The sequence below is a fragment of the Aythya marila genome, assembly GCF_965140915.1.
Source record: "Aythya marila genome assembly, chromosome: 7".
Classification (NCBI taxonomy): Eukaryota; Metazoa; Chordata; class Aves; order Anseriformes; family Anatidae; genus Aythya; species Aythya marila.
The window spans coordinates 10677933-10736504 of NC_139048.1; the positions used below are offsets into that span (position 1 = coordinate 10677933).

Below are 58572 nucleotides of genomic sequence, written 5' to 3' on the forward strand. Positions count from 1 at the left end.
CGTCATTTGTATGACTGTCCTCTTACTTTATGCAGTTTGGGTTTCCCTGTATGGTGCAAGGCATTAACATTTAGCTCAGCTTAAGGAGTTGGCCCACTAAAATTATACAGACTCATTTAGTAGATATAAACTGGAATTCTGTCTATAGAACACCTCATTTCATTCCTCAGTTTGTCTGGCAGATTCAGTTTGTCTGAATCCAGACTCAAATTGTTTTAATGTTCTTGGAAACACATCACGCTTTCTCTCCTCTTTCCCACCGTGAGGTCAATTTGATTGACTAATACAGTTCATGTGCATAAATTCAAAATGGACTGATTTCTGTTAAAATTTCAAAATTGCAATTTCAATTAAGAAAACTTAGAATGTTGTAAATATTGAAGAGGAAATAGTTTTGAATGCCTGAGTTTGTTTTTTTTAATTCTTTTTTATATGGAGGAGACCAGAACCAAACCTTTGCTGCCATGAGCTGACAGTTCCTGAAACTTCCCACTGAATTCCCTGAAAGCTGGGTTCTATGGGTGCTGGATCTTACTGGGGCTTTTTCCAGTCCCATGACCTGCCACTAGAAACAACTAGAAACAAAATCAGAATTTCTGATTAGATTGCCCACACATTAATCATTAGTCTTGCTAACTGTGAGACCATTGCTTCTCCCTGCCAAAGGTCAAATACAACCGAGCCCAGTCCTTGTACTTGTGTCCTTTTGACCTTAAGAACGTGATCCCTCGGTTTGATTTGGGTATTGTCCCTGAGAAGGAAGGCTGATATTTGCAAGTTTTTACTTAATGCCATTAGCTGGCTGACAGTGTAGGTGTTGAAGGGCTGAGTATTAAACCTTTACTCACATGCTTACAGCCATGATATCTTTACAGGTGTTATGAAGCTGAGATTGAAGAAATAGATGAGGAGAATGGAACAGCTGCAGTCACTTTTGCTGGATATGGCAATGCTGAAGTTACACCGCTGTTCAACCTCAAGCCTGTGGAAGAGGGAAGAAAAGCAAAAGAGGACAGTGGCAACAAACCTATGTCCAAGTAAGTAATACAGGCACAGGTCTGGAAGCTATTTTTTTATTATTATTTTTTCACCCTCACAGCTAAGAAAATTGGCTGATGAAATAGAATCTCATAGAATTTTTGTGTTTGGTATCTTCACATATTTGTGATGAAGGATTGTAAATGAGTCTGGTATATAATGTTTGCCAGATGCTTGTGGCTTGTATTGTATGTGTTATGTATCCTGGTAAGATAGCATGTTAGACTGTTGTGCTCAGATCATGCTATTTATTGCAAGATACCAAGTATCTAAGTGGTAGACTAAAAAAAGGTGGTACATTTTGGTTGCCAGCAGAGAGCCTGCAGTTTTCAGCCCAGCTCCACAACAGGCTGCTCTCAGATGTGTAACATGGCACACAACTGAGTGCACTTACCAGTACAAAGGACTTGTGCTCCTGCCCCTATCCCTGTGCTGGGATAGCTGTGTTGACCCCATCACTGGGGAAAGGAGCTTTAATTATAAATACAAATTTATCCAAAATACACGAAGGAGCAATGCAATGCTTAAGCATGGAAAGATTGATTAAAAAAAATATTTCCTCCCTCCCCCTGTGAAGTAGAGAATATGTACATTGTTTACGTCATTTACTTACTGAGAAATTGTTTATGTGCCTCTCTTACAGAGGTTGTAGTTTCTTACAGGATACTCTATAAATACCAAGCACAAGGCACAAACATAGTATGTATTTTTTCCCTTTTTTCCAGAAAGGAGATGATAGCCCAGCAACGCGAGTATAAAAAGAAAAAAGCTTTGAAAAAAGCTCAGAGAATTAAAGAACTTGAACAGGAACGAGAGGACCAGAAAGTCAAGTGGCAACAGTTCAACAACAGAGCATATTCTAAAAACAAAAAAGGCCAGGTTTGTTCACACTTTGTCTGTATGCGAATGTAACAGGCTATAGAATTCTGTGCATAACTGGTGGGAGAGGCGGCAGTGTTTTTTAAAGGTAACTTTACCTGTGGCATTTCCAAGTGTGCAGTTCAGTATTTTATATACTTTCAAAGCCTTTTCAAAGCCTGGTTTTGCACTTACCTTGGAAAACTGGGTAACCGCCCTCAGTTGCAAGGCACCGTTTGTTGGAGTTAAGCTTCTGAGGCCTGTCTAAACCACCAAGCCCGACTTCTTCTTGTCTTTATGATGTGGCAGGCACAGCACTAAGTAACTGCCATGGGCTAGTAAGCATGCTGCAAAAAAAGTTAGCATCTTAAAGCTTTACTTCATTTTTATCATTGCTGGACTAGGAAGAGCTGGACATCGTGCTTCAGGCTCCCTTGTGAGCAATTAACACAGATTATCTGGTGAGGAAGGTGACTTGTATTCGTTGTTGGTCTGACCTAGGCCAACAAAGTGCAAAAATCATGTCCAGTACATGCCAACCAGGAAGCTCCCAGCTGTTGTCTCATCTGCTTACAATGTGCCACAGATGAGCCAACCTTTTTGAAAGCATGCTTGCCTCTAGAGTAAGGAGTTGAGGATTCTGAAAGACTTCAAATGGTAAAATTTCTGCATTTTTAGAAGCAAGTCAGACATCATTCAGAAAGGGTGTTTTCTGTTTTGTTTGCAGGTGAAGAGGAGTATTTTTGCTTCTCCAGAGAGCGTAACCGGCAAGGTTGGAGTTGGAACATGTGGAATTGCAGACAAACCTATGACACAGTATCAAGATACCTCTAAATATAATGTCAGGCATTTGATGCCTCAGTAACAGGGGAAAAAGGTGGAACTTCATCTCTGCAGGGCTTTACACTTATCTTTTTACCATTATATTTTTCTAAAAGTAAATTATTTGTTGGCACATAGAAAGTAGTCCATTTTGTCACCATCACTTTGGCTTCAGCTGATACGAGCCTTAAATTTCCAACTATTGATTTGATTTCCCCTAATCATTGACCTTTTGTAGCTGCATTAAAACACATTCTGCAGGTAAATGCTTTCATGCGCTGCTGCAACCTGTTACACAGAAAGCAGTAGTTCTCTGGAAGCTTGATCTCCAGAATCCTCCATTTGTAGTGGTGGTAAAGTTTTCTTTTATTTTTTTTCCTGTCCTTCAGAAAAGTGGTGGTATAAAAATGGCACCGTAACAGCCTCCCTCATTTCTGTAGTCACAGTGCTGTCTGTTGGGCTCAGTGACGAGCCCAGCATTACAGAGCTGCTGCAGCGCTGTAGAGAGAGCCAGGCTCCATCGTAGCTTTTAAGTCACGTGGAATTGCTAAGGAAGTTCTGAATTGCTCCCTTACAAATCCAGTGAGGATCGATTTGTACAGCTGTGACTGAGGGCAGAACAGGGCCGATACATTCTTTATTACTGAGTACTATTCATGTGCTAGAAACAATAAATCTGACTTTAATTCCAGCCTAAATTTCCTGTACTGAAAGTTAAGTAGAGGAGATCTTTTTTTTTTTTAAATACTCATCAAATTGTAACAGGAAGTTACTGAAACGTAACCAGAAAACTATAGGAAAAGGTGTTTAGACTGCAGTTTCAAGAATGGAACTGTACTTAAAGCGTGCCCCAGGGATTAGCGGTGAGAGAACTCTAGATGGTTGTGCTTTGGAAATGAATCATCACCTCCCCTCCTGTAGTTCTTAGAAACTAAAAGGTTCGATGGTCACAGACCTTGAACACACAGCAACACCTTGTGTCTGGGCTGCCTCCATCTAGAAGAGTAGAACTGAAGCATAGCAGGTATGAGTGCCTAGATCCCTCGTAGTTGTGAGTGAGTGAAGGTTAGTCTCAAGTTTCTGTCCGTAAATAACTGACTGGCCCTAGCGTTCATTGTAACTTCAGCTGTATTACAGTGCTGCTGAGCCCCTTCAATTTTATTCAGGAAACCACGTGTAAAAGCTCTTGCTTTTTTTTTTTTTTTTGTATCTTATGTGATTTGCTTTCCTCTGTTATTTGTCTCTCACTTACGGTAGTGGTGCCATCTCTGAATCCGTAATGTGGTTAAAGAAGTTAATGGGTAGCCCTGTATACAATGTAGATATTATTTTTGTAAAATCTAGGGCTGAGTTAATGGACAAGAGTACATCAGCCGTTTCCCCATTAATTAAAGGGTGTGTCTTGTCCATTAACCCTGACCATTATTTCCCTGTATATTATGTTAATGTAGCTCATTTTGTAATTTGTTACCTAGATCAGGTCACGTCAGCGATTGTTGATGCACTGATTGGTGGAACTGTCCATCAGTTACCTGAGTCACAACTCAAGCTAAACTCTACAACTGGTAGTTTAGAATCCATACATAGAAAAAAGTTTTCCCTATAATGGGAGAAGGTGATTTTTATGAATACAAAGTGTGTTAATTTCAGTTTTGTATGTTTAACTTTTATTAAATAAAGTGTTTAAAATCTGCTGGATATATTTGACAAAGTGGACGTACGTAAGTGTGGCATGGGCACAGCAAACGAGCAGGATGGAGGCAAGTACAGAAGCTGCTGATGTTATTATAGGGATGGAAAAAATGGGGTATACTGAATATGATACTCAAAAGTGACTCAAGTATGTCGCTGTCAGTACACATTCAGTTCCTCATCTTCACTGCTAGTGTGTGTGTGGGGGAGTAAGAGTTTTCTAGGCAAAAGAAAACTAACTTAGAGTAAAATACTTTGAGAGAAGACCCCCCTGCTTTTTAGAGAGAGAATTTTTACTGCAGCCTGTACCCTATGGTTATGTCTCTGCAATGACAGCAGTGATAGTTCTGCCATGCTGACAGCTACTTGAGGAAAGTCACCTCTTACCTTTTACAGATGGCTTTGACAGGGATTCTGTATCACTTTCTCTATACAAAATGAGCATCTTTGTACGGTTACAACAAAAAAAGCACTGAAATAGAGCTGGGTTTCTCAGAAAGCCACATCAGCCTTCCCTTAACTCTACCTGATGAGTTTTCTTTTTTAAAAAACAGTTTTAGGGAAAGACTTAGACCATACGATAACATACTTTGGCTTGCTTATCTTTTGATGAAGTATAACAACTAGTCTATCACTGGTTGTTCACTAGTTCTGAAACAAACCTGAGGTTACAGCAAGTCACCAGAATGCCGTGGCCCTCCCTGGCCCGTGGCCCTCCCTGGCCCTCCCTTACTGTGCGAGCCCAGCCCAAGCTGAACTTGGGCTTATGGGCTTGGTTTTTGCTGATCCTTTCCCAGCCCAAATGAGCAGAAATATGGTTGTTCTGGCCCGATGTAGAAAAAAGCACCACCATGAGTAATTCAGTGACTTCTTACAGCATGAGCTGCCTGTTCAACTTAGCTGTAGTTCTGTTGGGCACTGCAAAGGAATACTGCTTAAAGAAACCTTTGCTACATATGCTTTTTTCTGTCTTAAGTGCCTTATCTGAAACAGCTTGTGATACAACCTACAGCTGAAAGAATAGCTTTAAGATCACTTTTTAAACCAAACCAAACCCTAAAACTGGTATCTTGGCTACAGCCATTCGTTGTGGTGCTCGATGAAATGGCTGCTCCCTCATTCTGTAGCACAGCACCACTAACTGCATAATCTGGCTTTCAAAACCTGTCAATAATGTAGCTTGAATTATTTTTTTTTAAAGCATCACCAGTAACTGCCAAAACAACAACAGAAGTTCCTTGCAAAAGCTGAAGTGGTTTTTGACTTCTGGGCCTCTCAGCAGATTAAGTATCTACCTCAGTGATAGCAACTCCTACCACACAGCAGACACTACTTCAAAAATACCAAAAGGAAGAAGAGGTAGTGTTAAGCATAAAAGTAAAACGCAAAAATGCTAAGCTAGAGCCATTTTGGAAAAATACTTTTGTCAGAATACAGATTCATTCTTTTAATGGCCAAGAAGAGCACTACAGGATGCATGTCTCCTCTTAAAAGCAAATTGCTACAGAAAATGGTTTATCTAGCACAGTCCTGAGTTTGTACAAATTGTGATCTACTGGGGAAATTAGCACAAATCTGAGACTCCTAAGTCACTGGAAGCATTTAGAACAATCTGAAGAGTAGCAATTTTAAATGCTGTGGATGTTGCCATCACAGTTACATTTTTAAAGATATATTACTGATTTTTAATCAGTAACTTGAGCCATTAAGCATAAAGAGGTAAGAGAAGACTTACACTGACCAATGCAAGGCTCATGGTCACGGAAATCCACCGAGGCTGCTGTTTCACTTAGTTCTGAAGCTGTCTGGCCTCCAAAAGATTTGGAAATACAAAGAAGGTCTTCAGCAACTGCAATTCAATGCTGGAGGTGTTTAGAAGGCAAAAAAGATAGGGTAAACTTCTATATTTCCCCTTGACTTTTCTCTACTAGCCTGAGCTGCCGTATTGGCAGTACTTCGTGGACCAGCCACCATTGGTGTCTTACAACAGTTACACTGAGCACGGGGTGACTGAAACATTCTGGGGTCAGGCCCCACAGAAGCATCACTACCTCAGCTGGGCTGGTGGTGCTGTTTACATTACAGTGTTGGTGCAGGTGCAAGCTTTATCCCATCGCCTCATTTACATCACATGGCAAAAAGGAGGGCAGTTTGCATCACAACTCTGGTGAACATCCAGGCCCTATACCCAAGCTAGCTACCTACTAACACATGACCCCATTAAGCACCTTCATCTTGACTCCGGAGGTTCTGACATTTCAGTGGAGGCACAGCTACACAAAAGGGCAACTTCCTCGTGTGAAGGAATTACTCTAAGCTGAACTCACCTTGCTATATGGTTCCTCAGTCTGTACAGAAGTGCAAAGCTTTCCCGTGATCAGTGCTGATGGAAACGGGAAGTGCCTGGAAATGGAAAGTCACCTAGATTGAAAGATGATGCGAGTTCCCGCAGAGCACAGGTATTCCCTAAGGCAACAAGTAGTGTTTTGTAGAGTTGTCCACTGCTCCCAAAAAGCAGAAAGCTTTTACATTTCCCCACCAAGCCTCCCAGGAGGAGATCCAAAACAATTCATTATTCATTATTTAACCTCTTCTCAAAAATATTTTTGAGAAGGGGTTAAATGGAAAGACCTTCCTAACCTTAGCCACATCAAGCACTAGCTAGTTAGCTGGTAGCCCAAGTCAAGGAATGCACTGAGTCTGTATGTTCTGACCAGCAACCACACTTAAAAACACCATAAAAATATTAAATTGCTTTGATGGTTTACACCGCTTTGCTGTAACACCCCTCACAATCAAAGCTAATCCTTTCTGAAACCCAGCCCTGCTGCAACGTTCATAAACCCGATGGGACATTAAGGAGCCAATCTGGCCCACAGCTGACAGCACATGCATGGGGTGGCTTTCTGGCTCACGAACATTTCCTTCAGTAGGCATCACGGGGGGGAAGAGCAGATGAACGCTAAACCTGTCTTTTCTCAAGCCATCCCTGTAATTATCACCTTATGGAGGAGGCACACGAGTTATTGCTAGCTGGAAGGAAATAGGAAATGCCAGTGTCCTCTGGACCCATACCCAGTCAGATCCAGACCATGAGACACCCCAGAGAACCTTAACGCAAAAACAAACTGGGAACACGCCTGGAGGCGGGATTAGCATTATTGCCATTTACTCATCATTCCTCTCCGCTAACACACTTCCAGCATGTGCACACACTGCCCGGCCTCACCACCCCGTGCTCCCCTGAAAGGCGGTGAGGCAGCCGCCTGCCCTCACCCAGCTAAGAGCTGACATAAATCCCGTGCCCTGCTCCTTGCCTCCTTTAAATGCCACGTTACGGTGTGGCCTCGCTGCACGGCTGCAGCACAGCAGAGCATAATCCTCATTTTACGGATGAGGACACAGAACCAAGATGGTGAAGGACGCGTTAAAGGCCACATGAAGCAGCTCGCCCCGGGCAGCAGATGTTTGGGAGAAACAGGCCGCGTGCAGAAACGTTCTGCTATCTAACACGGTCCCATGGAGCTGGCGTGGAGCCCCCTTAAGCAGAAGCATGGATTTGGATTTGCATCTGGCCTAATTACTTCGTGGAGGATCCCAAGAGGCAAAGTTCACAGAGCCCCCTCTGCAGAGGGCCGGCGTTCACAAAATGGCTCCTGCTGAGCTCAGCTGCCGGCCTCCCTGCTCCTTCCCGTCCCTTCCCACCAGAGGCGCACACACAACCCCACAGCACCCACGGGGCACACATAAGGCTTTACAAGACCCCAGCTCTGCCCACCCCCCGATGCAGAGCACAGGACAGCCGCTGCCCCTTCCCCCGGCAGCCCAGGCTCTGGGCCTCACGCGTGTGCTACCACCAAACAAGACAAATTCTTCCAATGGGGGTAGCGTGGTGTTAAAATAAATACAAATATCACCCACAGCAGCACACACCTCACAGGGGCTGCCCATAATTCCTTGGCCTTTTTCAAAGGACCCCAAAAGTCCCTCCCTTCAGGTAACGCCTCAGCTGTGGTGGCCCACAGCACCACCACAGGCAGGAGCCCTGAATCCTGTGTGGCACAGCCACAGCACCGATACCCACAGCCTCCATATTCCTCTCTCTGCCTCACACACACACCAGTCCTCTTCTCAGGAGGAAAGAAATGAGCAGTACGTACCATCTGCAGGCCCTTCTGGGACACGTATTTCCGAAGGAAAACACCATGTATGAGGTCAGCCGCCATCCGGCCCTGTGTCCGTCCTTCCACCCATCACTCGGCTCTGCTGGCCAACTCCAAGCAGAGCTGACAGCACATCACTTATTTCAACAGCATTCATTGCTGAGGTATTTTGCACAGGCTGCTGAACAGAGAGGAAGAGAGATGCGCTCCTCTTCCCCCAGGGCCCACAGGACAAGTCAGGGAATTTATCTCAGACACAGAGGGGTTTCGGTCACTCTGTCAGAGCACACCATTTATCACTCTACCCACAAGACAAAGCCCCAGGAAAAAAAAAAAATCAGACTTTATCCTGGTATTTATGGACTTTTTTTTTCTCTTTATTATTATTACCCACCTCCCTAAACTCAGAATGAAGTTGTATTTTTTATCACCATCTTCCAGGGAGTTCCCTAAATTTCGCTTTCCAATGACACAGAGCTGGTGCCAGAAAAGATGTAACAACAAAAGCTTATAGTCATGGGGAAAATAAGATTCTCCTTTTAGTGCACAAGATGGATCCCACCTCCACTGCAGCCAAATTTCCAAATATTTCATCTATTTCAACAGAGCAGCACAGAAAACACAGCCTGCAAACAGGGAGCAGTGTGTAGAAGTGAACAAAGAGCAGAGAAGCTGGAGCTCACAGTCCAGTACCAGACATCAGGAACCAAACCAAACGAAAACACGACGACAAAACCTGGAAAATGATCCATATGTGCAGTTAACCCCATTTCCACTGACCCGCGGATTTCTGGAGACAGCCAGATTTGCGACCACCTCCCGTCAGTGACATGCCTCTAATGGAAGGGACAGCGAAACGACCTTCAAGTGACAACTCGCCGCGGGGTTACCGTGACAAATGCAGCCCGATGGCCGTCTCCACCTCGCGTGCAGACACGAGGTGACATCCTGTAATACACCTGTGTCACAAGAAGGGAAATGCTGGATGGTCTTTTTAATGGGTTTGTCTGTAGCAAAAGAACCCATCAGAGATGTAATTTGCAGGGGAAGGACTTGCCAGAACGTGTGTGTGTGTGTGCGTGCACGTGTGCGCCGCGTGGGCAAGCTGCCTGAAGGAAGCACATCTGACTCTCTTTTATAGGGAGAGGCAGCGTATTCCTGTAAAATTAAACGGGTTTAGTGCTTCTGTTTTAACACAAACATAAACAGACCACACAAACAACAGCATGCATGAAGAAAACCAGAGAAAGAATCTCACTCAATTTTGCAGAGATGACATGGAAACGTGATGCCATGCCCACAGTACTGTGTGGTAAGAACACGAGTTATTCTGGATGTTCTCTCAGAGTTAAGCAATGTGAGGGCTTCCAAAGGATGACAGACCTGCCCCTCGAGGGTTTGGGTCTGTACCTGTGGATACTTACTCCTTTACAGGATTTCAGAGCTGCTACTAGAAAGCTGGGGACGCTTTGAAAGCTGACATGATCTTAAAGCAGAGCGGGGACACTGGGCTATTTTGGCTTGCCACAATGGGGACAATTCAGGAGATTCATACATTTTTGAGCAGAAGGAACTATTACAATCACCTAACTAATATCCAGCATAACCAGCCTGTGCTATCATCTAAAAGTAATTGATAGCGACTTCTCTGAGCCCATCCGTCACCTCGAACATTTGGTGTAACAGCCCAGAGCAGCACATGAACACGATGAGCATTACAGACCGTGTGGGGTGCAAGCACACACAAAAGGCCAGAAAGCCTACAGTGCAGCAGTAATGCAGGAAAAACAACCTCAGGAAGCCAGAGAAATGTTTTCATCAAGAACTATCCAAACACCAGCTGAAATCTGCTATGACCTGCCAAAGCGAGCCCTCCAGCACCAAAGCAACCAAACTTTCGTCTTTAGCAGTTATTATTATAAAGACACTTTCAGATAAAGCAATAATGATTAAATAAGCCAGGCCTTGTTCGAGCTGAAGTTTTCCTCTCTTCAGCACTCAGAGGACTGCCCCAGTCTCCTGTCATCTGCAGATAACGTGGACCCCAAACATAAAAGCAAGCAGGATGTTCTTATCCCAAAACCCTTGGGCCCTATTAATTAACCTGGAGCTCAATTCAGCCTGCGACAAGCTCCTGTTCCTGCCAGGTCCCCTCCCCGAAGGCAGGAGAACAGATGTGCTGCGTTACACACACACACACAAGTGAAAACACTTAACAGCAACCTGACCCAGACTTCATGAACAAATTAATAAAAAAAAAAAAAAAGAAAAAAAAAAAAGAAAACCACACAAACCCAGCAATAGTTCATCACAGCCACAGAAAGCTTATTTCTCTACTCAAGCACGGGTGTTGTGCCCCTTACAAGGGACAACAGGTTTTGGAGGAGGGCGGGGGACACACCAGAGTATTTAAACAGAGGCGATTCACCGCAACGCGTAACTCGACAGCAGAACCACTCAGGATCTTCTCTCCACGGGATCAGAGGGCACAAGAAGAACAACAGCTCAGCTGAAGGGACACGAATGACCAAGATGGAAGAACACAACTCGTTTCAGATACAGAAATGTTTAATGGCGTTAAAGTGCTACTTTAATGGGGACCATATGCTAACATTTAAACACAATTCCACTGCACTGCTAAATATGGTTGTCTTTATTTTTTTTTATTTACTTTATTTACTTCTTTTTGCCCAACCCTACCTAAAACAATAAAATAAAGTCTAAAGGACTGAAATTAACAACCCATTCAAATCAGCAATAAGTTATGAATTTTATAAAGCATTTTTTTTTTTTCCTCTTCTTTTCTTAGTAACGAGGGGTAGTTAAATTACTTAAGGATATACAAAGTTTCAAACAATGCCATAGGTGAGGACTCTATCAAGGTTTTTAAAACTTGGAAAAAACGAAATAATCCTGGCCATTAAAAAGACAAAAATAAAAAAAAAAACAGCAAAGCCCTCAAAGTGCAGGTTAGAATGCTCATCTCTGAGAAAATTAGAAAACATTTGCTAGAATAGCTCTTAACAGCACCTGCACAGGTAAGATGGCAAGGCCCTCGGGAACAGGACGTGCAGTCAAAACATTACATTAACGTGAGAGACGTGCTGAGCTTAACTAGGTTAACTACTGGACTGGAACTTCAAAAGTCAGCAGAGGGAATGATTCTAAAAAGAAAACCAAAGGAACCCTCACCAAACTTGGCCTTCTCCAGCTAGCACAGCCTTCATCCATTGTGTGCACGGCAAAAAGCATTTTGCATTTCGTTGGGTCAAGTGCTTCATCAAAACAGAGATCTTCTCGTGGCGTAAATTCATATAAAAGACATCTAAGGTTTAATATGGACAAGCTCTAAAAAGACGCATCAGACTTGGGGTGTTTTCCCTCCCAACACATTTACAAATGTTTATCAAAAAATCTCTTCAAATAAAAAGGTCATAGTGGCTCAGTATCTGGGCATGACTTTCTGGCATGTCACCTCTCGTGTGTGCTGGTTTCTTTCTGTCCTCAGCTGGCTGTGTGCCTGCGCGTGGGCACGCATCTACCGGGAGACCTGCTGGCGCTCTCACAGCACGACACAGCCCATGATGTGCTGGTAGATTACAAGCGTGTACCCCTCGCTTTAGCCACGCGTCAGAGGTACTTGCTTGTTAAATGATGTCCAACAGAAAGCTGAGCTGAATGGTATTCTCTCCTCTACATCTCTCTTTGCCGCCCCTCTCTCTGGGCACAGAACGAGACCTTTATCATTACTGTTGTTGCTTCTAGGCTACTTATGCCCTCACAGGTTTCCTATTACATTACAACAGCATTGGATTGTGAGAAACTGTAGGACATGGCCCTTTTAGGGCCACAAAAGCTCTTCAGAAGGGCCTAAACTAGGTTGTTCAACCTGAATGCAGTGTAAGAAAATCTGACATTTCTCAGATCTCATGACAGGAAGAGAGGGATGAGTCTCTAGTATCCTCTTTCAAACAAAGAAATTCAAAACAAAGTGTTTCATCGCTAAGGTCTAGATCCAGGTCCCACAGAAACAAATGGGTATCACGGACTTCAATGGGACTAGGGTTTGGTCTAACTGTTGGCCAGCAGGAATTGGGATTGGTAACGTGACCAAATGAACGCGTGGGTTTCTTCCCTTACCCCAGAGGTTTTATTTACAGGTCTCTTCAGGACTAGCTGTCAATGTGTCATTTCTGAAAGAGGATACTGGCATCTAGGACCCAGTTTGATCACCCCAGTGAAATCTTTCGCCCTGCACTGTCATCTCACTTGGTTCTAGGAAGCAAAGGAGAGCTTGACACTGGCGCTGGAGTAACCCTCGTCACTCCCAATACTCTGCAAGCTGCTGTGATCATCAATGTCACTGATGCTGGTTGTGCTGATATTGTCCACTTCTCCATGGGAGAACTCTGTGCTTTCAACGTCCACTTCAATCTCTTCTAAAAAGGGAAACAAGAGAAACACACACAGGTTAGCACCACAGACCCGACTGCTTCCTTCAAGCCAGCTACCAGGAAGACTCTCGGTGTTTTCCCCTTGGGGTGGGATGGGTTATGGACATGGCTTGTAAGGGACTAGCTACCAGCCTGGAGCTTTTCATAGGGACTTTGCAAAGGGGCTTGACTCCTCCAGAATGCAAAACACACTCTCAGCAGAGGTGGGCCATCTCATGCACTGAACTTGTTATTCTGCCTCTGCTCTTTGGAATGGTATCACCCCAATGTGGAAATAAATAAACAACAAAAAAACACACTGGTAAAACAGAGGACAAAAAAAAAACAAAAAAAACAGAGCATGAAGTTACCCTTAAAGTTACCCCTGCCTAGTCAGACATCTTGATTTCCAAGCATGCAGGAATTTTCCAAAAGGAAATCCAAAAGGATTTTTTTTTTCCCCAGACTGTGGACTCAAACCCAAACTACAAGGCTTGAGTCTGTTAGTAATTATCAAACTATCTACTGTGCCCACCTGGGATCCACAGCAGAGGTGTTTCAAAAAAAGTTATATGAACTCAGCCATTCAGACCATTTCTATCCAGTTTTATCTGAGAACAACAGCACGGGAAGCTTGGAAAAGAAAGGGGGGTGGTGGTAGAATGATTCTTGGAATTTTTAGAGTCAGTTTGCTTTGCTCTGTTTGCTTGGTTATGCCATGGTGGGCCCGAATACAGGAAATACACGGGAGAGCGTGGAAGTTGCTTTGCAACACCTGCTCCAGCCCCAGTAATATCTTTCTTAGATGTTCCCTTTGTGTTGTTGAGAGACACAAAAAAGGGACAATGAGTATCACACCTTCAGCATCAAGCATTTATCTACCATCTTGTGAGCACTGCAAATTATTCTGTGTAACTGATGCGTTTGAATTTTAGAGCTCTTCAGAAAAACAGATCACTTTAAATGCCACCGAAACCATCCTGAGATGACGATGGCAACATGCAAAAGGCAAAACTTTTCATATATACGTGTGTGCACGTGTATGTGTGTACATGTGGGAGCAAGATCAGTAGCCTGAATACCAGAAGTCAGAGAGAAGGGGGTAGCTGAGAGACAAGAAATGGGTCAGGCTCCTGCCCCTCTTCCCAGAGTCCCGGGGGTTCCTGGCCAGCCCGGTGGCACCCACCTCGCTCCGAGTCCGAGCGATCAGAGGAAATGGTAGAGCCAATGCTGTCCATTCGTATTCGCTCTATCTCCTGAGACCCCTGTAGCTGTTCCAGTCTTCTCTTTAGGAATCTTTGTTCTCGTTCCAGGTTCTCAAGCTGGTGTTGGCTTCTCCTCTCGGTCTCTTCAAGTTTCTGACATGAAGAAATATGGCTCAGTAAGAGGTTTCATTCTTTTTCTCCTTCCCTCCCACCTCCACTGTCCAGCCACCTGCTTTACTTAGACGTTCCCAGGTCCCAGAAGGATTTAAGCTCCAAAAGAGCTCTGAAACAAGCTACTTTCCTGTCCCCAGGAGTTGTGCTGCCTCCTCACAACTCTTCCTGTTCCCAAGCTCTGATAAATCACACATGTTGGTATCAAAAAGGCTTTGAAGTCAGCCTCTCCAGAGGAAACTACAGGATGTGTAGCATTTTGTGGGTCATTCTGCCTGAGCTCAGCCCCCTGCATTACCGCATCTGCCCACAAAGGGGCCTCGAGTCCCTTACCCAAACCAGCCCGGCGTTACAACTGTCACATCAAAACGTGCCCTGGGAGCTCTGTTCCTTGCTGCATGGTTTAGCAGGATTTCTCAGAAACAGTTTTCTATTTAGTAAGTGATTTACATAACCTACTACAGATTTCTTTGATCACAGCTGGGAAATCTACCAGGGCACTGTTCTTTGTTTCCTGCGACGAGCACATTGCATAAGGAGGAGTCATTTCAGGCTAACCCTGTCCCTTCAGCAGGGCTTTTTCTCCTTCGCCACCCATCCTCCCTCCCACCATCCTGGGCTGTGACAAAGGGTTTCAGCCTTCTCCAGATACTGACAATGCTGCGTTTTCTCTTTGGGCTTCACTCTGCCAGGAGTGAAACCAGATGAGTGCTGGGCTGGCTGGTTCCCACGTGGAACTTCATCAGGCCAGCCCTGGCTTACCCTCCTGGGATTTGCACCAACGTTTTTGGCAATGGAAACTCACTGGCACATCAGAAAAGGTGCATTTCCCATCCAAATGGGGTCACTCACCAGCAGGTATGTTTTCCTTTTAAGAGCTGTTGCTGGCAACAACTGATCATGATGCAGAATAAGGCCCCTGCTTTCCTACAATCATCCCCACAGGTACCAGAGTTCATTATGGACTCTCCCAACAAAGTGGTTTGTAGTGATGATAAATGATTAACCGAGGAGACAATGCTAGCTTATTGCTTTCTATATATACACACACATAAAATGTAAATAACAGCTATCTATGTATATTAACGGATCCACGTGTGCTGCCAGTAGTTAAGAATTAGAACGAGTATAAGAAGTATTAGAACGAGTCCAGAGGAGGGCCATGAAGATAATCAAAGCTCCTCTCCCATGGAGACAGGCTGAGAGGGCTGGGGCTGCTCAGTCTGGGGAAGAGAAGGCTCTGGGGAGACCTCACTGCAGCCTGCCAGTGCCTAAAGGGGCTTTACAGGAAAGCTGGGAGGGACTCTGTCAGGGAGTGTCATGATAGGACATGGGGGAATGGTTTTAAACTAGAAAAATGGAAGGTTTAGATTAGATATTAGGAAGTTCTTCCCTCAGAGGGTGGTGAGGCCCTGGCACAGGCTGCCCAGAGAAGCTGTGGCTGCCCCAGCCCTGGAGGTGCTCAAGGCCAGGCTGGATGGGGCTCTGGGCAGCCGGGTCTGGTGGGAGGTGTCCCTGCCCATGGCAGGAGCTATGGGATTGCAGTTCCAAACCAGCCCCGCCAGGAAGCAGCTGGGAGAAGCAGCTCTTACCTTGATATGTGCTTTGGCTTTGTTGAGCAGCCCAAGCGTCGTGTGCCTGGTGCAGTCTGGTCCGAGCGGGATCAGAACTTTCAAGCGTTCGAGACACAGGCGGAGGTGAGCTCGGCTGCAGGGGGAGAAGAGGAGGTCAGAGCCGTGCTTTCAGGAAGGGAAAGCCATTTCCTTCTCTGCCTCCCTTCTAGGAGGCACTTTTCACGCTTCCTTCTGTCCCTACGCATCACGAGATTCCCCGCAGGTGCCAGGATGGGCTGCCCCGAGCTATTTACACCGCAAACAGCAGCTGCCCACCAACACTCGCACGATTGCTAACCTCTGGCACACGCTGTTTGTTTTCTTGCCGTTTGAGCTGCTAATCTGATTCAATGGATGAACTTTGTGCAGAGCCGAGGCACAAAGGGTACGGTTATCTTGGAGGCTTCATCTCTCCCCCAGCTACCTGCCGCTGTGCTGGGAACATCTGTGGAGGCATTTCGGAATGACCGCTACCCACGGCACGCTTGGACATTGCTGTGATCTAAGTAACAGCTCTAACATTTCTTTGCACAAAATATGAAGAAGGAAATAGCAAAACGGTTAGCCCAACACCCCTAAACACTCCCTGCTGGCAATTAAAAGAGTTGGAGGGACTGCAGTTCCCAAGCATGGCACCCGTACTCCTTCCTCGGACCCAGGTCACCCCGCTGACCTTGGAGCACCTCTCCAAAGACGATTTCAAGCACAACAGCACTGCTGATGGCCTGAGCCATTTTCTGCAGGATACGAAAAGGTGGGGAAAATGGTTCAGGAGCAGTAAAGCACGTCGTCCTCAGGCTGCACAGGAGGACTGCTCCCGCTGATCCCGCTCTGCACCACGAAAGCAGGAACGAAGGCCAGATTTATGGAAAGCCATCTCGTGGGCTGCCTTTCTCCTCCTCCCTCTCTCTTTCCCAGACATTAATGATTTATGTCCAAACTTGTCATCCCAATCAATAACACAATGACATCAGCTTCGCCATTCACATGCCAGCAACACCGGTGCGAAAGGGTCCTGAAAGCCCATCCCGAGCCCTGCTCAGACACAAAGAAACGGCATCGCAGCCCGAGCCGTCTCAGCGCAGGGGGAAAAAAAAAATAAATAAAGAGCACGGACAGTTCATTTCCATTTGTTTTTCACATTCACCATTGCTCCCGGTTTGAAAGGGGTGGGGGAGAGGAGTCTGTAATCAGGCAATTATGTCAGTGACAAGCAAGGATGATTAAGGGTGGAGGGGTCAGGGGTTCTGCTGATGAACTGTCAGCGCCGAGGAGCGCTCGCTGGCGGGGCTGGGAGCCCCTCAGTATTTCTGTTATAAATCTCCTCACAAAGGGTCCATCATTCTGTCTCCAGAAGAGCCACGGGGCTGCGTACGGCCAGCGAGGGCCCTGACAACCATGTGCTTTTCATTAAATATTAACTGGGGAAGGACCAAAATCTGAAGAATCAAACAAACAACTATAGCAGACAACGGCATCGCTCTCTTCTGTTCCTCCTCAGACTGCTCCAGGGCACACTGTGCTGGCATTAAACCCATATGGCTGACTCTGGTTTGGGTTTTAGCTACCTGGAAGCCCCTTTTTGACACACAGGCTGGTGAACGGGGGCTGCGTGCACCCAACCCACCGCAGGTGCTTTGCCCGGTACCTGTAGGGCCAGCAGTGGCAGGGCACTGCTGGGGAACACTGTGCTCATCTTCCTGGGAAGGCTGCTCAGATGTCTGGCGGCCAGAGAGAGGAGGAGGAGGAGGATGAAGTCACGCCCTTAAGGACATTCTGGGTCTCTGAACCGGTTTTTGGAACAGGGGAAGGCCCCGCACCAGGAACCAGGTCCTGGGGACCAGGCACAGCTCTGGGCATAAGCATGCACGGATCACACAGACCCAGGTTGAAAGGATGGCAGCAGGTACCAGCAGCACGGCACCCACCAGTTTGCCTTGTGCCCCAGGACCACGGCGGATCAAAGGAAGTCGCTCTGCAAACAAGGGCAGAGAGGGGACGAAAGATCTGGAGGGCTCGTCTGCAGAAGGACCGGACAGGCTGGCAGAAAGTTGCCTCCCCAGCGCACGGGGTCCCCATTTTCCCATTTGCATCTGGTTCAGAGAGAGGGAGAGCAGCCACAGAGCTATCAATCTTCCCTATCAGGTCCCGTAGCTGTACCTGAGCAGCCGTAATCCCAAGGTCAAGCCCTGGCAGGGACGCCTTTCCCCTTGTTTACCTGCTTTCAGCAGCGCTGCGGGCTCTTGGGCTCAGTGGAAATGCCAGCGTTGGGCAGGCTCCAGACAGAGCCCGACGGCTTCCCCTGTAAGCTGCTGGATTATGGCAATATTTGAGGCATCTGCCAGTATCTGGGAAAACAAGCCTAAATGCCCCTATTGTTATGTACCAGAGGAGTGACTCTGGCTGGGTGCAAAGCGCTGCTGCCTCTCGCTGCCCCAGTCCCAGGGAAGGCAGAGGAGGAGAGGAGGAAACTGCACTTCCAGGCAAGGCTGAAGCCTCTGCACGCTGCCTGCAGGGCAGATGGGAGCAGCCGGAGCCCTTCCTCCTGTTTCAGCAGCTTTGGTAAAACCAGGCTCCCCCAGCTGAATGCTGAGCACAGGCGGGTGCTGCATGTGCAGGCTCACGCAGAGGGAATCGGGGAGCACCTGACAGGAGGAGGCTCTCCCCTCTTTCACCCTGACATCCTCCAGCTGGATTTGGGTTACCTGCATGGACCAGCCCCCAACACCTCCCCCCCATCCTCCTCCGAGCCCCCAGGCTCTGCCCCGTGCACCCCCCAGGGGAGCAGCCAGGCTCTCACTCCGTGCCTCCCCCTGCACTTGGCTGTGCCTGGCTGCAGAGGGCTGCAACTCCACAGCCCGCTCTCCTTCCCTCTCCTCTCCTCTCCCAGTGACATCACCCGCTCGGGTTATATAAAGCGCTGGGAGGAAACCTTGATTTCTGCACGCTTTTCGCTCCTCGCCTCAGCTGGCTCAGTGCACAGCCCGCAGCCAAGTCCCCCTGCAGGAGCCGGGCTCCTTTTTGCCTGCATCGCAACTGCACTGCGGGAACGGGGCTGGCTGCAGAAAAAAAATCCCCATTTCCTCACCCCACTCTTCTGGGGATGTGTCTGAGGTGCTCGACCTCCCCCACCAGGCACCACAGCAAGCTGGGCGCAAAAGCCACCAGCTTTTGTGAACATCCCTGGTGGGACTGCAGCTGCTTTGCTGCTACACCAAGGGGTTTTTTCTTCCACCACGGGCAGAAGTGATGGAAACTGAACCAAGAAAGTTTCTCTGAATTCTAATTTTGCCGAATTGTAACTCCTGTTGAAAGAAGAGAGCGTCGGAGGGAAAAGGGAAGCATTTCCCAGATATTTTCGTACCATGCCTGCAGGTCCACAGGGCCCGAGTTCAACAACAGATTCAGCACGTGCTCAGTGCAGGAATTCACTCAGGTCCCACGGAAGCTAGATCAGGTGTTTGATCTCCAAGAGAAGTTAACAAAACAGAACAAAAAGCAGCACCAAAAGCACCAGCACAAGGAAGGTCCTAACATGGAGATCATCATCGCCAGCCTCCCTCTCTGCCCTCCTCCCTCTTCACCTTTTCAAAGTCGGGTCTAATTTAACCCTGAAATTGGATAGCAGCAACTTTGTTTGGATTTCAGGGCGAATAGATGGCTTAAAAAATTCAGGAGGGATGGCTGGGGAAAGCAAGCAATTCCTGGAGAAACACAAGTGACCGCACATCAATAATTCATCGGACCAGAACGATTTGGAGATAAAAGTAATGAGAAACACGTGCAAAAAAAAAAACACAGGGCAGGGAAAACGGGGGGAAATATGGTTTCCTCCTACAAGGAACGTGCAGGTCGGAGACTCCTTTATCTCTCACAGCCATCACATGAGGATGTTTTCTCCTCGCTCGTCTCTAACCCTCCGCCAAACCCAACCCTCTCCGCTGAAGGACCTGACCCCTGCTTCACTGAACGCCCATCTCCAGCAGAAGGAGAGGAGATTTTGCCGAGTACCTGCATCCGAAACCGAAAGCCAGTCAAGCGCCGAGGACAGAGGCCGCGTTTTCCTTGCTGCAGAGGTTATGTAATTGCTGCGAGCCCCGGAGCCACGAACAATGGAGCTGCCGTGGCTCCCGGCCAGCCGGCAATAAACGCGCACGCTGCCTGCCGACAGCGGGGACGGGGCAAGGTTTAGGAGGAAACCCGGTCCAGAAACATGCAGCCAGAAGCTGATGGCCTCCACCTGAGCCATGACATCATTCGGAGCAAGCCACTCTGTCCCATTTTCAGCCAGGCCTCTTCTTGTGGTTATTTATTTGTTTGTTTGCTCCATGCTGAACGAGATCCTCGTGCATTTGCTTCTTTGTCTCCAGTCCGTTTCTCCCCATGGCTCCCTGGCACAGAGGCACACCGGTACCGCAGTGCTAACAAAATGCACCGTGAAGAAGTAATTGGGGGAAAAAAAAAAGGCCTTTTGATTTTTTTTAATGCATTTCTATCTTTAAAAAAATAAATAAATTTAGGAATGACAACAGAACCAACCTCGATGCTGCATTACAAATGGGCACGTTGGCCCTGCATGCACCTGGAGCCACGTGGACAGGAGGCAGCTGCTTCTTCCAGGAGCCAAGGCCACACCACCGCGGGCACAGCTGTGCAAAGGACACTTCTGCAACTCTCAGGGCCCTACGCTCATCTCAGGGGGCACGTCAGGGAACGGGATCGCTTTCATCTGAGTTTCTTTTGCCTTCCTTTTCACCCTGACCCGGTGCAATACCGCAAACGCCAAACTGCTTGCTCAGCTCTGCTCCCACTGGCCTCTGTCCTTCTGTCTCCACAGGTTTTTGCTTCTGTCCCTCTTTCTGACAGCCTGCAGGACCAGGAACTCTTTGGAACAAAACCACAAGTGCCAAACGTGCTGAGGTCCAAACGGGATCTCACAGCTGCACTCAAATCCTGCACCAGGCAGGCCCCAAATAATCACAGCAATGCAACATTACGATTCTGAAGCTGCAGTGCTGTATTTGGAGCTTTTTTTTTTTTTTATTCACGCAATAACTGCTGGGCCTCTGGGTCCCATTTGTTGCCTATCTTGAAGCTTTTCTCTTTGAACTGGGGGACTGAAGCAGAGAATCTTGATTTAAATGAATAAAACGATAAAAAAAAGAGAGACCATCCGTAATCCCATGCCTCCCAAAACTGGGATGCTTAAAGGAAGGGCAAATAAATAAATAAATTTGAATACTGATACAGTAAAAAAGAAAAAAAATATGCTGAGAAAGTATCATTTTGGAAGGTGCCTCCTCCAGAAGGACCTCTCAGCTGTGCACCGGCAGAACTGCCCTTCCTTTCCTGACACCTTTGATCTTCAGAGGCCCCAGTGGGACAGCCTGCTCCAGCTCAGTAGTAAGAGATGAGATGGAAGAGCCCGCAGCTCGCAAGGAGAAGGTGATGAGAGCAGCATAGGTGGCCGCCTGCCCAGCAGAGGAGCCGACTAAATCAATGCCTGGCATTTTCTCTTGCCTCTTCGTTTTCCTCCAGAGCTAGTGCCACACACTCGGTGCCCGTTCATCAGTTCCTCGTCTCCCCTTCCAGCTCCTCCACAGCTCTCTGCCTCTCTTTGACAGCAAGGAGATTTAGACAGTTAGGAGATGTCAAACAGCAACAGATGCTCCAGAGCAGAGTCTATTACTACTTATCAAAGTTAATCTCCCCCTAAAATCATGCATTGAGGACCTATTATTATTGATCCTGGCCATTAGCCACGAAGTATTTGAATCCCTGGTGCATCTAATGAACCAAACTTCGCCCTCCTGTAGCGCAGCACGCGATGCTACCAGCCAAACCCCTTTAGGGCTCAGCTGTGCTTACAACAGGACCCGAAACCCTACAGCCATCATGACAGACAAATGCTCTGCATCACGTTCTCTTTCTGCCCTAAAACACTGCCCAGTTGCTGCCAGCAGTCACATCTTGGTACCTCCTGCACCAGATCATTTGGCACCACCTTGAAGATGCTCACTCCTGACACTGGGGGTATCACAGCCCCGCTGCCCTGGCAATGAGGCATGGCCACAACCCTGCACCAACAACCAGGGACCACGCAAAGAAAGCCTCCAACACCACCGTGCAGCCCAGCCCGGCTAATTAGAAAGCCCCGATTAGTCCAGCCTGATAAAAACACCACCTCTGTTAGAAGGCGGGTAAAAATAGAGACCTGCTCTTTAAATAGCCTTGTGCCCCGCTCTCCCTAACACCATTATAATCACCCTGCCGGGGCCACGCAGCGTGCTCCCAACCTCAAAGCCCGGTGACACCGCTCCTGGTGCCCTGCTCCGTGCCTGCAGCGCGGCCGTGCCGCTCAGCACACACACACACACTAGCCTGCTTTGCTGCGACCCATGGATTTTCAGCTTTAGGGCTAGAATTAGGTCACCAGCAAAGATAGCTGAGGTTTTTCCGAACTCACCAGCTATTCTTGATGCTCCCGGTCGGGTTTCCTGGCTAAGCACCACACATTTGAGGAGCAGAGCTGAGGTATTTCAGGTGCTGGCAAGCGGCGATGCTGAGCCCAGAAGCTCTGCCTGCCTCCGGAGCTGCCGCCCGCCAAGAAGAGCTCTCCATTTCGGATCTTCCCGGCCTCTCGAGGAGAAAGCGAGCATGATTCACAGCAGCAAACAGAGAAATCAGCAGGGACCTGCAGAGGTCCTCGAATGCCACCTGAGATGGACAGAACATGAGCCACAAAGCAGCCTCCTCCAGCTGGATAGAGAGCGGCGCCTTTATGCCCCTGGGCCACTCTCCTGGCTCCAGCAGAAAAGCTCCAGAGGTGCACGGGGTGTCACAGCAGCAAAGGCACAGACAGGATCTCAAAACAGAGCCTCTCTTTCTTCATAACACAGAAAAGACCCTGGATTTAGGTGCTGAATGCAATTAGTTTTTACACCAGTAACTCCACTGGGCAGCTGAACGCAGCACTCACTTCTTTTGCCAGCTCTCCACTTGTCCACCAGTGAAAGAATAAAGGATGCTACCAGTCTGTTATTTGGGAAAACTATCTCCTGCCTTCAAAATAACGAGCAGGGAATACGCCAAAACCAAGAACACATTCTGATGTGCTACCAGCGGTCATTCTTGTCATTAAAGCTATTCCCTAAATTACACAGCTAAGCTATTGCTACTAAGAAGTATTCTTGTCCGCAAGACAGGACAGAGTTTTTCCCCACACATTTCTTTCCTGATATATTCCAGTTTCCTCACCTCATGGAAGAAAATCTTAATTCCTAATGAAAAAAATAGTCCAAGAAGAGGACCGTGTGGAATATTTGTTTACATAAAGTCTTCTCTACCAGAAGGAAAGCATGTGCTGCTCATCTAACGCCACTCTGCGCTGTCAGAAATATTTAGGGAGTCATCCAATATCTCCTGTACCTCTCAGGTACAGAGGGCGAGCATCTGGAACAGAGGAAGCTGTGCATGTGATTTAACCTCGTGAAATTATTTTAAATTTAACCTCAGACTCCCCTGGAAAAAGGAATTACCAGCCAAGGTCATTACTAGATGTGTGGTTGGAAAAAGGCACTGCAGCTAGGAGAGAGAACCTAAGAGCATTATTTTTCCTGCTGGGTGTGTATTTCAGCACACACACAACAGCAGGAACATATTTCAAAGGTCTAGGAGGTAGCTAGCATTAAGTGCCACACAGGTTTAATTTAACTACACGTGTTATTCAGCAGCAGAACCTCAACAGAGAAGCCCAACTCCCAGCATTACGACAGCAGGTGAGTCACGTCCTGGCCTCACACCCCAGGAAAGGTGCTGAGAAGTGGTGCTGGAGAGCACATCTTGCTTCTGCCCAGCTGGTACGGTACAGCACGCTAACACAGCCTGGTTGGATGCCAAAACGGTTCTTCCAAAGAGGAGCAGGGCTGATCACCTAGAAAGTTATAACTATGTAGACTTCAGGAGAGAAAGCAAAAATCAAACCAAACCTGTGCCTGTACCTTGTCCTTTCCCTTTAACTACCTTCAGCATCTTCCTCACGTTTTCTTCCTCTTCTCTGGGCATGTGTGAAGGTGAAGAGATAAAAGACTGCTCAAAACTCAAACAGAAGAAAGCATAAAGCTGGCCACTTGGAAATCATTTCCTTAGGCAGACCTGCACCCATAAGAAATGAAAGTGGATCAAATATTTTTCAGTCCCACTACAAAACTCAGGATTGTTCCTCCTAGTGAACTCCTGATCAGCTGGAGAAGATCGATCTGACCCCAGCTTCGGCCAGCAGTGCCACAGACAGATATAATTCTAATTCCCCCCAAGCAAGAACAGCTGCAGCTGAGTAAACTAATGGTTGTGCGAGGATCAGCTGCCTTACGCTCACTCAGTCTGTGTGCTCCCAGCTGGAAAAGGGTTAGGATCCCACCTGGGAACAGACCAAACATAGAAAGGTTTGTGGGTTTTTAGGAAAGAAAAAGAAAAATGAGATTTCCCTTCTCCTCCCCCTTCGCTGAAGGGATGGAAACACATCCCCATATGTGCTTTTCCCAGCGAGCACCAAGCCTGCGAGCTGCTTTTCCACGCCAAGAAAAGTTTCAAAGAGGTCAGGGCCTGCAGAGCAGTGCCTGCGCTCCTCCTTACAGGGTCAGGGAACGTCGGGTATCCACCAGAGACAGAGTGTTCCCGGCCGCTTTCCCACTTCTTTTGGCATCAATGTTGCTTTTCTGGGTAGGTGAAGTGGCATACGCACGGTCAGAAGAAGGAAAAGGATTTTTTTTTCCCTCCTCATTCCCTTATCTCAGCCAGAATCGCTCTGCATACTCGTCGCATCTAACATTCGGTCTTGCTGTGAAAGCTGCTGACTACATCCAGCATCCAGGGCTCTCCCCTTTGAACACACAGAGGGGCTCAGCTTTGGATGGCTTTTTTTTTTTGTTCCTAGAACCATGCTGAAATAGTTTTCTTCCTGGTTAGATGTTAGGGAAAAAACTTTCCAGTGGCACCAAGAGCTGGACAGGAGCAAAGAGAACACCAGGAGGGGCTGCAGGTAACGTGGCAGCACCGTGACTTGTCACCTCCCAGCTCGGGTTTGGCTCAGGAAGCAGCAGCTGAAGAGAAACGTGCAGGCCAGCAGGTAGCAGGAGGAGCCGCAGCCAGGAATCCTCAGCAAGGAGCGGGTGTCCCGAGCCGTGGGGGAGCAGGAGGAGGCAGCAGGCCTCGAGGATCCAGGCAGCACACAGCCTTGGTTGCCCCTTGGTGCTCCTTGCTGAGAGCAGCTCAGATTTGGAGGCAGGAGGGCACAGCCAAAACCAAAGCCAAGGCCCGAGCTGCACGCACAGCCAGGGCTCCGTCCTGGGCTTTCCGAAAGAGGTGGGCACGGAGATGTGTGACCATCTTGGGACCCCTTCCCGTGTGAGGGGTGAGCACCTACCACGTGTCCTCCCTCCTTGTCCACCACACGGTGCTGGGTGCAGGAGCCCTTGGCACAGCCCTGGCACCTCAGGGACAAGCAGGGGGAGCAGCACGTACCCACACGAGGGAGTGAGCATGGACCTGAGGGTCATTAAAAGCCGAGCTGCTGCCCGATCAGACGTGTTCAGATATTGCAGCTGAGCAGGGCAAGCACTCAGCTCGTGGCCAGCAAGCAGCAGGGGCCCATACAAGCGTGGCTGAGGTGTGAGCAGCTGTTTGCCACCCCCGTGATAAACCACACCCGTGGGGCACGCGGCATTATCAGCAGGGACCACGCACGAGCTGCCTGATCCCACTCACCCAGCCTGTGAGGGAACGCCGCTTTTCAGGCTCCTGTCCTCTTTCCAGGGCAGGTTTCGGTGCAGGAGCTGTTCTGTATCAGCTGCAGTCACCTCTCCCCCTTTCCCTCAGCCCCTCCTGGATCCAGCAACTTCTAGAGGCAGCTGCTGCAGCCCTGCCCTTTGCAGAAGCCGTGCATTTTCCCCTAAGTCATGCTGGTTTCCGAACGCATCCTCAAAGGTAAGTAATTACCAGGCAGGAGGGACAGAAAACCTTACCCTGCAGCTGATGGGAAGTGACGTTCAGGCAGCAACTTACACAAAAAAATGCCCTCGAAGGACAGCCAGTAATTTTTTTTAATGGACCACTGGGCAGAAGACCTGACTCACGGCATCGCTGTGGGATGCCCCCACGGGGCTGTGTTGCTGCAGTAGCCCCACACGTGCACCAGCAGCAGGTCAGCGCACACACAGCTGCGGGCAGCTCTCGCTTCTGCCCCAGAGCACGTCCTGAAACTCGCAGTTCCCACGTAATCTGTCTCAGAAATCGTGTTCCTATTACCTCACCTTCTCTGAGGCTCCCCGAGTGGCTGTTGGCCCCTAGCGCCTTCAGGCCCAGGAGCAGCGCCAGCCACCTGAGCAAGCCAAGCTGCTGCATCACCATCTCTGGCCCTCGGCACTCCAACAGCACCCCAGGAAAAAAACACTACAAAAACCAAACCTGCAAAGTCCCCCGAGCCGCATCTGGGGGAGAGATGGCAAGTACAAAGCCCTGATGTGACCGAAAACTGAGCCAAGAGAGCCGAGCGCTCAACTTCCCACCTGGGGCCTGATTCTTCCCGGGCCCAAGCTCACGGACTGCCAGGGGGATTTGCCCAGCCTCTGTTTTTCAGGACGGCATCCTGAAAGAAAACTGTGGCAACACACCCAGGTAGAGACTTGAGGATCCAAGTTTGGGAAGAGAGGCAAGAACCAAAGCAGGCACTGATGCAGACTCCTGACTAGGTATTATCTCTGTGCATCTGACGGCTTTCAATACACATCCACAGCAGCGACCAGACTCCCTCCTGCAGCCCTGAAAACAGTAAAACAACCCTAAGGCACTATTTTGATACCTGTTCTATTCACTGCTCTGGAAACGTCAAGTCCAGGATGCTGAATGCAAGAACGCAGCCAGCAAGCAGGGACACACAGCAGTAGAGCTCGTGGCTTTCTAGGAGCGGGGCCTCCTCTGAAGTCTCCATTCTGGGAGGCAAAAGGACGAGTGGATTCTCACCATCAGACCCTTAACCTTTAAGGCAAGGCCAAGCAGAGCATGCTGACGCCTCTTTCTATGCTCTGGGAGGAAAACACATCAGGAAGTGTCCCGACAGCACATTAGTTGAGAAGGGTTTTGTGGTGAGCACTGGGTTTTGAGAACTGCCTTACAGCAGTGACTTTATGGTGTGGCATTACCGAGACATCTTGCTTGGAGATAGTTTATTCAAAGCAGCAGCATTGTTCTTTTTCCTCTTCCTTCTCCATCTGCTATTGGATTCACAGGGGAGGAGGCGAGAGCTGGGAGCAGAGAGGAAGCCACGTAGGCATTCACTCCTCACTGCATCACTTTGAATAACAAAACAGATACACACACACAGATATTGAAACTTGGAATTCCGATACGAGCAGTGCTGAAGGTCTTCCAACAAAGTGAAGATCGTTTTGTTTCCTTTGAATTTTGGCAGGGAAACTGTCTCTTTTCAGCAGCTTTACTTAAGAGTTCAAAGTGTTCTGCTACCCAGCCGACGTGCAACAAAGCCTCTGCAGACTTCTGACTTGGAGTGACTCCAAACGCTGCTTCTGTGCATGGGGGCACCTGGCCTGAAGGAGAGCAGTGGTTGAAGAGATCAGCTCCCCGTTTTGCAGCACCTGGCTGCTGAGTTCTGGAGCAAAGCAGCACAGTAAAAGCACGGTAGCAAAACTTGAGCTGACACTACACAATGGTGACCACCCCTGGACTTCCCCAGAGCAAACATCTCTCCCATCACCTTGCTCCACAAGCTCCAGATGCTCTCTCTGGTTAAACCAAGCTGGGCACGGCCATGTAACAGTTACCAGACCTCCTCAACTGGCAGAGCATCCTTCAGCTCCCTTGAGAAATCTCTGTCCCAGCTGAAAATGTGCCAGCCGAGCGGCAGAGCTGAGGACAGACAGCCAACTCCAGCTCCTGTTCCTTACCGGCCGCGGAGACGGGAGGGTTTAGCTGCAGCTCCCCCAAGGAGCAAGTGGATCACGGCGTGCTCTGACCTTTGGATGTTTCAGAAGATGCATGCTCAGCTGCGTTGGCCGTGGCTCGACTGCTGCAGGGAACGTCACAGGTTCCAAGTTTTATTAATGAGGAAAATAATACGCGCTGTCAACGGCTGCTACACGGAGCGAACACAACAACAAAGCCCGCTCCGGAGAGCAAATGAAATCTGCTGGATTCGTTTCTTGGATTTCGTTTCTCTCTTGGATAAACAGCAGGGAACTCAACACCACATTGATCAGCTGCTTCAAGACAAACACTGATCGCATTGCCCTGGCAAGAACGTGTCGCACAACAGCGGCACGGCCAGGCAGGGTCATGCAGAGGAGCAGGGATTCACTCCTCTTCCATTTCCCCTCCCTCCACCTCCCAGCCCCGATAACACCAACACGGCTGCACCATTTAACGCCAGAGCTATTTAACCACGTTATGTTCACCATGTTCTGTAGGTAAATGCTTTCCCCTCCCTCCAGCATCCTGCTAGTACAGATGCACTCAAGGCCCTGTCCTAGAGAAAGGGAACCAGGCTGCTGAGCCGGGTCATGGTTCTCTCCTGCACGTTCAGGAGGGTTTTTTCCTTTATCTCATCTGCTTCCTCAAATACACAACCCAGCACAACACTCAGCTCTGCTTAAAGACCACTTGGAGAAATACTTGGCGTTTAACTGTTTCTCTTATGCTAAAGCAAGAACGTCTGGGAAATCACAGAAGCTAGAAGGGAGATCCTAGGAAGAGTCAAAAAGGCTCAAAAAGCACAGCACTGAATGTTGCTACATGCATGTTCTTCACTTTGTTTCTGATCATCTCAAAAGATATCAGAGAGAAACAACCTTACACCACTTCACTCTGCTTTCCACTAAGCACAACACTTCAACTTGGCTTAGGAGCAGTTTTGTTGCCTTTAGACTTCATCCTTCTCTGTTTCAAACAAGTCGCCTTTTGCAGAGACAAAATCTGTGAGATCTTCAGAAAATGCTGATTCCAACGGTTCTCCCAATGTCTCTGTCCCTCCTCATCTCTATCTTTTGCTTGAGCTACATTGTTACCAGAAGCAAAACCAACCCTAATAACTCATTCCTCATCCAGTTACTCAGCTCCGTTTCCCTCCTTTCTGCTGTATTACAATGCGATCGCCACCAAAAGCAAATAGGTCAATGTGTAAAAAGCCTGAAATAAAAACATAAAAATGTTTTCAACAGCTCCTTAAACACGCCTCCTGTTCCACCCGGAGATGCACCGTGTGTCAGACCCCGCCACCACCTCGGTCTACCAGAACTGCCACTTCAGAGAGGAGCAGGAAAGCCTCTGGGCGCCGCGCACCGCACCGACCACATCCTCCCAACGCTGGCTGGTGTCTGAAACACTCCCAGCACCGGGTAGTTGTGCTGCGTGTAACACACGTACACGTTCAATGGAACTTAAACCTGAATTTGTGCTTGTTTGGGAAAACATCGCTCTATCAGAGGGACTATTTTAGTCACTCACTTCGTGGTGTTTTCTTTCAGGAAATGATGGGGCTTTGCTCGGGAGTCAGATTTTTGGTAGGCGTGTTAAAAGGCTAAGAAGCATTGCTTTGGTGACGCCTTGCAGCACGAGAGGCAGAGCGCCGGCTTCTTGCTGAAATGCAAGCTCTGAGTCATCCCAGGCAGAGGGAAACTGAAACACATCCCCATTAAGTAGAAAACACAAACAATTTTCTAACATGAGGATTAATGACAGATAATAACTACAAATTAACTTTAATCTTTTACAAATCAAACAGAGCCCCTTATATAAATGTCCCTGCAATCTCTCTAGATAAAAAACACAAAATCGAAGCAGGAAGGGAAGTGGCTCACACATTGCAGTTAACGTTCGGGACAAAATCAAACACCTTCTTCGTGGAAACACCCCAGTGTTTGTGAAATATTGCGGTACTAAGAAAGGGAGTGCAGCTCAAGGCACTGCTTTAATTTCTGAAAATACAGTTCTGGTTACTTTTGGACATGAACAGCAAAATATTCTTAATCCTGACGCATCAGAATTTCATGAGCTCTACCATAGTGAAACCAAATTAAGCTGGATATTCAAAAAGCAGGGGGAGAGCTTTGCTTTTCTGCTAGCCTTTTGCTGCTGCTTGAAAGAAGCCGTGCGATTGTTGAAGGGGTTAAACCAAAACTTAACTGACTGTAGGGAGGCTGCTCTTCGTAGACAGGAAGGGAAAAAAAGAGAGTCAGAGACCTAATAGTGGACAATTTTGAAAATTACAGTGTGTGTCAATAATGGAGATAACAGTGAGATTCAAAAGGAATAATCTCAAATAATAGGGAAAATGAGCACCTGCCAGCCACAAAGCCATTAGTATCAGGGCTTTTATCTTTGCCACAGTTAAGTCTGGAGACGCTGACAAACTTAACAACGCAGCAAATAAAACGCGGTGAAAACCTAACTGGGAAGCAATTCTCCTCACTCAGAAAACGCTGCCACGGAGTTTGGAAACTCATGCTTCTAGCAGGAAATTCAGGGTCCGATTGCTGGTAACAAACACTGCAAACCCAGCACAGGCTCCATGGGGTCCAGTTGGGCTCGCAGATGCTCCAGCCTGGCACGTTGGCATTAAGGGACATGAGCAGAGGGCTCCTGACCAAGGAGACCCCCAGGTGCAGGATTTTGCCTGTGCAGACCACCCAGTGCAATTAAATGCGTGTCCTTCCCAGAAGGGTGAAACCAGGGGCTTGTAAAACCATGTCAGACACAGACCTGGGCTACTGTGCCTTGGGAACTGGAAGGTTCCCAAGGGAACGGGTCACTCACAGGGTTTGAAGCTTTGCCGCCTGCCCCCCAAGGGGCAGAGGGCAGAAAAAGCTGTCCGTGGATCCACCAAAACCTGGCCAGCGTGAGAGGACCACGACGGTACAGGGAAGGACAGGGACAACTCTGCCCTAAAGCTGCATGGAGAACAGGCAGTGTGTGCAGGAACAATTAGATATGCAAATTACTGCATTGAAAATTAGTGACGGTTTTACTGTTGTCATGGAGAAAAAAAGCACCCTCCATTCTGGGTCAGACCCAAGCACTGCGTTTTGTTTCCCCTCACTGGTGAATAAAGCTGCAGAGAGCACTGGAAAAGCCCAGGACCGGCGCTGCTCAGCAGAGCTCCACCTGGGCCCGGAGAGCTCACGGCTCGGATGGGAACAGGAGAGCAACATCACCGAAATAAAAAACCTCCCTGCATCACCCCAGGAAGGCAAAAAAGCCCATGGCAAGCCCACGGACTCCCAGAGCTACCAGGAGGTACAGGCACAGCCAGGAAGAAGCCACCTGCACCTTGCAAAGGGCACGCTGCTCCCCAGGGGGGCACGGATGTGGGGGCAACACGGCACATGGGGTACTCAGCTCCAGGTCTCCTGATCTCCACGGGAAGATCCTGTCTGAATTCACACGCAGACTTCACCTGGAGGCTCTGCGTATCCTTGGCCATCCCCTGTTAAATGATTGCTGCTAGGATGGCGTTTGCTTCTGCTGCAGAGATGATGGCAGCCCAGCCCAGCCCAGGGGTGGGAGGGAGAGGGTGTAGAGCACAGGGCCCTGCCCTTTGGGGTCACAGTAACACAGCTCACCCCGCACCCAAGAAACCTGATCCCGTAGCAACCTCCTGTATGGGAAGTGCCCCAATCAGATTTCACTGTGTCAGGAGAAGAACAGTATTTGCTCTGCATACAGATTAGTCACAAAACTGGGTCACTTCTTGCCTTTTCAGAGAGCAAAATAAGAAAAAAAAAAAAAAAATGAAAACAGGGCTGCTTTTTCAGATCTTTTTGCATCTCCCCCCCCAGTTTTAAAACTAGGTGACGGGCTGTGGTCACTCCCAGCTGCCTAAGCTGATCGCAGACACCTGCCTGTGGTGAGGTTAAAGCACATTACCACCCGCTGGCCTCCCAGTTCTCAGAATTCAGCTCCTCAGCTACTTACCGGTTCTTTTCTAGCTCGTTGTGCGTAGACCTGGAAGAGAAACAAAAATTGGGATTAGCCACCTTGGAAATCTCAGCACCAAAAGTTCAGCCACCGAAAGCTGCGTACGTCCCCGGTGCCACACAGCAGCATAAAGGCAGACAACTACACAGAGTCAAATCCAGAGCTGTCACCTCAGCCTCCCCTGCCGAGGAGAAATTCCTTCCCTCCGAAGTCTGTGCTTACCTGGTACGTGCAGATCTGGTGCTTGCTGTACCAGATCTTTGTACCTGCCCACCACAACAAGTGCCCTGCCAGCATTCCCTCGTGTAGAGCTCACAGCTTGAGAAGGAGACCAGGCAGAAGCAAGAGGGAAACGCACAAGTTCACCCTCCTGCCTGTGATGATAACAGTGGCAAAAACAACCAAGCAACCAAATGAAAAAGCAATAAAAACCCCACCAGACTTAAATCATTTCACAATTTCTAACCTAACAGGTTATTAGCAGCCCAGGGAAGGTTGTTGAGGGCTATTTAAGAAGGACAGTCACTTATCCAACGTTCCCCTTTAACAGCAGATCACCTTAAAATAGGAGTAAAAGGCGCCCCAAAGCTTAATAAAAAGGATCTATTTTCTGTAATTTGGCATCACATTTCTTCCGGAGCTCTGAGAAGATTATCCTCTATCCCCCATCTGGAGAATCCCGCAGAGATTTCTACAATTAGGGAACTGAACGGAGGATGTGCTCTGAGGGAAACCCTGCCATAATTAAACGCTCCTCCAAAAAGAGGGAGGAGGAGCACCCAACAGGTGCTAGGACTTTGGCAAAGATGACGAATAAACTGTGGACGGCTGCAAAAAGCAACACAAACGATGCTTGGCTGGCTGTGCCTGCGAGCTGGGGGTAGCTGGAAAAAAGAATAAAGAAAGAAAGGAAGAAAACCTGTAACTGTGTGCTTGTGCAATACACCACAGGACCCCTGAAGGGCAGCTCCCAGCAACCAGACACAAACTTGATGCGGGTTTAGGCCAGAAAACCACCCCACATCTCCCCCCAGAGCCTAAAAGCACCACAATCCACTCGTCCGGGCAACTTGGATGCAAGTTAACCCCCCGGAGGCCCCGTTACAGCAGTGCCCGGCTGTCCTTTGGAGCACGTTTGCTGATCTCATGTGCCCCGTGCTCCTGCAGGAGCCTTCGCAGTCATCTCGGTGCCATCAGCAGCTACGGAGCCAGAGACACGCAACGCCTCGGATTCCTGCATCGTATCGAGCCAATTATCAAGGCCAGCGCTGAAAGAACCAAGTTTGGCCCACTGCTGTGAACAAAATTAAAGCAGCAGGTTCTCCCTCCTCCTCTCACATCGGAGGCTCTTTATTACCGAGCTGCCTTCTGACAAACACCACAGCTGAGAGGGGTCACAGGTTTCTCACCACGTCCGGGAATTTGTGCTCTGACTTTTAAACCACATTAGTGGCAGGGGAAAAAAAACAAACAAAAAAAAAAAAAAAAAAAAAAAAAAAACAAGAAACAGCCCCCCTCAGGCTCCTTCCTCCTGCAGATGAACGCAAGGAAAAGAATCCCAGCAACACCGAGCGACTGCTGTGGGAATGCTGCCTCCCTTACCTGCCTGAGGTCTTCCTTAGTTTTACCTGGGGACACTTGGAAAAATTCACTTTTCCTTTCACCTGAACTCAGAAAAGAGACACACCGCAGCCCCGATTCGTTCCAATTCTTATTGGACCAAACGTAGCTGAAGCTCGTTTGAGGTGGTATCATCCTCACCTGGGAACCTGGAGAGCCTCCCTGGCTTCTGGATGAGGCCAGGCTGAACGCCCCCAGCTGTGTCACTGCAACACCTTGTCCCTGCCTGCAAGGCTGAGATCAGAGCCACGCAGGCACAGAAATGCTCAGAGGGGAAAACAAGAGCCCACCGCGCCTCCCAGCACCACCTCCAGCCTGCCCAGCACCTCTGCTGCCATTCAGGAGGGGCTCCAGCACAAACTGGCTGCGGGGCTCTCCTTTAATAGCAGCTTTCTACAGCTGTCGGTTCCTTAACGATGAATTGGGAACACCCAGGCTGGTACCATCCCTAAAAACTTCAGGAACGTTAAATAGGCAGGGAAATACTAATGAATACATTTTGAAAATGGCTGGGGAAGAGATCGTGAAAGAGTTTTAGATGCTTAACGTAAAGGAGCCAAGGAAACAGCAACAAGAGCAATCCTCATCACAACTTCACCACCAAAAAGCTGAGAGAAAGGGAAGTTTATCCCCCTTTACCCCAGACACACACCAGCAAGAAGCAGGGAAGCACAGCCATCAGGCACGCCACTGTAAGGTCGGATGAACCAACCCAACCCTTCTGCACCAGTCACCGGGACCCTGCCCGCCTGCAGCCCTGGCACAGGGTGAAACATGAAGCCAGGCTAAATTCCGTCACTGCAGGAGACACCGTGGATAATTTATGACGCTGTCTTTGTTCAAATAAAACCCCTCTTGCACAGGTAAAGGCGGCCGAACGTCCTCTGAGCAGGGGTAAGGCAAGAAAACAAACCGTGACAGGGAGGAACGGGCTCTAAAGAGCAACAAATTCACTCGCCACTACTTTGGTTTGGCTGTTTTGCTTTTAACCTCCTGCCCCCTCCCTCACGCAAGGCTTTTCTCAGAAACGATTTCCAGTGGAAACAGCCGAGTGACGGGACAAAACAAATCCTCAGCTCCTCTCTTCCGTTCCAGCTCCACCTGTGTCCACAAAGCGAAACCTTCTGGCTGAAGGATCTCAGTGCTCTCGCCAGGGCTTCCGACAGCGGTGGAGCACCCCTCTAAGCACCCCACAAAACCAAGTGCACAGCGCCGGGAGGGCTGCAGGGAAGCTCCAAGGACAGCAGCGGGTGAGGCCTTGCAGCTGCCATCAGTGGAGCTGCAGCCGATTCACCTGGCCCAGCCTCTGGCTCGGCTTTCTGTGGCTCCGAGGCTGAGGCGGTGTCGGGTTCCTCCCCAGGCCCTGATCAAAGCTGCTTGCCCAGGATGGAGTCAGATCGCTTCCAAAGTTCACATTCTCCGTCTCCAGCAGCGAAGGGGACAGAGCCGCACGGGCATCTGCTGCTGTTTGTTCATCTCTGGGAAAGGAGAAACGGCCCCGCGGCCTCTTTGCAGCTCGACGAGGGGCCGAGAGCTCCTTCGTGTGGCTCACCACCACTGCAGAAGGGCACCCACCCCTCTGCTTCTACACAGAGTCCCCAAGGCCTCCTGCAACACTGTCAAAAAAACAAAAAAGTTAAAAAAAATGTATTGCACACCTCCCTTAAACCATCACTTCTGTCGTTGGAAATCAATTCTCCCCTACTGCTCTCAGGGAGGGGGGCAGGCCACCAGCAGACAGAGAGCTGAGAGTTTCCCGAGGCCACCCAAGAAGCCCGCAGCGGGGCAGGGTCCTTAAATCAGGGTCCCTAAACCCCGGGAGAAGGAGTGCATCGGGGGGTTGCTCTTCTCAGGCTCTGTCCCAGCGAGACACCCAACAAGGACGTTTGTGCCATCTGATGCTTGTGTCACAGAAAAGACGCCAGTCACTGAACGCTTCAAGAAGGTGAAAAACCCCCCAAACCAACCCAAAACGAGCCCAGAAAAAGCCACCCCCACCAGCAGCACAAGGTGGCACCGTGCAGCCCCCGGCCGGCCTCCCTGCCAGCTCTGCTCCTGCTCCACCTGAGAGCCCTGGAGCAGGGGCTGCTCCCAGCGAGGGGAGAGCTGCCCCGGCACACACACACAAACTCCCTCTCGCCGGGCCCTGCGTGGCCGAGAGGAGCCGGGGTCGCCGAACAAGCAGCTATTCAATATTTTGTTTTCTCCTCATTGTTCCGTGCGTGGCCTCGAGCCAAGCCCTGCTCTGAATACAGAGCCCGGGGTTTTCTTACAGGCTTTTCGGCGCTCTCACCCGGAGCGGGGCTCGGCACTTCACGTGTTTACTGTTAAGCATCCTCGATTTCCAAATGGGAAGCTAAGAAATGGAAAAAAAATTTTAAAAAAATTAAAAAAAAAAATCAGAGCTGCAGCTTCTCGTTTCCTCCAGCCTGCCTGTGAAGCCCCCCCCCCAAGGGCCTGCTTTTCTGGGCCACTTCACAATTTCAAAGCACGGCTCCCCCCCGGTGCTCCTTGCGGCTGTGCATCCTCAGCACTTCTGCAGCTCGCAGCCCGGACTCGTACCTTTGCACTGCCCCATTCGTCTGCCTCCAACTTCCGTGACAAGTAAAGGTCCTGCAGAAACCAAAACCACCTCCTGCCCTCCCAGCCCGCAGCGAACCACATCAGAGGGGGGGCTGCCCACGGAGCAGACACGCAGGCTGCTGTCTGTTCATCGTGGGTGGCACCTTTGCCATTTCAGCAGGGAAACCCACGCTCACCCCCCTCGGGCACGTTGCAGCTGACACCTCCTGTAACGGCTTAGGATTTGGCCAAATTATGGCAGATTGTCACAGATGAGGAAAAAAAGTGTTCTCCTTGCCTTTACCAAGGCAAAATTTTTAAATAAACCTTTTCAGGACACTGTAAGGAGAAGCATCAAGTATCATAACATCTCAATCTCTCTGCTGATGACATTTTCTCTGCTGAATATTCAGCTGCATCAGGGAGCAGGATAAGGCCTGATGCTGCAGGAGGCTTTGTAGGACTGCTGTCCCAACAACTGCCAGCAGGCTCCACGTCTCATGGCTCTTCCAGAACCAAAATCACGGTTGGTGATGCCTACACAGCAAAGAAATGGAATAAAAAACACAGGGCGATGTTCAAATCTACCTAGAAGACAGGATCCTAAATTCTCTCTTCTTTCAATCCAACACCCCGATGCTGCTGCCTCCTGAAAACAGGGCTGGAAGAGCGCGTGCCACCCCGAGGTACAGAGGGCAGGAGCCGTGCAGGTTCGCTGGCGTGCCCAGACCTTGCAGCGTTTTTGTGGCAGGCTCAGGCCGGGATCCAAGGGCCCAGCAGCCCAGCCCTTTGCCCTGTACCGTGCTGCTTCCCACACACCCCGTTACCCTTTCGAGGAAGGTGGTCATAGCCAGAAATAGCCTCCGCGGTGTCATCTGCAGTGCTACAGCCTGCTTGGGGAGAAGGTACGCGTCGCTGCAGCCTCTCCTGACCTCAATACTCTGCCTGCAGATGCTCTGGGGAAAGGGAGGCTTCTTGCCTAAATGCCACCTGCCTGAAACTCCCTTTGTTTGAAAAGCAGCTGATGGCATTTGTATGGCCCGGGGCCAGGCCAGGATTTCTTCACCTACTTCTCTTTAAGGTGTCAGCTCTCCCTCACGCTGCTGCGATGCTGTGCCTGCAGATGAAGGGCGGAAGTGTTCTTGAAAACAGGAAACACAGCAACTGTCAGCAACGCTTTGTCTCAGGGAAACTGAGGCACAAACACACGGGCTGCAGCAAAATCAGGAGGAGAACCCAGCTCTCCCGATGCCCGGGGTTACATCCTGTCCGCAGGGACATTCTCAGCCCCGATTTCCTCTGTTCTTACAGCTCTGGCTCAGGAGCAGCAGCAACTAAGCTGAAGGCAGCGAGGTGGCTGCCTCCCACTGCTCCCAGATGGCCAAAGGCCTTGTGGAGCAGCTCAGGGTGCTGCAGTTTGGAGCCTGATGGTTGGAGGCAAAGCAGCAGTGGTGCCACGTCACCTTACCGTGTCCATACATCACTTTATGGCCGTCCAAGCAGCTGGGCAATGACCGCTGGGGTAAGAGACAGTCCCAACGTCATCTGTCCCTTCCCAGAACTTGTGGCACTCGGTTAATCCCTTCTGGGTGGAGGAGGAGAAATGAGAATGGTTTAGAGGACAGCTGAACGCTTTGTGCAGAGCAACTTTAAACAAAAGGGAGGCCAAAGGACTGCTTGCAGTCCACAGGACTGCCTGCCATGGAGCAAGCAACAACGTATAAACCAGGAATTAATGCTGAGAATCACCACGTCTACTTCAATCTGGATTCAAAAAGGGACAGAACTGAAGTGAAATCACATCCATCCAGAGAATGGAAGTACAGTGGGCAGCACAGAAATGAGAGATGGGAATATATCCAGCGGGGTGGAAAAAACAGGCCTGTTCCCTCCACGCTGATCAACGAGGCAGTGTCTCAGAGAGAAGAGATCCAGGCAAAAGCCAGCCAAGTGCACAGCCCCAGAGACCCGCAGCCTCTGATCAAGAGAGTCCAAAACAGTCAACAAAAACAAATCCTATCTTTGTTGGTTCAAAGCGGGTAGGGGAGCAGGAGCCAACTCTCTCGAGGACAAACAGAAGTCAGGCTTTGAATTTGGGCAGAAGTTTGTCAGGAGGGATCAGGAGATAATCAACAGCGGGAACTGCAACAGGCAAGACAATTAACTCAGCAGCACGACATGAAAAGATGGCCCGGACTGCTTGGGTCAGGAAGAGAAAGGGATTTGAGAGCTCCACCAGGAGCAAGAAAGGAGGAACGGGTGACAACCAAGTCACCACCAAGCAAAGGATCGGGTCGGGTTAAACAAGTCACGAAGGATAAATCCTGCACGTCCTGTGGATGAGGTGTTTGGGAAGACCCCAAGCAGCACCACGTGCTGTTTGTCACTGCACGAGCAGTGCTGTCAGCAGGGCAATCAGCCCGCACCGCCTCTCTGCCTGGGCAGCGCTGCAACACCGCCGCACGTGGCTGCAGAGGCTTCCCCCAAACCTGGGAGGACAAAGGGATCACGAGCTTCAGCCACAGAAATGATTCACCCAGGCAGATCCCACAGCGGTGAATTGCAGCCAGGGTGCAGATAGCATCAGCAGCTGCCTCTGGTTTGCATGAAGGTCTCTGCACAACTTTGACAGTCTAACGAGATTGCAAATGACATTTTACACCTACTGAAGGTATCAAAGTCTGAGTTCTGCCCAGCACCAGGGCTTTCTGCAGCGCAGATCACATAAACAGGGTGCCAAAGGGGAAGGAGGCGGGTTCCCCAGTGGAAACACATCAGCCCTACTGCATCCGGGGGCCTCATCCCTCAGCAGGCAGAGGGATTGGAGGCTCTCACGCCATTTGCTGGGTTCCCCCTTCCTTTCTGGTATCCCATCAGCTCTATCCTATTTCCGTACGTGCAGACTCCAACGCAAATTCCCTCAGGAGGGCAGCGGGGACCTGCTCTGATCCATGTTCTGGTACTAACCTGGAGAAGGCAGCGGGGTTTTCACGAGGGGTGCTGTGCCTCCTGTGCGTTTGCTGTAGCTGCTGTTCCACCGGCTCGTTCCTGATGGCCAGCCTTTGGTCCGCAGCCTGCTCTGGTGCCGCAGCCAAGCCACGAGAGGCCTCTCCTGTGCTACACGCAGGTCGTGCTGGCAGCGGGGCTCTCGAGCACAGCCTGCCTTGCCAAGGGAGCTCAGGAAACAGAATGGACCAGAAATCCGTTTTCCCAACCTAACACTCAAACCATTGCTGTGCTTTCCCAAAGAGAAGTCATGCTTACACCTAGTGGCAGTCAGCACTCATCCCTCGGAGCAGCTCTCCCAGAGCAGCATTCCTTACCAGCCGCTCGGCCTTGTCCACTTCTCCTTCCTTGAAAAATTACCTACGGGATTAGAAGGCAAGATCCCACCCCCAGCTATTTCCAGACAAGATTTCAACAGCACGAGGATTCCAGATAGCCACCTCCCTGTCTGTGCACTACCAAAATGTGGCATGAATCAAAGCATGGCACAACCGACCTCATCCATCCTCCCTATCACACACGTGTGCATTTGTACTGTATGAGGGAAGCCAAGCCCTGAGCCACGAGCAGAGCTCCTGCCCCAAAAGGCTGGAGCCACAAGCAGTCTCTACACCCAGCACGTTACACAAAGGCCGGATCCTAACTCACCTACACGCAGAGAGCCAAAACTCAGCTCCCACTAGCTGTGAAGTGAGGTGTGAGCACAAGAGGATTAAAAAAAATACCCCAAACAAATAAATATCCAGAAACAAACAACTGGTAGAGGCTGGGGAGGGGGCAATGAACCCCCTCTGACAGAAAAGGTGCATTATATTTACAGCCATGCCCAAGCAAGCCTTCGGGACCCCCCTGCTCCTCCCCTGCACGACGAGGTAGTGTGGCACAGCGCTGCTGCTGTGGTAAACCAGGCTTCCTCGTGCACCAGGCTGCCTTGCAGCTACAGCTGCCACAACCTTTTAGCTTCTGCACCCACGTTTGTGAGCCTGCAGCACACAGAGCCTTGGCCTGGGGCACGTGAGGCACCTTCTGCACACCCACCTGTGAGAGCAACAATATAGAAAACGAGGAACTGCATCAGTGGAACAGCCAGCCGGGCACAGAAGCCCAGGCACCCAGGCTTTCAGGCCACCCTGTCCAAAACGCCTCACCATACTCACTGCAGCTGCCACCTCCAAGCTCTGCAGGCAGCCTGCTACCGGGTGTAGGTGCCTGGAAGGCCCCTGGGACACAAGGGAAGATAATGGGAAGAGAGGAAAACGAAAGGAAAAAGAAACTGGAGAGATCAAACCCTCCCCAAGGAACTGAGCTTAGATTCTCTGAGTGCCCCTCTGGGAGGGCTGAGGGCTCTCCGCGTCCCTGGAAGGGTGCTCGGCATTTCCCCAGGATCAGACCAAGAAAATAACAGGCTTCTCTACATGCCTGAGGAGCTGTGAAAAATACAAATGACAATACGATGATGTTGGAATGTAATTTCAGATTCTCTTATAAATCTTACCTCTATTAGACTGATTGTATTTTGAGTGACAAAAAAAAAAAATCACTTAGCATCCCTGCTGTTTCTTTGCTGCTCATGCAACAACTCAAATTGATTAAAAACTCTTCTCAAATATTTTTCAAAAATACATAAATATCAGACCTGGCTCAACTATAATGCATTTTTCTAAAGGATATATATATATATTTTTAAGTTTCCTTTGTCTATTAAAAATTCCAGGTCACAATGACTGTGGTTCCCCACAGGTTTTTGCAGGTGGGTAATTTTCAGTACCTAAACACCTCTAACTAAAGCCAGGACTGCACATGTTTAAATACATTCAGATTTTAAATCACAGCATGCACTGCTAGTCACTAATCCCAAAAAGGTCTTTAAAACATCCATGCAAAACCCCACGCATACATCTAGATAATGCCCGAGGATCACGGAGGGGGATCCCTGTGCAAGCTGTCAGCTGCAGGACTGAAACAAACAAAAGGAACCCAAACATCCTTCTTTCAAAAAGCATCATCTCAATTAGAAATAATGAAATTACGTTTTATTTTCCCCTCTTAGTTGTACACTCCTGTTTGGGGCAGAACTAAAGTTATTTTGCAGGTGCTGGGAGACTGTCCCTATTTCTTTAAGAGTAGGATTTACTCCACCAGTGCCATCCAGAGGTGGGCTGCCTGTTCCTCGGCAGGGGGGTATAAATACCTGCAGGTATTTGTGCCACGACACCACAGGCTCTGTTAGGAAAAAAGTCACTGTTGTTGCAAACAGTGAGCAGAAATACTTGAACTATGAAATAAAGAGCATCTAGGTTATGTAAACGCTTCATGTCTCACACTCATGGTTTGTTTGGTTCAATAAAGACCAGCAACAGCACTCAAATCTCTCAAGTACTAAAGGTGCATATACTGATATAATAAAAAAAAAAAAAAACAACTGTGCTTTGCCAAGGTTGCTTGAGAGTCTTTTCCTTTTTTTCCTACAGGAGGCTTTTCAATGACAAATCTGCACAAGATTTTAAAAGAATCTTTTTTCTACGCTAATTAAACATTTTGAGACAAGAGGAATCTAAGAAAATTGCTCGCCCAGGCCTGAAATGTAAGTTTCATCCCCCATCAAGGGCTTCGTATTTAATTCAAAGTCCATGTGAACCTCACTAGGCAGCGCTTCCTGAACTGTCCCTTTGATTTGAACAGGAAGGGATGATCCAGAGCCTTCTTTAAACAAGGCTAATGCTGTACTCGGCGTCACACCAGACACACTGCAGTGAATTTGGAGGCACCCTGAACTTCACAGTTGTCACTTCCCGGCACTGCAGCCATCTGGAAGGCCTGCCATCTCCCACAGCAAGCGCAAGCTGCTACGGCTCGCCGAAAGAAACTTCCATTTCCAACTGCGTGCACAAGGTCTGAGCGCCCCAGCACTGCTCTGCTCTCTGTCCCAGCAGACCTTCCTCAGCCCAAAAGACGAACGGGAGGCAGCACGCAGTGCCTACCGCTTCCATGCTAACGAATCGAGGTGGTACTCAGGCATTCCTTGTATTATGAAGGTCTTAAATAAGGCTGGAAAGCATCATTTCTGCCTCTCTGTTGCCTTACCCTCACCCCACAGCCTCCAACATGTCACGTTAAATAGCCCCTTGGGCTGGTCTCAGCCCAGAAAGGCAGCTCAGGGCTCCATGCTGGCAGGGCACGCTGAGCACCCAGGGAGTCCTCCACGTCCCTCTCCAGTCCAGAGGATGGAGGATTTGGTGCTAAGGAGCTCCTGAGGGGGATGTGCTCGCAGCCCTCCTCTGGAGAAGGGCAGGTTGCCATGACAAAGGCCTTTGAGAGAACGGTGTGGGATGGAAAAAAGACACGTGAGACCTAGGAGGGAAAAACACAGATCTCAACTCAGCATTTGCCATCATTTCTCAGTAAAGAGTGACTGGGATTTGGGACTTTTGTTCATGGGAATTAGGAAAGGACTACAGCTGCCATGAAATCAGGAGAGGGTGGATGAACAAGGCAGAAAACACAAACATGCAGCATAAAAAGAGCCCAGGATGTGCTGATCCTGAGGAAGAAGAGTTCCCCACAGCAAGGCATCCTTACTTCACTTCAAACATCCTTTGTTATCAAAAGCTGCCCAAGCAGAATCCCTGTAAGCAAAGGCACCTTTCTCCATGGCCTCTACGGGTCCCTTTCCAATGGCCTTAAGAAAGCTTTCACCACCTGAGCCACCTGCCACCATTTTATGGATTGCACAAGCCTCCCTGCAGTAAAAGCAAGCTTGCAATTGCCTTTGCAAAATTATACTTTGTTTCTAGAGTTTCTTTGCGACAGAAATTCTCAACAAGGTCTGAACACTTCTACAGAAGGGAGGGGAAAAAAAAAACAACAAACGACACAACCAAAAGGCTATCAGCTAGAAGGGAAGGTCAGCTCCTACCACTGCATCAAGTGTTAGGCCTAATCCGCTTGTCTATTCTACGTTTAACAAGCCAAGAAATATGGCATTGTTTAATAAGTAAAGTGTCAAAAACATGGAGCTCTACAATCACCAAGCAATCAGGAAGCCGGGAAATCCCACTGCCCTGAAAGGCAGAGTGAAAGACAGCTTCAATTTCCTGAACTGAATTTTTAACACGTTGCATCTAGCAGCCAGTCATCTCCCTCTCTCCCATTTGTTGTAGGAGATCCATTTCAAAACATCATTTCCTTGCTTCAAGTCATGCCTGTCATTACAATCCCAAAGCACTCAGGCTGCACACACACTATCCCTTAAGAGCAGTGACTTCTGGGTTGGAAAGGCAGCATCAGCCGTGTATAATGGGAAGAGCTATCGCCTGTCTCCTCCCTACACCCCGCGCACAGATCTCCCTCTTCCACTTCCCTCTGCAGCATCTGAGCCTTGGCACGGAGTCAGCTGGCGGTGCCACGGATACAGCTCCCCTGTGTCCCTCTGCCCACAGCACCACGCATCCAGAAGGGATGCTGTACTCGTGTGTCCCAGCTCCGAATCCCCCTGTGCTCAGACTTTTCCCATTTTTTCCCTGCTGGTTAAGCTTCTCTCCTCTCCTCTCATCTCAGCTTTCCTCTTCAGCTCGGTCCTCCCGTCCAGCCCTGCACCCCACGCCTTCCTGCCCGCGTCGTACCTGTTGGCAATACTTGCATTGCTGCCACTGCCGCTGTGTTTCCTTGCCCGGCTCAGCCTCCGCGTGGGCTTTGGGTCTTGGAGTCCAGGACTTGGAACTGAGGGGAAGGTCGAGGCATAGCCATGTTCGCACTCTGCACAAGAATCAACAGGCAGGGCATAAAAAAAAGGATCATTTGGGGAAAAAAAAAATAAAAAATAAAAAAATAAAGAAAAAAAAAAGAAAAGGCAGCTGGCAGGCCTCGTTGCTAACCCGTCAGCCTAGCTGGGGAGGCCCCTAAGCACAGGGAAATGACTGCTGATGTATTCAGGGGGAAGTGGAGCGGGAGGTGGAGAGAAGAGAGGAAGGGGAGTGCGAAGGCTCTGCCGGCCTTGGGGGAAGGCCCGCGTCTCCGATACCTGCACACACCACAAGAAGCCACCACGGCCAAGGCTGCCTCGTCCCTCTCTTCCTGTCCGAGCTGCGTGAACCGAGGAAATCAGCCCCGTTTCTCCGTGCTGCCGAGGTCTCTGCAAAGCCAGAGCCTCCCACCCCATCCCTGCAGCTCCCCAGCCGCCGTCCCCTCGCCTTCCTCCCAGGAGCCGCGCTCACCTCCGCTCCCCTTTCTCCCCACAAAGCACCCACCTCCACCACTTCGGAGCCTGGCAGAGGCTCTGCCAGCCCTGCCCCTAACCTCAGCCCCTCCACAAGACAATTTCAGCCCCCATTCCTGCCGTTACCTCTCTCCCTTCGCTCCAGATACTCGGCTGCCTCCAGCAGCCGCTGGATGTTGATCAGCTGCACCTGCTCCATGCCCCGGGGAGCCGCCCGGGGAGGGGGGGGGGGGGGGCTCCAAAGGCTCCCCCAAAACCCCCCCAGCTCCCTCCTGGATGGATGAGGATGAGGATGGGGAGCCTTCCTCCTCCTCCTCTTCCTCCTCCTTCTCCTCAGCAGTGGCCACGCTGCCCCCCCCCGGGGCCAGCCCCGGTTCCCCCCCCCCCGCCTCACAGCACTTTGTTTACCTCGGCCGGGCGCTCACGGGAGAAGGGGGCGCAGCGGCATGGGGCTGCCTGGGAAATGTAGTTCCTGCCCGCCTCTGAGCCCTGGGGGATGGCGGCTGCCACCGGCCATCACCCCTCTTTCGGCCCTGAGGCGATGGCGGCTGGCCCTGAGGGGGAGCGAGGAGGCAGCCCCCTGTGGGAGGCAGCCCCCCGTGGGCTCAGCACGCTGCTGGCTCGGGGCCTGCAGCCGCTTTGTGCCTCTCCCTACAAACTTCCAGGCGTGGAAGTACCCCGAGTGGGGCGAGAGAAAAGCCAAGAGAGGCTACACACAAAAAAAAGCTGCAGGGTGGGAGCTTTCTGCATCGCGGCTGTGGAGATGTAAAGGAAGATGAGGCGAGGCGCACCTCGAGCCACGCTCCTGACAGGAGGCAGCAGTATGGGATCTGCGCCCCGACCCGAGTACAGTCCTTCAAGAATTTAGACAAAAGAAGGCCCAGACAGCAAGTCTGTGTACTAGTGAAGTCATTTTGTGTATCTGAAGCACCATATAAATAAATGACACTTGACCTCCTCAATATTTTAAAGAATCCTGTCACACCTACACCTTGCAGTCCCACCTCCACCCTTCCCAGTGGCTTAACAATACTCTTACATCCTGACTTTCCTACAGATACACACCCTTGTTATCACATCTGTGACTGAATTTCACCAACATTAACATTTTCTGGTATGGAGCTTAAAAACTGTCAGCACTTAATTGCATGATATCAGTCTCCAAAATAACTTTAACTACACCCCGAAGTGGAACAATAATCACAGGACGTTCAGAGTCAAAATCTGAATCTCAGACTGATACCGACCTAGAAACCTTCAAAAGATTGTTTTATTGGGGTTATTTTTCACAGCTCTGAACCTTTAGGTTGTGACTGACCACATTTTCGAGCATTCCTCCAACAGAACAGGAGCTGAAAAAGTACCTTCAACAAAATAACAAAACCCAGAAAAGCTCAGATTCTCAGTGGCTTGTGTTTGTTAGCAAGAGCTTTAAACAGAGCATAAAATATCAGGAGACTCATGGTAGAGTTGTAAGACTTGGCAGTAGGCCTTGAGAAGGCCTGAAAAAAAGCGCATTTAGTTTAGCTAATTTTTCTTCAAGCGCATTTCTCCGATTCACCATTTCAGAGGTTTCCCCAGAAAACTGCAGGCTTGCAGCTGATGGAAGTAAAAATAATACCACTATTCAGCTCGCACACAACCCCTTTCATCTCTGACTCTCAAAGGGCTGACTTGGTTTGTTTCTCTTAAGACGGGACAGTTAAAAAAGAAAGGAAGCTGGAACACCTTCAGGGCCGTACTTCCCTCATTGCGCCTCGCAGAAAAGCAAGGCCCAGTCCTCACCCAAGCAGGACAACCACCACACACACAGAGCCAGCCCAGGAGACTCGTAAAAAACAGCTTTTATCCAAGGAAGAACTTGGGGAAGGAAGTATTCTTTCCGTCTCTCTCTCTCTTTTCTATACTGTGAACTACTGATAGCACAGATAATTAACAGCACATGTTAAGACTCAAATTTGAGTAGTCCCAGGGACTACTTCTGTGCTCTTGGATTTCTCACAAAGGGAAAAGGATGCAGGTGCATGCGCTGCTCTGCAACAGTGGGGTTAACGCAAGAGCATTTCTGGGTTCCAACTGTGCATCCTGCTTCCAAAACCAGCAGTGTTTGCCTTTCAGGATTAGCAATACTAAGCATCAAAAAAAAAAAAAAAAAGAAAAAAAAGAAAAAAGCAAACCAGCAAACCGTGACTCAAAAATCACTGCAAGACAAGTTGTTGTCAGCAACCACCACCACTACCTTTTCACGTGGCGATGCGTGTAGTGGCTCTAGGGATTAAGCAGGGAAAGCCACGGCTGTAATATGAAGTAGTAATTTAGGAGTCTAAGTATCAGCCTCCTGGAGCCAAGGTTCAAGACACAAAATAGAAGAGTACGGAGGAGGAGGAGGAGGACATGGGTGCACGTGGTGAAATAAATCAGCACCAGAGTAAAGAGCAGGATCAGTTCTTTGTGCAGTGATGTAGGATCAGCTCTTCCATTTATACATCAGCTCAGCTTCCACATCTTTGTTTCTTAAGTAAATAATGTACAATTAAAAAAATCTGTGTGGAACAAAGACAAATTTGAGAGTAAACTGTGGGACATCTTCCCAAAGCCCTACAGAGGTAGGCAAGCCAACCATGGAGCCACAGTAGGTCTGCAAAATCTTTCAGTTGTCATCCCAAGTGCCAGTGTGGGCAGGTCAGCCCGTAAAATGCCAGATTTGTATGTGACAGAAACAAAAGTGGGTGGAAAGTGAATGGCACGAAGATGCCTAGTGCTATTCAACTGCTGACCAAAAAACCCCCAAAGTCACATTTAAAATGTGGTTGAGCAATCCACGGGCAACGCTGGGGAGGGGCTAAGGGAAGAGTATTTTAGGGGAGAATGAGATCATTTAATTTAGTGGCTCCAAATGATCTGTAAGTACAGTTTTCTGATTATAAGTGCTTGCTGCTTGGCATCCCTTCTGGCAGCTGTGATTCACTTTCATTGTGTGTTCTGCTGTTTCGCCCTTTAGAAAGGGGCTTTTTACATTTTATTAAATGGCACTTCGGCAGCCCTCCATTTCCAGCCTTAATAATGGATTTGTTAATCTCCCTGATAGCCTTTCCCTCCTCCTTAGCAACAATTTAAATATCCAAGAAGAAATCTGCAGTGCAGAAATCAATTAATATTTACATCTGAAATGCTGCTGTGCTATTTTAATCAAGTAAAACAGATGTGGTCTGTTTTTTACCACCACCACCACCACTTGCGTTACACTAGCTGCTTCTATCAGGGGAATCTTCTAGGAGCTTTCCAGAAAGTAATGTTTTAAGCTCCCCAAGACAGCAATGACTTCGGTTTATTTTTTTCTTTCCACTCTGCAGGAAGGGAAACTGAAGTGTAAGCAGCACATGAAGAAGGCACACCCTAAGCTAGAAGTAGAACAAGAATACAGCTCATGAATCAAGATGCCCAACCCTCTGCTTTGAGCACGAGGTTTAGAAATAACACAGGGCTTTGCAATCTGGGTGTTATTTTCAGCAAGGGCAATACCTTTGGTTAAACTGCCTAGTTTCCCATCCCTTGGTTGGCTTTTTCTCAAATCCTCCCATCCTCAGCGCTTTGCAAAATCAGCTAGGAACGTGAACATGGCAAAAGTTGCAAGAGTTTCCTTTGCCCACCTTCACACAAACTCTGCAAATCCTTAATCTTGCTTTCAAAGCCTTGCAACCTAACACCCCTGCAACTAAGGCATGAACAGAGATCCCCGTGAGGACCCATTTTCTGCAGCTCTCAAATCAGTAAAAAGATTCAGTGGAGTGTGGAACAAGCAAATTTTTGGTGAGAAGAGCTCCATAAAACTGCCCTGTTTTTCTACCCAGGGGAAGAAGATCTGTGGCCCACCTGAACATGCCATCTACCAGCACACACTAACAACCACGTCTCCGTTCCCATACCCATCTCCCTTCCGATGCCTGCAATACCTTTGGTAAGGGACCTACAGCGTCTACAGGATGTGGCCTCATTTCTCATCGAGGAGCCTCGTTCTTTTGCAAGGCATCAGATAATCCCTCGCAGCACTCCCACTGGTGCCTGGAACCCATCCAACGGTGAGGACAGAAATTGCTCGCAGCCAAACCACCTGGATACCCCAGAGTTTGGACAGGAATGAAGCTCATGCTATACACACAGAGTCAAAGAGCAAGCCCTACCGATCGATAAGGCAAAAAGCCACAGGTGTGCTGCCTCTCCGGGCTGCTGGCTTGCTCCCAATCCTCTGAGAGATGTGTTGCTGTTTTCAGACCCGCGCCGTGCCCCAGTTCCTTGTGAGTCAGTACCTCGTGCTGTGACTTCGGTCAAGTCACTTGGCTAACCCGGCCGCAAAATTTAGCAAGAGGGCCGCCCATAAATAAAAAATACATCGCATACAGGATGGGGTCCCTCAGCTTACTAATAGTAAGGTCGGGTTCTCCAGACAATGGCGCTTCTCTGCCAGCTCTGAGGATGCTCTGCTGACAAGGGACGTGATCAGTTCTCAGTAGGGCTTCTGGCATGGCCCCACAGCTCCACCTCTGCCCCATCATTTCTCCTGCTGTGGCTTCCTTCTGCATTTTATGACGAGGTCCAAGCAGCCTGAGTCAAAATAACCCAACCTGGAAGTGGCTAACTCATGAATCACTGTGGCCAGGTCACGAACCAGGAGGAATGAAGGAGGCTTATTGTGAGCTGGATGAAAAATAGAGAAATGAAGGAGCCCTGTACTGCTCCAAATACTGCATCAACCTAAGATCCAGGACCACCTATACCGACCTTGAGACCGGGGTTCAGCTCTCATTGATTCATGGGAGCTCTGCACACAAACTTAAGGCAGTCTCGTATCCTTCTGCCCTCTACTAATTACAGGTTTCTGATACATCTCTGCTTTGGCTTGTCAGAAAAAGACCCCAAACTGCCCCAAAAACAATGGAGGGAGCCACGTGACGAATACAGTGTTGCCTCACCCTCAAGGCTCAGTTCTGCTCTCCTTGAGACAGGATTATTCAAGAGCAAAGGACAAATCTAGGGTCACCTGTTTGTTATTCCTGGTCAGAAGGTCACTAAACGGAGGCGGCACTTGAAAGTCAGACCACAAAGAAGATCTAGCAAGCTTCTTGTGAGGGGCTGGAGTCCTCTGTGCACAGCTCTACTAAACACGTGAATAAGGACACCGCTGTCAGGGTGGTTTGCTCGCCTTTGTGCTTTTAGAGGAGGATGTGACAGCGTGTGTCTGTATCTGTAGTGAGATCAGTGTGTGTTACGTACCACGTCTATTACAGATAAAGCATCACATCCAAAGAATTAATCACGTGTGTTTATGCAACCTTCCACTGACATAAGCATGAGTCCACGAACACACCGGTAATGTCTGGCACATGCCAACCCCAGCTGAATGTACTTCAGGTCCCTCTCTCTAAAGCCATCTTCCAAACTTCAATAACTTCAGCTGCTGTTACAAACTGCTACCCCCTTCCAGCCACACACTGTTGTGAAGGGGCATTGGCAGAGGTTACCCATGCACCAACAGCGCTGCCCTCAGCACAGCTTTCATTTCTGAGAACAGCCAGAGTCATTTTTCATGTGATGTTTCCATTCCTTTGATACTGAGCTACGATTCCTAGAAACAGGTCATTTGGAAACCCGCCCGTGTCAGTCTGCGAGGTGTGCTGGGGCTGGGTCCTGTGGTCTCGCCTTGAGAGCTGCATCTCCAGGCAGGCAGCGCTCATTTACCAGCGGAGAAAACTGGAGGAAAGACTTCTCTGTGATTTCAGTACCTAAAAACACCCCATTTTACCCAAGGAGCCTAAAAACAGGACTCCATCCTACCCAGGCACTGCAGTGTACTCCAGATAATTTTGCAGACCCACACATTCTAGCTTTTAACAAAGTGAGTGAACACCAAAGCAGCATTTTACTGAATGGGCACCACTGAATTAGTGTCCCACTGCTCCAGACCTGACGGTACGCTGCAAATGCATCTAATGCAGCTGGTTAAAAAAAATAAAGTCTTGACAGATCGCCTCCAGCTCTCATGGGGCTGCTCCACCAGGCAGCACCCACCCCCGCCTGGGACAGCATTTTGAGGTGAGCAACCTGTACGGCCAGCAAGGGCTCAGGAGAACAGATGCAGGCACTGAGCACGGCTTATTAGAAACGGTGTGAACTATGATTCCCTTCCAGGCTCACCATTAACAGCCCCATCGTTAGCTCCCAAAGCCCTTCAGGATGCACTATCTGCATGACAAGCAGTGCTACCCCATCAGGATAACGCATGGGCTCCGCTCCCAACCCCTGCTGCTTCCCCATCCCCAGCACCTGTGCTGGCCAGGTGGAGCCAAACATCCACCTGCTACCTCTGTGTTTTGTTTTGTTTTGTTTTTTTCCACAGACTGTGTTTCCTTGGGGCAGGGCGCCGTCATTCCCCTACGTGCACAGCACCGAGCCCAGCAGGGCTGTGACTCAGCCGCCTTCCTGGTGGGAGTCACCCCAAAATAGCTCCTCGGAGCCCTGCCGAGCGCCGCGCTCAAATGACCCGGGCAGGCTGCAGGAAGCAGGAGGGTGCTGAGTCTGCCTGCCGCCAGCTGGGACGCAGCTCCCATCACCCAACTTCTGGGGCCGGACTCCTTTGTTATTGCTAATTGCCAGGTAGGAGACGGCACTGATAAGCGAGGAGCCATTATCAGCAGCTGGCAGCCAGCGAGGGGTGCACCGAGCGATCCTGCCCGCTCCAGCAGACTAAAGGGCAGCGTATCCTCCTGGTGCGATATAACCCGAGCTGAGCACGCAAATCTCTCCCCAGCCAGGCCAGGTAGATACCCTCGGACGTAACCCTCCTGCCCCTGCAGCTGCTCTCAGTTCAAACCGGGCCCGTGGTGCTCGGAGGTTGTTTTCCAATTCCAGCAGCGTTTCTCTTTGTTTGGGAGCAACACGTCAAAGCTGCCTGTTCCGCCACGGCCACGGCTCCAGCAGCACGCTCGATAGCCCAGCCCTGGGCTAAACGGGACTTTTCAACCTAAAACGTCCCAATTACCAACAAAAAAATAAATAAATAAAAAAAAAAGAAAGATGTTGCAGAATCTCCTAAGAGAAGTGAGGAGTTTAATTGCTGGGACCGTCATTATCGTCAGCGGAAGACTCAGTGAAAACAACTTGGCTGTGAACGCTTTCTTTCCAAAATAACGCAACAAAAATCCCGCACCCCCGTGTCCTGCTCACGCAGCACAGCCAGCAAGTTACGCCGATCAGCTCGTTTTTTGGTCCCAAACACTAAAAGGACGCGTTTTTCAACGAAGCACACAGTGCTGCTCGCTCCCAGCCTTTCCCTGTGCGCGGCCACCCCTGGGCTGCTCTGCTCCTCCGCTGCACGGCCGTGCAGGCTCATTATGAAACGGCAAATTGTAAATGGGATGCGAAAACCCAACTTTTGGGGAAGGGGAAAGCAGCCTGGCCGGAGACCAGCAGCAGCGGGGTGGCGGCCCCGCAAAGTGGGGGTGTCCCATGCGGGGGCCCTATGGGCAGTGGAGCGGGGAGGGGGGGCGATGCTGTGATGGAGATGGGGTGAGGGATGTCGGGGCGCTGCTGCTGGTGCTGGAAAAAAGAAAAAAGGGGAAAAGGAAACGCAGCTGGGAGAGGAGGAGGAAAAAGGGGAAAAGGGGAAAAAAGGGAAAAGGGGGAAAAAGGGAAAAGGGGAAAAAAAGGCAGAGAGTAAAAAAAAAAAAAAAAAAGGAGAGGAAAATAAAAGGGAGAAGAGCAACATAAGAGGGGAAAATGAGGAAAATAGAAGAGGAAAAAGGACGAAATGAGCCAAAAGCGAGGCGGGGGGGGGGGGCGCGGAGCCGCGCGGGGACACAAGGGCACCCGGCAGCCCCGGGCTCACCCCGCCGCCCCCCCGCCCGCTCCGCGCCCCGCTCAGCAACACGTGACGTCACGGGGGGGACCCCGGCGCCGCGCATTGGCGGAGAGTCGCGCCTGGCCCCGCCCCGCGGGAGGCGGCCGCCAATCATCGCGCCGGGCTGCCTCCATGTGCGAGCCATGCGCCCGCGGGGGGCGGGGCCGGGGGCTGCCCGCTCGGGCTCGGCGCAGCTCCGCGGGCGCGCAGCGCAGCTGAGCTCAGCCCCGCGCAGGGCGCTCAGCGCAACAACGCCGCGCAGCGCAGTGCAAAGCAAAGCAAAGCAAAGCAGCGCAGTGCAAAAAGCAAAGCAACGCAACGCGATGCAACGCACAGCAGCGCCCCGGGGCACGGCGGCCCCTTTGTTCGCAGCACGCCTTCCACCCCCCCCACGCTCCCTTCGCAGCCCCTTCCCCGCTCCGCGGTGGGGCATGGCGCAGTGTGCGCGCACCCCCCGCGCAGCGGCAGGCCGGCCGGCCGCTCGCCCTGCCCTGCCTTGCCCCGCGGCTACCTGGCGAGCGCCGCCGCTTGCCTACGTGACTGTGCCCATGCCCCGGCGGGGGCAGCGGGGACGCGCCGCCGCCTCCTCCCTCCCCGCGGACCCCCCCCCCCCGGGGCTGCGGGACACCGGCCCCGGCCGTGGGGCAGCGGGGACACACGGCAGGGGGACCGGGCACACGGCGAAGGGACCGGGGACGGGGGGGTGCCAGCCCCGCGGCGCTGCCCCCCCAGCCCCGAGCAGTGCATTCATGCCCCCCCCCATCCTCCCCAGCTCACTCACTTTTATTCTCCTTCTCGATCCGCTCCAGGTAGCTGGCGGCCTCCAGCAGCACCTGCACGTTGCGCAGGAAGGTGTCCATGCCCGCGTTGCACAGCTCCCCCAGGGGGCAGCGGGCCCCGCCGGCCGCCCCCGCTCCCCCCCGCGGCTCCCTCCGCGGCCGGCCGCGCTTCCCCATGCCCCGGCGGCTCCCGAGCCCCGGGCCCTGCACGGTGGCGGCGGCGGCGGCGCTGCGTGTGCGGCCGTGGGGCCCTGTGCGGCCGGGCCCGGCGCCGCCGCGGTCCTAGCGCTGCCGCTGTGGCGCTGCTTCGGGCCCCGGGGCCGCCGCCGCCGGCCCGCCCCTTCCCCGCTCCCCGACGGGGCGGCCCGGCCCGGCCCCGCCTGCGGGGAGCTGAGGCGGCGGGCTGGGAAGGTGTGCTGCCGCCACGGGTCGCCCCGTGTCGCTTCATGTCGCCCCATGTCGCCTCATGTCGCCCCTTGTCGCCCCGTGTCTCCTCATGCTGCCCCGTGTCGCCTCACATCACCGCATGTTGCCCCTTGTCGCCTCATGCTGCCCCGTGTCACCCCATGTCACCTCATGTCACCCCATGTTGCCTCATGTCACCCCATGTAGCCCCTTGTCACCTCATGTCGCCCCATGTCGCCTCATGTCACCTCATGTCATGCCATGTCGACCCATGTAGCCCCTTGTCACCTCATGCCGCCCCGTGTCGCCTCATGTTGCCCTGTGTCGCCCCATGTCACCCCACATGTCTTCCCGCTGCTCTGTCCCCCCCTCAGGGCCGCCTGTCGCTGTCACACCAAGCTCTTAGGGCCACCCGGGGGACCCCAAGCACAGCCCTGGCTTCACCCCTCGAGGGGTGCCGACACCACATCGGCTGAGGCTTCTGAGCCATGTTTTGAGGGGACCCCCGGCTGTGAGCATGGCCCTGCTGCCCCCCAACCCCACATCCAGCCACGTCAGGGAGCGATAATTGGCACCTGTGGTGGCACGGGGACCTGAGTCACCCCGGGAGCGGGCTAAACCCAGAGAGCAGCACGTGCAGTGATGTCCCTCAGGCTCCCCATGGCTTTGGGGAAGCACGGCTGCAGCATTTTGGCTGTCACACGTGCCTCATGGGGCATGCAACCATGTGCCAGCAGCGCCATGCGCCCACCACGGTCCTTGCTTGAGGTGACAGCACTGTGGCTTTCTTTGGGCATCCATTCTTGGCCACCAACAGCAGCAGGATGACAAATTGGCCTGGCTGTCCTCGTGCTCTGCTACCCACACCTGTAGCAGCCCCAAAGTACAGCTCCCACATGGATACAGGTCTGTCCTGCCTGCTGCTGCGACGTTCCCTGGGGAGCGGGGTCGGGAGACAGCAGCACTGCCACAGGGAGGGCCTGAGGAGAGGCCGGGGTGCCAGGTTTCCAAGGGAATGGACCCAGGAGAAATGGGGTTTCCAGGGGATATGGGCTGGGTTACATGCAGGGGCATTTCCATGGAAATTTCCCCTGCCAGCATAGCCCCCCTCTCTGCTCCCACTGCGAACGGGAGGGACGGGACAAAAACCAAAGCGCTGAGGTAGGAGGTGTTGCAATATCACCAGCTCCACACACCCAGCGACCGCGGTCCGGCACCCCCATCCATGTTAGCCGAAATACAGCCAGCTGTGCTGGGCTCTCTTCATTTGCCTTCTTGTTTACGTTGTTTAACCTTTGAGCTCCCCCCGAGGCTTCTCTCCTCAGGGCTGCTCTGTCAGGCTGGCTGCACACCTGCGGATCTGCTCGGGGGAAGCGGGGTGAGCAGGGACGAGGTGCCGGCACAGCCCAGCTGCCCACGCCATCGGCAAAGCCTTGCTCCTTTCCTCCTGTCCCTGTGGTGGCTGTGCCTGCTGAGCGAGGCTGCAGCATGTGAGGACTCCTTGCCTGAGCTGTCCCCAGGTGGAGGAGGCTGTAGATCACCCCTCGGACAGACAGCGTGGGATGCAGAGGCAGTGGAAGGGTCCGGGGCCAGGACAGCTCAGGGTTTTGGTCTGCAAAGGCTTCTGGACCCACCTGTTCTCTCTCTTTATGGCTAACGCCATTGTAATCCTTTTACAAAATTTCACCTGCAGTCTGCTGCTGCCCTTTTGGAAGGACGAACCTGTTTTCCAAGTGCTAATTGCACTGCCCATCTGTCAAGGGCAGACATTTCGCACTGCTCGATAGCGGTACCAAGATAGTAGGAAAAAAAAAAAAAAGTCTTGAAGGGCTAGTGCATCTCTTCCCTTTTTTTTTGGTGGTGGTGGTGGTGCCACAGTGTGTGTGGTCACAGACTAGAGCAGCTGGAGGCAAAGCAGATTTCTGATGGATCTGGAGTGACTGCTGAAGGCTCGATCTCACAGCTGGACCCAGAGGCTCCCCACGCCACCGCCTTCAGCAGGGCAGGGCAGCAGGAAGCCTGGATCAGTGCTAAGAACCATGGCTGTGAGGACCAACATTTTGTTTTTTAGCACTTCATTTCCCACTCTAATACTAGTCTTTTCGCTTCCAAATCCATTTTCTTTCATTTGCAACCTGTTTTGCAAAATAATCTGCCCTTGCATGGGAAGGGTTATTGGCATCACTGCTTGTGGTCACCCAGGTGGCCCCAAGCCCAAAAGCGAGTGCAGGTGGAGGGTGGCTCCTCACCTGGGTGCCCAGGTGTGATTTCATTGGGGTACAGAAATCAGGCAGTGTGGAGGAATGCACAGAGATCAGTGAAATCCTGGATTTCATTTTTTTTTCCTGCTTCGCAGCCCATAAATCTTAAAGCTGCCCCAGAGCCAGTGCAGTTGTCCACCGAAGCACCAGCACTTCTCAGGATGCCTGGGACTCCTCCAGCTCTTAGGCACTCCTCCTTTCCCCTTGACACTCATTCCTTGGATGGCTTATTTATGGGGAAGAAACCAGCATTACCGATCAAATATTTCCCTTGTTCACAGAGAAAGGGGGAAAGGCTCGAGGCAAGAAGAGGCTTGAGGAGATGTTTAAAGACAAAGGATTTCTCCATCTTCCAGTCAGACTCTTTTTTCCCCACTTTTTCAAAGCACAAATCAGACACCAATCTTCGTTTGGAAGGTTAAAGCAGAGGGGGAGGAATCTTGCTGTTTTCATTTCCTGCATGCTGCCTGTTTAATTTGTCTTGGGTTTTTAGGGAAGACCTTCGCTGACCGACCCAGGAAGTTTTGTAGGCAGCACCTTAACGAATTGTGATTACACCTGCTCCTGAGCACCCATCACTGCCCAGTCCATGGTGAGGGGCAGTGTCACCAGCACCGGCTGCAGGCTGTCCCTGCAGACCCTTGCCTGCCACCTGCCCTTGCTCTGCTTGCCCTGGTGCCCAGCAGGCGTGAGATGGGAACGGGATGGGACGTGGCTTAGGGGCACCGCCAGAGGCTGGGGCGCAGGTGGCTGGAGCCAAAGGGAGGGGATGCATGGGAGCAGCTCCACCCGATGGAGTCCTTTGTCACGAAGCCATTGTAACTCCAGCGTTTCACTCCCCCAGCTGCTCCCCAAACTTAAACAAGTTGGCTCTCCCTCCCCGATCCGCCAGCTTTCCTCCCTTGCCACCACGCTGACCTCAAGCCATTGTGGGAGCGAGCTCCTTTTCAAGACGTGACAGGTAATTCATTCTCCACCGTGACTCATTCCCAGGCTTTCTGGAGAATGGAGAAAAATCACCCCCGTCTTCCTGACGTGACAGCGGGTGGCTCGCAGGCGGTAAAGTAATGCAAACGGGTGTCCCTGCGGTGTGACGTGCTGGGCAGGAGCCCCGGGGTGTGCGGGCAGATCTTCTCCACCAGTTTTGTCCTTGAGTGTCTCTAAAGCATCTCCGTGATCTCCTCTGAAATCCGCCTCAAACTCTTCCTCAGGTTCTTGCCTCCTGCCCCTTACACAGGTGGGAGCTGTGATCCCTCTCTATTTTCACCCAGCCTACTAATTGCCCTCCCCATTCCTATTTTTTTTCCTGGCACTTGTGCTGGCCCATAAGCTTTCTCACTCAGGCTGTAAGCCAGCACACGCTCTCCTTGTCTCTTGCTAGCTCCTTGCTGCTCAGCACTCTTGGTCTTTCCTAGCACTTGATACACCGTACTGAAATGAATAAGTATTTTTTGCTTTCCCACACTTAAGGTAAAAACACGGTCTAAAATTGTGATGTACCAGCAGAAGACAACATTTTTTGGGGGTGGATTTGCTGCCAGATGCTCCCGGCAGGTCTGGGTGGCTCTGCAGGGAGCAGCTGGGCTGCTGGCCTCTGACACCCAGCTTTTGGGGACACAGGCAGCGTGGTGGTGGGGTCCCCTGGGGCATGAGTGAGGGGTGACAGGCAGGGGCTGCCCCAGGGGGTGCAGCAGCAGCTTAGGGATGCAGTTCTGCTCCTCTTCAGTTGCTTGGCATCATAACATTCACATAGCCTGGCCTTGCTGCTACTCAGAGAGCGTAGAGTCGTACGGGGAGGGTGGAGGTGGAGGGGATCTGCTGCTCCCCCAGCCCAATTCCTGCTGTCCTGGGCAGCCACACCATGTAACCCCCTTCCCGCGTGTCCCAGGCTCCCAATGGTCACAACCAGCTGATACCCGGTCATTCCTGCGCCAGCGCTCCTGCAGTTTCAACTCTTTTCTTCCTCTCCGGTATTTCCCTGCTGCTTGCCCTTCTCCTTCCTCTTCCCACCTTCTGTACCAGAGGACGGGCACCGCACCTTCCTCATGGCTAAACATTGCACCCACACTGTGGAAGTGAAAAATGGCTTGTTGCAAAGAAAAAAAACAACAGTGAGACTGGTTTATTAAACCTTTTAACCCTTTTTGCATCCTTTACATGCTCTCCTGGGCACAGCCGAGCCTGGGGCCAAGGCTGGCGTGGAAAGGTTCCTATTTTCCCCATGTTTCCCAGCTGCCATGCAGATTACAGCTGTTTCTCCCCGGTCACGTTGGCTGCAATACTCGTTTGGTTGGTATTTAATTGCCTCTCCCTAACGACACGCTGTGCAGGGTGTAATTTGCCATTGCTGGTCAAACAATGCAGATAAACGCAGCTCGCACGAAAAGGCAGCGGAGCAGGGAAACTTTGCTATCTGCTTCTGGTCTCCTTTACAGCCACTGGCTCCAGACACGGGCGGGACGTGAAGAGATGTCTCGGCGTTCGGGACACAGAAGGAAAATACCAAATAAAAGGCGATGCCCACGTACAAGACCAGCTTCCCTGCTGGGGTGAACCCAGAAACACCCCCAAAGACACCAGGGCTGTGCTGGTGTGCGCCAGCTTAGGGCTGTGGGTTTTTATAGTTCAGCAATTCCCTTCTCTTGGGCTTGGGAGATGTCTATCTTTTTGTTTTCCTGATTTTGAGGTGTAAAGAACTGTAAGATATTTTAAGATTTTTTTTTCTCTTTCCTATTTTTTAATCTTGGGGATGTGGGTACACGTACAGGAAATGGTAACTTGGTTTCTGCTTGGGAACCACCCCACAGGAGACAAAAAGCCCAGAGGGTCTTTGACGCAGGAGCCAGGAGGG

General features: G+C 50.5%; 2 protein-coding genes across 3 annotated transcripts in view; one reads left to right on the forward strand and one right to left on the reverse strand.

The window, feature by feature from the left end:
• Window positions 1-4416, forward strand: part of SMNDC1 (survival motor neuron domain containing 1) — an 8958-nt gene extending 4542 nt beyond the window's left edge. The window contains exons 4-6 of the mRNA XM_082764276.1: window positions 876-1037; window positions 1764-1917; window positions 2624-4416. Coding sequence (XP_082620402.1) covers window positions 876-1037; window positions 1764-1917; window positions 2624-2761 — 454 coding nt within the window. The 3' untranslated portion in view covers window positions 2762-4416. The remainder of the gene's footprint in view (window positions 1-875; window positions 1038-1763; window positions 1918-2623) is intronic.
• Window positions 4417-11150: 6734 nt separating this feature from the next.
• Window positions 11151-53315, reverse strand: MXI1 (MAX interactor 1, dimerization protein). 2 transcript variants are annotated; one of them, XM_082765316.1, is made up of 6 exons: window positions 53058-53315; window positions 43790-43922; window positions 31977-32006; window positions 15975-16089; window positions 14193-14364; window positions 11151-13012 (listed from the first exon to the last, which is right to left on the reverse strand). In XM_082765316.1, the coding sequence occupies exons 1-6, from the start codon at window positions 53230-53232 to the stop codon at window positions 12849-12851; spliced, it is 789 nt and encodes a 262-aa protein (XP_082621442.1). In that variant the 5' UTR covers window positions 53233-53315; the 3' UTR covers window positions 11151-12848. The 2 variants fall into 2 exon arrangements, with proteins under 2 accessions (XP_082621442.1, XP_082621443.1); XM_082765317.1 differs by lacking the exon at window positions 53058-53315 and adding an exon at window positions 44509-44736.
• Between the last annotated feature and the right edge of the window lie 5257 nt (window positions 53316-58572).

Coding starts and splice junctions, on each gene's coding strand:
- MXI1 (XM_082765316.1), bottom strand. CDS start 53,232: ATGGGGAAGCGCGGCCGGCCGCGGAGGGAGCCGCGGGGGGGAGCGGGG. Junction 32,007..43,789: donor AATGCAAGTATTGCCAACAG/GTACGACGCGGG, acceptor TTTCTCTTCCAG/GTCTACGCACAACGAGCTAG. Junction 13,013..14,192: donor TCGCTCGGACTCGGAGCGAG/GTGGGTGCCACC, acceptor TTCCCTTTTTAG/AAGAGATTGAAGTGGACGTT.